The sequence below is a fragment of the Sturnira hondurensis genome, unplaced genomic scaffold, assembly GCF_014824575.4.
Source record: "Sturnira hondurensis isolate 20B ecotype Veracruz unplaced genomic scaffold, ASM1482457v3 Scaffold0022910, whole genome shotgun sequence".
Classification (NCBI taxonomy): domain Eukaryota; kingdom Metazoa; phylum Chordata; class Mammalia; order Chiroptera; family Phyllostomidae; genus Sturnira; species Sturnira hondurensis.
In genome coordinates this window covers 10,413,405-10,485,493 of record NW_028095541.1, presented here as the reverse complement: position 1 = coordinate 10,485,493, position 72,089 = coordinate 10,413,405, and the positions used below count along the sequence as shown (strand labels likewise).

Genomic DNA, 72,089 nt, shown 5'->3' with positions numbered 1-72,089 from the left:
GTCTCCCAAGAGCTAACCTGGTGCATCTCCCCAGCGTCCCAGGAAGGGGATCTAGGTTCTTTTTAGAGCACTTTCCCCAGGAGTCCATGCTGTGGGCTGGAGTGAGGACACACGCACGCCAGCCAGGTTGTCCAGATCCCACAGCATCTGGCACGGTCCTTCCCAGTTCTGTCGGGGAACTCAAGGGCTTGCACCCCTCCTCTGGATTGCTGCCAGGCTGGGTGGGGAGCAGGACAAGTGGCTGTCAAAGAAGAATCCTTCAATTTACTTTCCAAAAAAATTTCTCAAGAAAGCCTGCCTCTCAGTACATCCTAATCCCTCAGCCAGACCAGTGAGTATCAGAGTCAGAGCCCAACAATGCACCTCTCAATTCTCCCGGGCTGGCAACCACAGAGTCCACGGTGGAACACGGCCCTTTGTCCTTATTGCCCTCTCTGTAAACTCAAGCAGAAAGGTCTCTTCCCTGTGTTGCCCAGCCTTGCTCAGACGGGGAGGAAGGGAGCCGGCTCTCTCCCAAGGACCCTGTGGCAGGCCCAAGGCTCCCAAAGAGTCTGCCATAGACCCGCTCGGTGCTGGGGCTCCTGAAAGGTCACTGGCAGATGCACCAGACGCTGGGTGCTCGTTGGCAGCTGAGGCTGCTGGGCACTGGCCAAGGCTGCTGCTGCTCTTGTGTTTGCTCCAGTCCCTGAGACCCTACTGACCTGCAGCTATCTCCTTACTGTCTGGCTTTTCCGTGTCCGTTACAATTTCTGGTCTCTTATTTTCATATATGCTGGGGAACTGTTGGCTGTTTGCACTGTTCCTCCGTAGATCAGCCAGGATTCTCTCCCATGTGTAAAGGGAAATGGAATCCACTCCATCCTACTCTGTTGCCATCTTTCCTCCTCCTCTCCTTTTTTAAACTCTTTGAAAACAATACTCTCCTTTTACTCTTGTTGACTTCTTGAAAATAACCATAATAACTGTTGTAAAGTAGTATCTCATTGTGGTTTGGATTTACATTTCCCTGATGATTACTGACGGTGAGCATCTTTTCATAGTGGCTATTTGTTATCTTTTTTGGTGAATTGTCTATTCAAGTATTTTGCCCATTTTTAAAATCAGATTATTTGTCTTTTGTTGTTCATCTGTAGAAGTTCCCCATAGATTCTGGATATTAATCTCTTATCATATGTATGATTTGCAAATATTTCCTCCCATTCTATAGGTTACCTTTTCATCATCGATTGTTTTCTTTGATGCACAGAGGTTTTTAATTTTGATATAGTCCCTTTTGTCTATTTTTGCTTATGTTGCCTAAGACAGCAGATTTTTAAAGATCTTTTTCAAGTACTACATGCACAGGATAAAATAATTCAAAAGGAAAAAAGAGAGAAATAAGTAGGAACACATGTGTAGGTTTGCATATACATATTCATGTAAACATAAAATTCTCCCTTCCGCTCCTGACACTCAGTCTGTTTCTTTCTCCAAAGGCAACCATGGCCACCACTATCCTTCCAGATAAGACCCAAACATACATTCATGTGTATCCTCCTTTTCAATCCCATAAATGTCACACATCTTTGTGAGATACTCTCTTTTTCTCAGACATTAACATGAATTAGAGATGGCTAGGGGCAGAAGAACTGATGTAAAGGCTGTTCCCTGTCAGTGCATGAGAATGGTTTAATTTTTAAACAGCTGTCTGCTATTCCATACAAGAGATATTTCATAATCTATTAAATCAGTCCTCTGGTTAAACATTTAAATTATTTCCAGCTTTTTACTGCAATGAATATCTTTGCACTCACGTCTTGAGTCTGTGAGGAATACATCTGTAGGATAAACTGGTGAAAGTGGACTTGCTGGTCAAAAGATCTGTGCATCTTAAATTTTGATAGATATAGCCATATACTGAGTAGATTTTACCCCAAAATAAGAAAGAATTTTAGCAACCAAAACTTCCCAAATTATTGTGGACTATTTTTGGAGATTGTGTGTGTCTGAAGGAAATCAAGATCAGGCTGCAAAATCAACTTGTCCAGGATGCCATTGAATATACTAAAGCATTGTCAACTCATTGATCACAAAAGTCCCTTCCAACTCCGATATGATAGTTTTCTAATGATAGGCATAGCCCAAGAGATTACCTATTTTTGTGGAATATTGCTCAGTAATAAAGCAAGATGTTGGCTTGATTTGTACTTGGAGGTTTATGAAGGGTGAACACTAATGCAGGGCAACCCAAAGAAGCCCTTGGGTGAAACACGGCTTTAAATTAAGGGCTCTCCCATGGTATGCTTGTAGCATGTGGACCTGAGCAGGTGGTTAGAAAGGATATTTACAGGCCCCTCTTGTCCTATCCACACATTATCACACACATTGTGCACACCTGGAACTCCACATAGGAGAAAGCACTCTTTAGCAGTTGTGGCCAGACAGGGAGCGCTGTTCTATGGACAGCATTAGGTCAGGGTCCCGCCAGTGTGCTGTGCTGTAATCCAGTGTGAGGAGAATGTGCGTTGTTCTCACCAGCTATACACTGAGGTGTCCCAGAAGTGGGAAGTTTCCAATCTTACCTCAGCTTGTTTAATTTCTAGTGGCAGATTTTTTTTGAAAGACCTTTGCTGTATATACTAGGCTGATAACTGTTCCTCTGCCAAGTTTATTGGCGCCACCAAATACAAAATTAGTATGTTCCATGTTCCAGACCTTCAGCTGTCTGAGAATAACCATTAGAAGCCCACTTTGTCTTCTTTCTCCTCTTCAGTTTCAATCTGCTCAGTCCTTTTAACCATCTCTTACTTTTCTCATGTTTCTTGTTTTCCAGATGGTCACCATCTCAGTGGCTTTTCTAGAACACCTCCCAAGTAGTCAGAAGCCTCCCAAAGTGTCCTGCCCAGAACCGTACCTGATCCAGGCCTCGGAGGGTGAGATGGATCATTTCCTTGTTTTTCATCCTCCTGTCTTAACAGTGGAGCCCCAAACCGGCAAGCCAGAGGTTTCTGGGTTTGGCCTGTCAAACATGCCTTTGCACTTTTAGGGTGAAAGTACTCTGATTTCCGACTGGGAAATAACTTTTCCCTTATTGTGAGAAGTATTAAGGGCCCTTTAGTCAAGTTTCTCCCTGTCCCTCCTACTGGGAGGATGGTGACACAAAAAATGCAATATAGGCCACTCTGACTCTGGTTCCTTGGGTCTTGAGTCTAGGGGAGAATGAGGCAACAGAACACCATGGAGCAGAACAGTTCTGATGGGGTGGGAGACATGGAATCTGACCACTCATTCCTGCTAGTGGCCTGTTCCTCTTCCTCCTGAGGCCTGGCTCTCCTGCATCCAACAACTATTCCAGACATTTCCAGCAAATTTCTTTTCTAATTCAGTTTGTCAGAATCTGACTTGATTGCTTGCAACAGAAGAACTCTGGCACAATCAGATTACCTTGTCCTGCCCCAATCCCCACAGGGCTCACTGTGGGCCAGACTCCTCAATCCATCTCACAACACTTTGGTATGATCTGTTTCTATTTGCAACACTTCAGATACCAGAAGCATGTAGGGTTTCCCCACACTAACCAATTCTCCAACTCTCTGGACATTAATCAGGTATTCTACAACTTAATTCAATTCTAACACTAATTCTCCAGAGGGAGCACAGACCCCACAGGTTAAAGGCCCAGCCCTACAAAACGGCTCTACTTCAGGTGCCAATTGCACCTCCTTCCTCAGGTTCAATAATTTGCTAGAACAGTTCACAGAGCTCAGGGAAACACATTACCTACCAGGACCCACTTATTATAAAGGATATAAATGAGTGGTTGAGTGGAGGAGATGCACAGGGCAAAGTGTCAGGAGAGGGAGGGGGAGCTTGCATGCCTTCTCTGGGCATGTCACACTCCTAGGACCTCAGTGTATCTGCCAACCCAGAAGTTCTCCAGACCTCATCAGTTAGGGGTTTTTATGGAGGTTTCACGACATAAGTAGGACTCATTAAATCATTGGCCACTGGTGATTAATTCACCTCTAGGCCCTCTCTCCTCCCTAGAGGTTGCAGGGTACAGACAGAAAGTTTCAAACCTCTAATCACATCTGCCCTTCAATTCTAAATGATGGCATTACTGGCTGCGGCAATCTTGGCTATCGGTGCTTTTCATGACTTTGAATATTTCTGGCCATCCATCCTGAATCCTGAAGCTCTCGAGACCCTGCTCTTTGGGCCACCCCTCCCCCACCACCCCTGAAGTCTCTTCATTAGCATGAACTCAGGTATGGTAGAAAGGATCTTATACTGAATAACAAAAGATGCTCCTTGCACCCTATCAAGCAAGAAATTCCAAGAGTTTGGGAAGCTCTTGTACCAGGAACCAGAGATGAAAACCAAATAAGTATATTTTATTATATCACAGGATCCCACCAATGCTACCATTAAATCTCATGTCCTCAGTTCTCTACTTAGAAAGTTGATCTGGGTCAAAAACACAGAGTTTGAGGATCAGAGATCTCTCTTGTTCCCTTCTGTCAGTTAGAAGATAACTGATTGCCTTCTGGTGTGGCTCACACCAGATGTGGCTCACCCTCAATGTCCATCCAAGTCACTAGCAAAAAATGCTAAGCAGCTAATTATAGCACGTGTGTATTGGATACTTACCTACACTGTGCCATCTTCAAAGCAAGAAAATCAGTGCTCATAGATATTTCCTGACTGGCTAAAACAATGGACCTGAAGTGCAAGCCCCTGTCCATAGCCCTAAAGCCAGGGAGAAATCAGACTCCCTTAGGATTCACAGCCCACAGATGACCTAGTGGAGAAGTTATATCATCAGTTCTTGAGGACCTGGAAGAGGCACATGCAGCCAGCGCCAGGTTGCAGAAGGCCCAGGCTCAGATTCTGCATGCTGATTAACAAAGTAGGACAGCTAGAAACTGAAGTCCTTAAGTGTTGTGTCCCATAGATAAAAACCTGGGTGGAGAAGACTCCTCCCGCCTCCCCAGGCTCCTTCAGCATCCTGAATGCTGGCATCCACACATCGGTACACCCCACATGCATGCCTTGGCATCTCATGGCTTTCATACCCTCTTTCCAATTAACAGCTCACAGGAGAGAAACCTCTGTACCCCACCTCTCCCCAACCCCCTACCTTGTTCCCATAAGGACAGCTTTTGTTATATGCCCTTAAGTTGGCTCCAATTCCTGGTGACCCTGTAAAGGAGTGACACCCCCAATGCCCTGTGCTTAGCAGCCCTGCTCAGCTCCTACAGACTTGCACCTATGGCTTTTTTTATGGAGTCAACCAATCTCTTACTTGGTCTTTCCCTTTTCCTGTTACCCCCAGTCTTCTCCTGAGGTGCCTGAAGAAAAAGCACAGTAGTTTGCCATTGCCCTGTGCTGCACAGTGTGTGGGTCCAGACCACATGCACTTGGGTCCCTGGTGTCATCATCAAACGCCTAAGACATATATATGTGTCTATGCAGGAGGTCAGCTTTCAGAGGCAGGAACTACACAGAGATCTGACAAGCCCAGAGAAAAGGCAAACATTAGGAGAAAATGTAAATTAAGTTAGGATAAGTTAAAGTGTCACTTTTACTAAAGCTGTTTCTGTTTTCCTTTGTTTCCTCACCCAGATTTAGTAGTTTAAGTCCCTAATTTTACCACCTCAGTCACTGGGAGAACATCCAGAACCTTCACTGATTCCCATCACTTTGAATGGCCTTCCATAAGTCACAGCAACTCAAGTACATTTCCTCTTCTTTTTCAACATTTCCGATTTCTTGGCAGAAATATCTAGCAGAAAACACCAAAATTTTTATAATGAGGATAAAATCAAAATTTTATACATCAGATTTCTCTTATAGTTTATTTCTTCTTGTTAAATCATTTCCAATTTTAACTTTACCTTTGGAGCCAATAGTTTTCAGTTTGTGTTTAGCCTTGTTCATTCACCTTATAGGATTTTGTTGCCAAAGGACATTTGCTCTCTGCTTTGATGTTCAAGTTCCTAAATTGAATGGATTTGCCAGTGTCACCACTGCAGAGTTTGATGTCATTCAGGCAGTTGTCACCTCCCACTCAAATTCTGAGCTTGAACTTGTAATGGCCTTCTCACTTGCCCTGTCACTGTTCAACTTGGCTTGTCTCTAAGATTTTTCATTTTGAAATGTGTGCTGTGATTCCAATGTTAAGGTTGTTTATGACTGATTTTAGAAGTAAAGATCAAGTTCAAACCGAAATAACATGTGACACGTGGAGGAGCCACAGGGACAATTTTTCACTTCACTGCCACATCAGACCAGGAGGCCAAAGTGGCCTCTGCTGCTTCTAGCAGTGTCACCAGGGTCCCCAAATTGTTTGCTTTTTCCTTGAAAATGCTTTCCTAGCTCTGCCCAGTGACTGGCTTCATCATGAATGTGACCCAGTTTGTTTGGCAAGATGTGATTTTATTTTTTTAAACTCATACTGCTCCTACTGGTCATGACTCCCTTGCAGGCATCTAGTGGATTGTTGGCTTTCTCCCCAGCTGTTCCCTTCCAGCCCACCCTCCTCTCTCCAGCAAATCCATATTCCATTTGCTTTTCAGCAGCATTTTGATATCTCCAGAGTCTCCTTAAAATAGGTAGATAAACACTAATCTCTGAGGGAAGTTGCAAAGCAGAGCTCACAGATTTGTACCAGCTCAATAATCTGCTCTAGAAGGCAGCTGGATGAGAAGTATAACAAAATGTTGAGGGCTTTTTATCATTTACAAAGCGCTTTTGAGTCATGTGGTCCCATTTAATGTCCACAGTCACCAAGAGAGCCAGTACAAGTGGCCCTGCTATTTCATAGACAGGAAACCAAGGCTCAAAGGGTGGGGCACTTGTCTACACAGCAAGAGAGAGGGCCAGAGCTTGAACTTGCCCTTTCAGAAAGTGCTGTAAAAATTACATTCCATTAAACACACAGACCTTCAGTGTTGTTTGATGAATTTTGACCAATGTACATACCTGTGTAACCATCACCGAAAAGGGATATAGGACATTTTCATCACTCAAGAAGTTCTTCTATGCTTTTTCCTATTAAAGCCTCAACTACTTTCCGGTTTCTGTGTCTTAGAATAGTGTGCCTTGAAACTGTCTCTGACTCCAAACTCCATATCTCACATTTTGCTCTTTTTCTAGTACCCCATTCCAGGTCTTTGAAGTTAACTCAGTAGGCACCAGAGGTCCCAGCCTCCAAGGGAGGCTGGAGTCTGTGTAGGTAGGACTTTAGAAAGCCTGACCATGTGGTCTTTCAGCCACAAAAGTAGACCAACCAGTGGAATGGACCGTGAGGCTTGAGATTTTGGGAGTGTACAGAGAGTGATTACAAAACAGCATCAAGGCCTCTACTTCTAGGAAATTGCACTCTGCTCCCAGGCCTCGACAGTACTCCTGGTACTTAGGGACACTGAAGGAAACTTGTTGTAAGCTTAAAAAGAGAGGGATCAAAATTCAGCTTGGAGATAAACATCAGCCTCCAGTCCACACTTTTCAGACTCCCCCTCCGTCCTCCATGTACCAGTTGCAAGCAACCCCTTGACTTTTCAGAGCGGGCTGGCCCTTGTGGACTTTTCATGCCCGTCAGGCATGTGTGATCTGTAAACTGGAAGTTTTGCATCTACAGGCCTCCATTTTAGGGAAAAAATAAATAAAAGAATGAGAAGAAATACTAGAAGCTCATTCTATAACTTCCCAGGCTACATGGTAAATAGAACTAATATCAGTTCACTTGGGTGGCATTCCTGGCAGTCTCCATTAACAATGAGTACAGAACACGAGGGACCTTGTCTGCTTGCCTGCACAGTTTCTGCTGCAGTCTTTGTTCACACTAGTAGGTTAACTGGTGCTTCTTGAGTCTGGTTTGTACACAGTGGTGAGCTGGTAAATGTTTAACAGCAGATTCTTGGGGAAGGGAAAAAAGCCTTGATTTCAAATGTTTGCAGATTGCTGCCTGTCCCTGACCCCTGATTTGGGAGAGGTCTTGTGTGGCAGCTCCTGCACACGTCCAATGTGCACTAATACCTGCAACTGTGCTAGCACACTTCTCCACAGACAGCGCAGAAAAAGGAGCAGGGGTGAGCTTGTGGGTGGCCCTGTCCCCTCTGCCTGATCCCCCAGGCTCTCCCAGAATAGTGTCTGCTCCCCAAATGATACACTGTACAGGTGAGAGTTTGCCAGGGAGGGACTCCTCTCTTGGTCGGGAATATACAAATAAACTCTTTTTTTATTTGTTTGGGTTTTATTTTTCTGTTTTATTGATTATGCTATTACAGCTGTCCTAATTTCCTCCCCCCTTGCCCACCTCCACCCAGCATCCTCACCCCCTCAGGCAATCCCCACACCATTGCCCATGTCAATGGGTCATACATAGGTTCTCTGGATACTTCATTCCCTATACTGTACTTAACATTCCCATGGCTATTCTGTGACTACCAGTCTGTACTTAATTCCCTCACATCTTCGCCCCTTCCCCTACAACACCCTCCCATCAAGCAACCATCAAAATGCTCCCCATAACCATGGTTCTGTCTCTGTTCTTCCTGTTTCTTAGTTTAAGTTTTAGATTCAGTATTTACTGCCATTTTATTGTTTATTCTTTCGATCTTCTTTTTCTTAAATAAGTCCCTTTAACATTTCATATAATAATGAAATAATGGTTTGTTGATAATGAACTCCTTTGGTTTTTTCTTCTCTGGGAAGCTCCTTATCTGCCCTTTGATTCTAAATGATAGCTTTGCTGACTAGAGCAATCTTGGGTGTAGGTCCCTGCTTTTCATGACTTTGAACATTTCTTGCCAGTCCCTTTTAGGCTGCTTAGTTTCTTTTTAGAAATCAGCTGACAGTCTTATGGGAACTCCTTTGTAGGTAGTTTTCTGCTCTTCTCTTGCTGCTTTTAAGATTCTCTTTTTATCTTTAACCTTTGGCATTTTAATTAGGATACATCTTGGAGTAGGCCTCTTTGCATCCATCTTGTTTGGGACTCTGTGCTTCTTGGACTTGCATGTCTACTTCCTTCACCAAATTAGGAAAGTTTTCTCTCATTATTTTTTCAAATAGATTTCTATTTTCTTGCTTCTTCTCTTCTCCTTCTGGCACTCCTATGATGTGAATGTTAGAATGCTTGAAGTTGTCCCAGAGGCTGCTTATACTATGCTCCTCATTTTGGATTCTTTTTCCTCTTGCTGTTCTGATTCGTTGTTTTTTGCTTCCTTATGTTCCAAATCATTGATTTGATTCTAGATTTCATCTACTCTACTCTTGTTCCCTGTAAATTGTTCTTTATTTCAATTAGTGAATGCTTCATTTCTGACTGGTCTTTTTTATGCTGCTGAGGTCCTCACTAAGTTCCCTGAGTATCCTTATAACCAGTGTTCTGAACTGTGCATCTGCTAGATCCCTTATCTCCATTTCATTTTGTTCTTTTTCTGGAGTTTTGATCTGTTCTTTCACTTGGTCTGTGTTTCTTTGTCTCCTCATTTTGGCAGCCTCCCTGTGTTTATTAGGTAGAGCTGTTATGATTCCCTGTCTTGGTATCAGGACCTAACAGGTGATAGGGGAGGCTGCAGAGGCTCCAGTCACATAGCTTCCCCTACCACTCAAGCCGGGTACTTGAGGTGCAACCTTTGTGTGGGCTTAGTACACCCTCCCCTTGTAGTTGAGCCTTGGTTGCTATTGGCAGAGCAATGTGAGGGATTTACCCAGGCCATTCAGTGGCAAGAGCTGGCTATAACTAGTGACCACCAACCTCTGCTCTCCACGGAGGATAAGCTATTCAGGGACAGGGTGGTGCTCCAATATGGCCTGTAGCTGTCCACTGGGTGTGCAGGTCCTGGAGTTTCCCAGGTGGGGCAGGCCAAGCTCAGCCCCCACATGTATTCTGCCCAGGGCCACTCTGCCTGAGCTATAGAGCAATCCAAGATGGCTACTATTTGTGTTGGGCTTGGAGATTCCCAGGCAAAACCAAGGTTTGAATCCTGGCTGGCTGCTGCTATTGCCAGGCCTGAGGCAACTTAGCAAGGGGTATGGGGGTTGGGGGATCGCTGAGGCCAGCTGTTGCTTCTTTGAGAGGATTTAATAAGTTGTGAAGGTTGAACCAAGATCAACCCTTTATACGGAAAAGGTATTGTTAATAGCTGTAGGTCCCGTGGGATGGAGCCTCAGGGGATATACAGGGTGGGGCAAACAGTGTTAGCCAAGTTAATAGAGTCTCAGATATGGCACTCACTTGCTGGTTCTATAGCTCTGCCCACCTTTCTCTCTAGGAGAAAGCTTTCCCCCAACTCTCATCTTGATGCCAGCAACTTCAGTTCTTCCCTGTGTGCTGTTGATGCCTTTCAAGCTGCTACCACATTGCTGGAGCTAAGAGGGAGTTAGTCTGAGTAAGTTTATATGTGTGTTTTTAAAGAGGAACTGCTCGGGACTCCAGAACCTTCCACCAACTAAATCTCTGCTAATTTTTGAAGCCAGAACTTATAGGGACTTATTTTCCAGTCACTGATATTCTGGGCTGGGGCTCTTGCATAGGGCTGGGACTTCTGACTCCTAATATTTCCCTCCCAAATTTTTATCTATCACATATGTTTGTGGGACCAGCTCAATCTGCATCTCCACCCCTCCTACCAGTCTGGATGGATGTGGTTTCTTTAGTTCTGTAGTTGTCAGACTTCCATTCAATTCATTTTCTGCTGGTTCTGAGTGATGGTTCTATAATTTAGTTGCAATTTTGATGTGGTTGTGCGAGGAGGCAAACCACATTTACCCATGCTGCCATTTTGACCAGGAGTAACAAGTCTGACAAGTAAGTTACCAGGAGTAACAAGTCATTTTGAAGCACAGCATAAACACAAACCAACACAATATGAATCCCCACCAGTCCCCTGCCCAGAGTATCTGAGTGGCCTCCCTTTTTTTATCCTTGCTTCAATTGATAGCTAGTCTTTAAACATTTTCAGAACATCCTTAAACACGCAGCTTTCTTGTTCGGTTTAGAAGACTAATTGCAGAAAAGCACCGGCGTGCCATCACTTCCTGCTGCCGGATGAGGAAGTACCTGGCACAGAGAGGAAGGGGTGGCAGGAAGAGGCCGCAGCCTCCACAGGGGGTAGGAGAGTTTCTAAGGTTGGAATATATCAGGTCACTCTCCCATCATATCTATACAGCCATGACAGCAGAAGAACAGATCCACAGAGTGTGGCAGGCTCATACGATGATTTGTGAGCTGGAAGGACTGTTCCTTCTGAATGAACCAGTGATGTGAGGTCAGCCTCACAACCAGCTCCCAGCTCTGCTGACATTTACTGCACCACCCTGTCCTCCTTCACCACATTAATTAGCACTCGATTCTTGTGTGTCTCTGCTCCTTCTTGCCCCAAAATATGACCTGATACTGCATACTCTTCTCCAGTCTCTTCTCCATTTTTTGTTCTTAATTGTTCTTGCTCTTTGCATCCTGCTCTGGGTTCTGCTTTCTGCTCCACATGTTTCTTTTGCTAAAGCATTGGCATTACATATCTAAGCCTTCTTATGGCTTTAACTACTTCAGACAATTATCTTTTGTTCAGCCTGGTCTCTTTCATGTTGTGTGCTATTAAATTCCTCATACAGGCCCTTTGCTGACTGCTATGGAGGGATGCAAAGACAGAGGGATGCAAAGAAGAGGTCCCTGACCCCAGTAATTCTGTAATGAAAGAGAGGGTAGAATAATAATATCTAAACTAATTGTCAGCTTTCATCTGTAAGACAGTTTCCATCTATTACTTAGTCCCCATAAAAATCCTTGAAATAGACACTAAAGTTACTCTCATTTTACATATGTGATAACTGAGGCTCAGAGAGGTCAAGTAACTTGCCAAAGGCACACAGCTGGTAAGTGGTGAAGGTAACTATGATTTTGGAGTTCTGGCCCAAATGACTTCAAAACCTGAGCCCTTACCATTGCAGGACATGATTGGTACCCAAAGAATAATACTGTAAGGGGAAAGCAAACACAAAGCAGAATTTAAGAGCTCAGTGATTTTAGAAGATGAAGGTGGGGGAAAAAGTGCTTCATGAGAATCTTTTGTTGGGAGTAATGAGATCCCTGACACTGAAGTTACTTCAGCAGAAACTGGAGAAATCTCAGGTGCACTAGGCTAGTACCTGGACCTGGTGCCTCTGTAAGTTCTTCAGCCTTTGGGTGATGATTTTGGCAGATGACCTGGAAGCTGAGCCTGGAAGGAAGGCTGATTGTTGATGTGGATTGAGAGGAGAAGCTGCTCAGGGTAGAAAGAACCCAGAGCAAGAACACACAGAGGATGCCTTTTGGGAAGCAAAAGCTTGAGTCTGGCGCCTTAGACCACTTGGCAATCTTGTCAAGCTTGGGGGTGCCTTTTGGTTTGACTCACATGCTACAAAGCTCACCCACTACTTGGATAAAAAAAAAAAAGAGCCACAGTTAACGAAACAATAAATCTGATTAAAAGCCAGTAGTTCTCAAACTATGCTCCTGAGTTCATCCCATAGCTGGATTCAGGGTGGTAGAATCGTAAGAGTGTTCTAAAGTGTTCATAAAGAATGTTCAACCTCAATATTTTCCATCGAAATTTGTCTCTCAAATTTCTCTTAAAACTTTGGCAACTGCTATGACTTGCCTGCCACTGAATACTGATACAAGAAAACAAATAAGTGTAGCTAACAAAAGTGAGCAAAAAAACACAGAAATAACCAATTAGGCTTTGGGTGACAGCCTGATTTTTTTCCTTCACAGACAGTCAGTGAAAATTTTAGACTGTATCTGTATATTACAGAGTCATGCTTTCCACCCATAAAATTGCTCTTCATTATTTAATAGAAACAAATACATCAATATTTCATTATATTCTACAGACAGCATCTTGGCTTCAGGTATTCTCCCTCACCTTCCTAATATGCCGCGTGACTAAGTGACAATGCTATAATTATTTTACTGTGAATAAAAGTGTAGAAATTCTAAATGGTGGCTTGAGCATTGTTAGGTTGGTGGGGGATGTTTTGAAGTGTTGGTGGAAAATGGTTCGGTTTAGAGGCAACATTCAAGCCCTCGCTCCCATTTAGTCTCGTTTCCCTGGGGCTCTCTACCCAGTGAGGATGTATTGGAATCACCCAGAAGCTTTTACAAAATGAACCCACTCTGCCACCAGCCCTGAGGACAGCACCCAAGATCCTGTCTCCAGCCTACAGTTTGTGAGAATCTCAGAGGCCCATGGGAGAGGAGGGGAGCATGTACAATTTGAATCAAGGCCTGACAAGTGATTTCTGACCCTTCACCTACTTAGGAAGATCTGCCTAGACCCAGTGACCAGGACCTTTAATGGTGTTTCTCCAGTGGTTTAAATGTTCCCGTTTTAAAGAGTCTCTTTGGCCAGCAGGGGTCTGTGAGTCAGGTCTCCTCTCCCACATCCACCCTTCTCCCAGCCCTGCAATAGAATCAGTGCTGGAAACACAATGTTGCAAGCCTGAAAGAGGCTGGCTGTGCTGAATGCTCCTGCAAAGCTGGTGTGGGTCCACTGGAGCCTGGTCTGCACCAGAGGCCCAGAGCTGCTTACATCACAGCCTCGGGCTGCCAGTGTGATCAAGTCTGCTTCTGAGAGCAGTGGTCTGTTCCTTGCTGAGCCCATCTCTCCTCTGAGATTTCAATAATCCACTAGGTAATGACTTTAGCATAGGCCTCTGACCTTCTACCTAAACAGCCATCAGGTACCTCACACTGGATTTAAGACTAATTTCATCATCTCCTGTCCTGACCCAACTCCTCTCCTATAATTCCAAACACAGTAGGCCTCCTACACTGGAAACCTGGGGCCACCAGTGAATTCTCATTCTCTCTTCTCCAACCCTGCACGATCACCAATCAAACATGAATTCCTGCTCATTTTATGTACCTGAGTTTCCTGGGGCCACAGTCCTGTGGCTCAGGTCCTCCTCAACCATCTGTACTTCCTAGAGCAGGTCTTAGGTCTCCAGCTAAGGTCTCTTCCCCCACACATTCCAGCCTCCATTCTGCTATTAGAAGATCTACTTACAAAGCCATTCACATAACTAATGACACCATCACTGCTGGGCAGCCAAAGAAATCCAAGGTCCTTCATGTATTATGCATGACCCTACCTCCCACCTCTGCCTCTACCTCACCTTGACGAATATTTTGAGCTCAAGCAAGACAAAACTGTGCATCTCTTGTTGCTTTTACCTGATCATGCTGCCACCTCTTTCTGCTTTGAAGACTGACATTCAGCAGGTATTGCCAGTCATCTCTGATCCCACCTCTTCCTTCCCAAGGTTAAATGCCCTTCTCAAAGGTCCTGTAATCCCCTGTGCCTACTGCTGGATGACCCCATTGACTTATATTGTCTGTCTATGTGTTATCTCTTCCTATGAACATGAGCACCTTAAGGGCAGGGGCTGTGTTTTGTATTGTTTTTGAATCACATAGAATAGCACCTGGCCCATTATAGAGCAGAATTACATGATGGAAATCTACAGAGCAAGATGTAGCCTAGGAGTCTCCAGCCTTCCAAGAGGAAATACCAAAGTCAGGGCCACCCCTAAACCAGTACATGGTATCTTGTTCTATGGGCATCTCTTTACTATTAAAACATCTCCCAGAGTCTGTAGAACAGAGTCCTGGGGGAGGGAAGGACTCATACTACCTTTTCTCACTCAGCCCTGAATATCTTTCTTATTATCCAAATTGAGGCCTGAAATGTGAACCAGACCAGGTTCAAACACCTCCAGCATCCACAACCAAACAGGTTGTCCACAGTCTCAATGCAAGGCCTTCCTTCCCCAGGGTTCAACGGGGCAGGATGCTCTGCATCCTCGTAAAGCTATTGTTTGTCCTTTTAGTAGGAAAGTACTCTAAGCTAATTCAAAAGCAGGAAATGTCTCATGCTAAACACCAGTACTTCTTATAAAAACAAAGGCAAAGTAACAAACATCCTTGCCAGTGAACACTTGACCAAGCCAGTCCATTCACAGCAGAATGCTACACAGTGCAGAGCAAGATGACTCAGCATTTCCGGCAGGCACCAGCCACCCTAGGAATAGCAGGGACCTGTGTACACATGTATAATGGCTCAGAGGGGGCTAGGGCCCTCAGCTGCCAAAGGTCGCTTGGCAGGAAGCACTTGGTACCCTGTGGTTTCTTGGCCCACGTGACATAACTGCCATATTACACATCTGTAGTTCCAGGGCCCATGGACCAGTGCCATTAAAAAGATCAATGCTATGATTTACAAAGCTTAAAGAAGAAGCTTTTCTACTCCAAGGGAAAACTTGGGGGAAAAATGACTTTATTTTGGATTTTGAGGTGATAACAGCATGATGAACAGGAATGTTGTCATGGAATGATTGATGATGCACTTGGCGATTGGCTTTGAAAGATTATATGAGGGGGAACCCCCCCAAATAGAATTTAGTTATTTATTAATTTTCTATTATATTTTATAGATTATGCTGTTACATATGTCCCAATTTCCTCCCCCCTTGCCCACCTCCACCCAGCATCCTCACCCCCTCAGGCAATCCCCACACCATTGCCCATGTCAATGGGTCATACATAGGTTCTCTGGATACTTCATTCCCTATACTGTACTTAACATTCCCATGGCTATTTTGTGACTACCAGTCTGTACTTAATTCCCTCACATCTTCGCCCCTTCCCCTACAACACCCTCCCATCAAGCAACCATCAAAATGCTCCCCATAACCATGATTCTGTCTTTGTTCTTCCTGTTTGCTTAGTTTGAGTTTTAGACTCAGTATTTACTGCCATTTTATTGTTTATTCTTTCGATCTTCTCTTTCTTAAATAAGTCCCTTTAACATTTCATATAATAATGAAATAATGGTTTGTTGATGATGAACTCCTTTGGTTTTTTCTTCTCTGGGAAGCTCCTTATCTGCCCTTTGATTCTAAATGATAGCTTTGCTGACTAGAGCAATCTTGGGTATAGGTCCCTGCTTTTCATGACTTTGAATATTTCTTGCTAGTCCCTTGTAGCCTGCTAAGTTTATTTTGAGGCCTGGCTGGTGTGGCTCAGTGGAATGAGACTGGCCTGTGAACCAAAGGATCACCTAGATTCCCAGTCAGGGCACATACATGCCTGGGTTGCAGGCCAGGTCCCCAGTGGGGGGCACATGAGGGGCAACCACACATTGATGTTTCTCTCCATCTCTCTCTCCCTCCCTTCCGTGTCTCTAAAAATAAAAAATAAATAAATAATATTTTCAAAAAATTTTAAAAAATAAAAAGTTTCTTTTGAGAAATCTGATGACAGTCTTATGGGAACTCCCCTGGAAGTAACTAATCACTTTACTCTTGCTGCTTTTAAGATTCTCTCTTTATCTTTAATCTTTAGCATTTTAATTATGATGTGTCTCTGAGTGGGCCTCTTTGCATCCATCTTATTTGGAACTCTCTGTGCTTCTTGGACTTGTATGTCTATTTCCTTCACCAAATTAGGGAAGTTTTCTCTTATTGTTTTTTCAAATAGATTTCCATTTTCTTGCTCTTTCTCTTCTTCTGGCATCCCTATAATGTGAATGTTGGAATGTTTGATATTGCCCAGGGGCTGTGTATACTATCATCATCTTTTTAGATTCTTTTTTCTTCTTGTTGCTCTGATTGGTTGTTTTTTTCCTCCTTATGTTCCCAATCATTGATTTAATTCTAGTCTTCATCCACTCTACTGTTGTTTCTCTGTAAATTGTTCTTTATTTCAATCAGTGAATGCTTAATTTCTGACTGGATCTTTTTTATGTTGTTGAGGTCCTCAACAACACTAAGTTCCTCAACTCACTAAGTTCCTTGAGCATACTTATAACCAGTGTCTTGAACTGTGCATCTGATAGATTGCTCACCTCCTTTTTTTCCCTGGAGTTTTGATCTGTTCATTCATTTAAGTCATGTTTGTCTCCTCATTTTGGCAGCCTCCCTGTCTTTGTTTTTATGTAATAGGTAGAGCTGCTTTGACTCCGTGTCTTGGGTAGTGTGGCCTAATGTAGTAGGTATCCTGTAGGGTCCAGTGACACAGCCTCCCCTATCACCACAGCTGGGTACTCAGGGTGTGTTCTCCATGTGGGCTGATTACAACCGCCTCTTGTACTGGAGACTTGATTGCTATTAGTAGATCAATGGGAGGAATTTACCCAGGCCAGTCAGCTGCAAGGACTGGCTGTGACTGCTGACCACCAACCTCTGCCTTCTGGGGTCAGCTGTCCTGGGGCAGGGTGGTGGTGCTCTGATGTGGTCTGTAGCTGTCCACTGGCTCTGGGTTTTCCCAGGTGGTGCAGGCCAATGTCTGCCCCCACCTGTGTTTTCTCCGTAGCTACCCTGTGAGCTATACAGCAATCTGAGATGGCTGCTACTTGTGCTGGGCTTGAAGATTGCAAAGCAAAACCAAGCTGTGAATTCTGGCTGACTACAGCTATTGCTGGGCCTGGGACCACTTAGTAATAGGTACAGGGACTGGGGTCTACTGAGGCCAGAAGTTGCTTGTTTGGGAGGATTTAATAGGTTGTGAAGTGTGAGCCTAGACCAGCCATTTATATGAAAAAATCTTTGTTAAAAACTTGGATGGGTGTTTAAGTTGGGTGGATAGAGTATCAGGTGACCTCCAGGGCAGGGTAAACAGTGTTATCCAGGTTGGTGGAATCTTAGATATGGCACCTGCCTGCTGGCTCTGTGGGGAGAAGATTCAAAAAAGGCACATTAGCCTCGGCCCACCTTTCTGCCAGAGAGAAAGCTGTCCACCAGCTCTCGTCTTGGTGTCAGACACTTCAGTTCCTCTCTGTATGCCACTGGTGCCTTTTAAGCTACTACCCTGGTGCTAGAGCTCAGAAAGAGTGAGTCTAAATAAGTCTGTGTGTGGCTTCTTTGAGAGAAAATGCTTGGGACTCCAGAAGTTTCTTCCACAATTCAGTCCTCACTGAATTTTGCAGCCGAGAGTTATGGGGACTTATCTTCCTGGAACTGGGCCCTGGGCTGGGGAGCCTGGTGTAGGGCTAAAACTCCTTGCTCCTGAGATATCCCTCTTGATTTTTTACCCACCACACATGGATGTGGGACCAGCCTATTCCACATCTGCACCCCTCCTACCAGTCTGGATGGGTGTGGTTTCTTTTAATTCTGTAGTTGTCAGACTTCCATTCAACTCAATTTTTAACAGTTCTGAGTGATGGCTGTTCTATAATTTATTCGTAAATTGATGTGGCTGTGAGAGGAAGTGAGCTGTGTTTATGCCGCCATCTTGACTGAAAGTCCTAGAAATTTTTTAAAATTATTTTATCGTTGTTCAATTACAGTTGTCTGCATTTTTCCTCCACCACTCCCCCTGGAATTTTTTTTTAATACTTGTGTATTTATTCTTACAAGTTTAAACTTCAGTCTCATTCAAAGTATACTCCATTTGATGTAATACACCTATTTGAGCAGTTTTTTCCACTGTGTTTGAACTAATCAATTTTGATGTCTTCAGTGTTTCTGCTGTTTTTTGTATCACCTCTTCCACATCTGCAAAATGTTTCCCTTTGAGGACTTTTTTTCATCTAGAAAACAAAAAAGTCATTCGGGGTGAGACTGGGGACTAAGGAGAATGGGGCACAGGGGCCATCATGCTGTTTTTGGTAAAAAATTGCTGAACACTCAGTGTGGTATAGGCGAGTGCATTTGTAAATCACCCATCATGAAATAGGCAAACATGTTGAAAGAGTCTTCAAAAAAATTCACTGAAGCCAAATACAGTCTCTCACAACAATGCCAGCTGGTACACGGATACTGGTGGGGTCCTAGAACACTCTCCTAGCGGTGGAAGCCTGTACTACAAGGGGCCTGCCTTCCAAAAAACAATTCTAGAGGGCTTTGGGGGGTCCCCCCTCAAAAATTTATCAGCTGGTCAAGCATAGCCAGTCAGTTATAAATTACAAGTCATCCTGATATTATTATCCCTTTACCTTGATTTGAGAAAAGTAAGCACAGAACCTCCAGTCCTCCAGTGGGGGGTTCCAAGCAGCTCACAGAGCCTGGAGACTCACCTTTGCTCAGGCTACTCTGTGTGGTCACAGGTAGCAAGACACTCAGGTAGGATTCAACCTAACGTGCTCCTTTCCCTTCCTACATGCTGTAGTGTTAATCTGAGGGCTGGGCTCTGACTGTTCAGTGTTCAGGGATGATTTTCATTTCTTCTTAAATCCATCAGTCAGAATTGTCCCTGTTCTTTAAGCCAGTCAATTGAGCAATAGCTGGGCAGACCACATTTAAAACACACTTCTTTCTTATCTTTGTATAGCTCCTATATAGATATGAGATTAAATATTTCATAACCTGTGCGGTTCGTGCTGGGTAAAGGGGCTAAGCCAGACCCCATTTGACCATTTGCCCCAAACCATCATAATCCCACCCCTGCCCAAGCAATAACACTCCTCCCTCTGTTCTCTGGCAGGCTGTGTAAGGTCACAGCAAATAGATTACCCTAGACTGCTTCTTACTAAGGAAAACAGCAAAGACTCCTGCCCTTATATGTTTTAGTCACAGTCCCCACTAGTTATGGGACAGAATTGTATTAGAAAATATGGAACAATTAAATAAACTCAGCTACCAAAAGTAACTCATGGAAAATCAGAATTACTAAGACTATCCCATGATTCTTTCATTCTTGTGTGCAAAGAAAGTGTGATCCAAAGCATGACCATTCACCCAGTCACATGAGCCAGAAGCCGAACAGCCACCCAAGTCCTTGCCTCTTGGCTTTAACTTTACATCCAATCCGTCACCTCATCATGTTGAGAGGACCTGTGACCAGCCCTAGAATCTAATCTGCAATCAGCCTTTCTTCATCCCCTCACCGTGCTCCCTGGACTGGTGGCCTCTATACCTGCAGCACAGCCTGTCCTCTACCCCTCCAGCCACAGCTACAAGTCAGGACTCCAAAAGCAAATTCAATCAGCTCTTTCTCTGAGTGGGGCACCCCACTACTTGAACTTACAAAATAAGAGTCCCAGCTCCTTAGCTTGGCATCAAAAGACCCGCAGAGTAGAACTTCCACTGCCCTTCTTCTGGGCTCAGCACCACACACAGCCCTGTAGTACACCCAGCTCACTGTTGTGTGATTAGATCTGTGTGTCAGCCAGGGCCCCCTAACTGGGAGATCCTTGGCAACAGATACTGTCTCCTTTAAGTCTGAATCTCCAGTGTCCATCATTAGAAGGGTTCACTTACTCAATGAATGTATAATATAGGAAATAATTTTTGTACCCTGCCTCATGGCAGAAAGGGTTTATGTTTTTCATTCACATCATTTAATTAAGCTCAATTAAGAATTTGCATGTGTTTCTGAATTCCAAAACATTCTCTGTGCCTGTGATGAAAACTTCCTTTTCTGGGTGAGACCCCTGGAAAATGAATCCTATTTACAAGTGTGGTCTCCACTCCACTCCGACAACCCACACACTGAGATGAGGACTTGAGTTTCTGAGCATAACAAATGAACGATGGAGCCTGGGACCATCTTCACTATACATATGAATAACTGGCCATTGGAAAATATGTATCAGGCATATTAAATCCTCATGAATCTAGAGTTTTCTCTTTGTACAGATGAAGAAACTGAGGCAAGGAAAGGTTGAGAAATATGTGCAGAGTCACACAGCCTGTCAATCAAAAGAAAAGGTGTGGCCCTGGAGACTCTCCATCTCCACTCCCCAGCCCTCCTGCTTGTCACACTGTTCTCTGTTTAAAGCTTGGTTTCTGACACTAGTACACAAGGCCAGGATTTTAGAACAGTTTGCCCATGCTGTGGTCTGCAAAAGCCATGGGTGACACTGTGACTTCCTTAAAGGAAGGGGCTGGAACTTTCTGCCTGAACTCTGGTCACACCTGCTCTTAGTCCCCAACTCGCATCTCCAGGCCTATACTCAGGAGAATTAAGCAAGCCGTAGAAGCTGCCAAGAAGAAACCTGACCACAAATTGTGGTGGTGAACAGGCAGCTTGACAGTTTGCATCTGTTTTCTAGAGGCTACAGTGGGAACAACCATAAGCTCTGCACGCCCTGGGACAGAGGGTTCACTCCAAACCCCTTTGTAACTCATCTCCTTCCCAGAAACAGAATCAGTCTCAGAGCCTCTCAAGACAGAAGTGGCCCACCTGGGCTCCAGTCTCTGGGGATGAGGATGTGGGAGGAAGGAACTGGGGAGAAACACTCTGGGAAAAGCGCAGTGACCTGGATTCCAGGTGAGCCAAGTGGGACTAACATGTATAGGAACAGCCTCAGGCAGACTTGTGACCACCTTGGCTGGCAGATGGTCACCTTCTCTCTGTCCTCACAAGGTCTTCCTTCTGTACCTGTGCGTGTCTGGGGCCTAGTATCCTCTTCTTATAAGGACACCAGTCATATGGAATTAGGGTCCACACTAAAGACTTCATTTTAACTTGATCACCTCTTTAAGCACCTTATCTCCAAACACAGTTAAATTCTGAGCTGCTGAGGGTTAGGACTTCAACACAGGAATCTGGTTAAGGAGTAGGGGACCACACTTCAGTTCATAGCAAACCATGTTTTTCATTTTTAGCATAGCACTTACTACACAGTTAATTTAGACATAGACTAATTTCTTTTAGGATGTTCTGGTAATGTGAATTGCATGATTAATAGAAGAGAGATTTTCTTGAATTAGCAATTCTACTACATTACCAAAAGTATACCTCAGCCCCTAAAAAACCCACACAGAGATGAGAGAGAAACAGGCAGAGGGAAATGAGATCCTTTTGGAGGTGGAGATAGGGGTGGGTGTGTGGGCAAGACCTGGTAGTTACTCTTCGTAGTGAGTACATTCCAGGAATGAGAAAAGTGACACTCTCACAAAGTAGCTTTTTCTTTATGCTGAGGTCCTATTTCACCATCACTCTGTTTAGGGGAACCCAAATGAGGTGTTTGTCTAGTCTGGTCTGAAGCCTCTTAGTCCCCATTAATCCCCCAACCTGCAAAGAAAAATCATAACTTTTGACCCAAACAAATGGCCAAGTTTCCAGGCAGAGCTCCTTTCTTGCTGTGGGGCCAAACTGGAACTGCTGCCTTTGTGAGCCCCTCTTTCTGTTGATTCTAAAGGCAGGGAATTCAAGCAAGAGTGAGGCAGGGGAAGATCAGGTGTGATGTGAAGCCAGGATGTTTGATACAGGGTGCAGCCGGGGTGGGGATGGGGGGCAAAAAAAGATTTGGAATGGTGTCCAGAACTCAAAGTGTATAGGAGTATTGGAGAGACATATAAGATGTCCTCACCCCTTCCCCCCAACAGGTGTGAGCTGGGGGAAGGGACAGCTGGAGCAGGAACATGCAGAGCTGTTTTATACAGCCACAGCCTTGCAGCTAATCCATGGCATGGTCGTTTAACATATCTATAGCCTTTGGCGGGTCACTTGGATATGTTAAATGGCTGTGGCCAGGCTTGGAGCTAGGGAAATGAAGTCACTTCCCCCCCCCAAGATGTAGCTGGGGGCAGGTCCCCCGAGTTACAGTGCCTGGGTGGGAGCTTGGAGAAGATTGGCTCTAGGACATGGGGCCATACCTGCCCAGACTAATGATGGCAGCCCAGTAAACTTGTAATAATGCAGAAATACTGGCAGGTATAACTGATAGTGGGAGGAGTCAGAAATAGGAGTACAGAAGAAGATTGGCACGGGGATTTAGACCCAGACATGGCAGCCACTGGGGAGAGAGCCACGTGGTTTTGGAAGAACGTAGACCCCTGCAGTCATGTAAGAGAGAGCCATGCAGTTTTGGCAGAGTGTAGACCCCCTCCTTCCCAGGTGAAAAGGAAAACCAGGCAGCTTTGCCAGAATGGAGATCCCTGGGGCCAGATGAAGAAGAAAGACATGCACTTTTGGTGGAGTGTGGACCCCTGCAGCTTTGGTAGAAGAGGCCCATGTGGCTTTGGGGTGCTCCCTTTGGCCCTATGGCCTGGAAAGCAGGAGAGACTTAGACTGGACTGGAAAACTTGGTAAAAAGAACTCTTGCCAGTGGAAAGTGCTGCATGACTTTGGATTAACTGGAGATCCTGCCTGGATGGTCAACACAGCTGCCAATACCAGCGACCTGGAAAAATGAATGTGTGCTCTTTTCCTGATTTACAGTACCTGGAATTAGGATAGGGGGAGAAGGGAGCGCTCTGTGTGTGTGTGTGTGTGTGTGTGTGTGTGTGTGTAGGTGTATACCTTAAAGGACTTTGATATTTTAATGGAGGTGTTAGGCCTGAATAGCATTAAATAAACATTTTGTTTCCTTTTCACAAATCTCTGACATTGAGAGATGTCTTTCCAATTGGCGACGGACAGATGAGCCCAGTAGGTATTAGTATATTGTCCTTGGGAGGGGCCCCTGTTGTTCTGTAGCAGTTTTTGACATCCCTAGGTGGGCCAAGTATTGCACCCCACCTTGGACCTCTGTTCGGTAACATGTTTACAGGACAACCACCTGCCAAGGAGGGCCCTGTGTGTGCCTTTGAAAAGCCCCAAGTGGCTAGTTCACACACTGATTTCTGTTTTTCGTTCACATCATTTAATTAAGCTCAGTTAAGAATTTGCATGGGTTTCTAAATTCCAAAGCATTCTCTGTGCCTGTGATGAAAACTTCCTTTTCAGGATGAGACCCCTGGCCTAGCATGTGGAATTGGGGAGGCTGGGAATGGAGCAAAGACTATCTAATCCTGCGCTTGAGCTGAATTGCTTGTAAACTAATCACATGGGTCAGATGAACATTACTCCTTGGGCTGTTACATATACACTCCTACTTCCTACTACCCCCAAAAGAATGACAGACATTTACCTAAAGGTTTCTTTAAAATAAAAGGTAAGCCCTGACCAGTATGACAGTTGGTTGGGGGTTGTCCCACAAAGCAAAATCTCGCCAGTTAAATTCCAGTCAGGGAACATGCCTGGGTTTCAGTCCAGGTCCTGGTTGGTTTGTGTGTGAAAGGCAACCAATTGATGTTTCTCTCCCTCCCACGCCCTCTCTCTAAAAATAATGAAATAAAAATTTAAAATAAATAAATAAATAGAAATAAAAGAAAAGGTACATTACATGCTTTATGTTGCATGTTTGACAATCTTCTCAAACTTTTGTGAAACATGGATGTGGAAATAGGAGGATCTGAGGACCCACCTGTGCTGTCACTTTGGCAGAGTCATTTTGTCCTCTCTAGGCTTCTCTTTCTTCACAAGAAACACCTGCTGCTTCTTTGATTTCTATCTAAACTTCACACAGTAAATTAAAAGGCAGAAGGACTGATCTGGTGTTTGAGCTCAACTGGAGATCATGTGGGCAACTAGAGAATTATGATTACAGAGTATTATTTTATTATTAATTATTATCATGTGGGCCATTTATTAAATATCTTTATGCCAAGCACTGTTCCAGACTCTCTCTACATATAAATTTAATTCTCACCATCTTAAAAAGTAGATAATAATATTCTCCATTCTATATCAAGAAAACAAGAATTGGAAAAATTCCTTGCCCAGAGACACTCAATTCTTAAGCAGCAAGCTAAATTCAAACCTATATTTGTCTAATTTTAAGTCCCATAGTTTCTCCATCCCCTCTCACTATTCTGAAAAAAAAAAGCCCTAAAATATATTTTGGGCTGTATTTAAGTGCTATTTGGTGAGTTATATCTGTATGTCCACTTAGATTGTAACCTCTTTAATATGAAAAAATTGGGTCTTTTTCTGGCTTTTGCTTAGCAAAATACACAAATTTATATATTAAAGGTTACTTAAGTGTCTGTATCTAATGTAAGAGCACTATACCAACATCAAGCTCCTGGTTTTGACAATACATTGCTGTTATATAAGATTTTATCCTTGGGGGACTAAGTAAAGGGCACATGCAAATTCTATGTATTATTGTGTAGCTTCTCAGTTCATGGTAACATGAACGAAGGGGTACTGCGGTGGTATAGAACAAACAGCAATAGGCTACTCAGATCCAAGATTCCAAGGCTGCTCTTCAATAATCAGCTGTGTGGCTTTGTATACATCACTTGCCCAACTGAGGCCTGGCAAAGTTGAGATGATATCTAGGTCCTATTTTAGGGTCCTTTCTTCCATTCTAGGATGAAAGATCGAATATACACATCTCACTTGCTCCCTACCAAAACACAGTAAAACTACAGCAAAGGGTTTTTTTTTTATAAAGACATACCTCACCAGGACAGGCAGGGGAGGAGTGGAGAAAACAGCCATAAAATTACAGAAGTTAGAAAGTGATGATGGAGGCCTGGAGTTGTCGTGGGTAAACCTAAGGATTAATTTGTTTTATACTAAAAAATATTCAAAGAGCTCAGGAGCCAACAGCACTGGGTGCCTCTGGAAGTGAAGGCACAGAGAGGGGGGCCAAAATAGGGACTGGGTAAAACTTCCAGGGACACAGGTCTCCATATTTCTTCCCCCACCACGCACCACTGGAAGATTGATTTCTTCCCAATCGACCGGAGTTTAGAGATTTAGCACTCTTAAAAGTGCAAAATAGAAGTGTCTGTGTTAGTGTAGGTAGCTAGATTAATAAAAGAGAAGGAAATAAAACTGGCTAAGTTTAGTTAGGTCAGAAGTTACAGTTTCAGAATCCCAGGTGATCATAGCATTGCCCTGCCAAAGGGAATAACACCTCTCCATCACCCCATCTAGGAAGGAAGGACCAGTTTTCCAATGTCTCCAGGGTACAACCAAATGATAATAGGATTATCTGGAGAGAGAAGGGGGAAATTCCTCAGCTGGGTGCAGGCCCGATAAAAGTCAAGATGTCAGAGGGAGGTAAGCACATGCACAGTGGAAGCTAAAATAGGATCTGGAAGAGGAAGTGTCTGGCCTGGTAGAAGGATCAGATTGGAGAAGGAACACAGAACCCCTGAAGATCTGGGAAATTGATTGGTTAGTTTGAAAGAGCTCCTGGTCCTTCCTAAACCCCAGATAATTTAATCAGAGCCTACCAAAGTCAAGGGCTCATGTGCTCGCAGGAGGTCTCTCTCTCTCTCTCTCTCTCTCTCTCTCTCTCTCTCACACACACACACACACACACACAAGTTCATTTGCCTGTTTGTTCAGCATTCTCTCTTTGAAGCAGCCATGCAGGCCTAGCAGCCATGCGGGTTCTGAGCACAGGCTCCAAGTGCCATTCTGAGTGTGGTAAAGTAGTGCTGGCCTGGATACAGTGAGGAATGCAGCCTCCATTAGCTGGACAGGGACAGAGGATGAACTGGACTAAGCTTTGCTATGAACTGAACCAATGGCACAAAATGTCCAGACCCTGGCCTCCTTTCTGGGCTTGATGAAGACAAGGCTGGACTTCTTCCTCAATGGGACAGAGCTGAACCCAGTTTAGTCCCTTGTGTTTGCTCCAGCCTCAATAAATCTTACCAACATACCTCATCCTTCCCATGTGTGTTCCTTGAAATGCTTTTCTTGCAACACCAGTAGGACCCCATTTTCACTGGCAACATCTGGACTGGGAGGTTGAACACATTACATCAAAACCATAAAGATTAAATAAATATATACACCAGGAATGCTAAGTGTAGAGGTGCCCCCAGCCCTCTTCCCCCAACTTAGCTCCCAGAACACTGGCAGCCAGCTCTTAAGCTTCCCAGGCAGGAGGCTTAAAACTGTTCTGCAGCATCTGAGCAGCCTGAGAGAAGTGACCCCAAAACACTGAAATTAGAGGATGCTCCGGAACTGGTCCACCCAGCCAGCTCATCCTACAGTGAAGCTCAGAGTCAACTAGCCCTGCCTTGAGCTCGGAGCTCCCAGTCGGCTTTTGGGTCCTCAGGTCTTTATCATGAAGACAGATATAAAACAAACAAAAGGAAAGCAACCTGGAGTATATGTAGGGAGAATAAAAAATAATTAATGTCCTCAGATATGACAGATAATCCATGCAAAAAGAACAGAATGCTATTTAAAAAGAAAGAAACATATAGAGAACAAAAAGAACCTGTGAAAATTAAAAACATGAGAGCACCAGATGACAAATTAGACAGGTTGGAAAATAAAGTTAATGGGAAATATCCCAGAAACTAGAGCAACAAAACAAAGAGACGGATAATGAAAGAGAAAAGTAGTCTGACATTTAAATAATAGATAGCACCTCAGAAAGAGGGAATATAGAAATAGAGAAAAATTGGCAACAAAATTATTCAAGAAGTTTTCCCAGAATAGAAGGACATAAGTTTCCCAAATTAAAGGTGCTACCAAGTACCCAACACAATGGATGAAAATAGATCAAGGAACATCACTGGATAATTTCTAAACATGGGGTACCATTGGGACCAAGTAAGGATCCTATGGGTTTCCATAGAGATAAAATAGGTCAATTATAAGGATCAGGAAACACACCGACTTCAGACTTTTAAAAGCAAAAAGACCATGGACAGAGGTTCCCGTTCTGGGTAAGATAGTGAGCACACTCTCCACCTGAAGTCTCCCATATAACACCTGGATAGAGTAGCACAGCAGCTGTTTGAGGGCTCTGAAAATTAAATGGTAGTGGGCACATTGAGAAAAATGACCAGATTCCAAAGTACCACCAAGCCAACAGTATCGTTTTTCCCTCTAGCATGCACAGTCTTGACTCAAGGCAGTGTGACAGTGATGGCAGCAATAGCCTGCAGAGCCTAGAAAATGGAATATTACTCAGCAATAGAAAGAAGCAAGTTATTGATTCATACAATAGACTGGATGACTCAAATGAATTTTGCTAAGTGAAATTAGCCAGATCCAAAAGACTATTATATGGTTCCATATATTTAACATTCTGGAAGAGGCCACAATATAGGGAGAGAAAACAGATCAGTGAATGGCAGGGGGCAAGGTGCAGGAAGAGGGTGACTATAATGGGGCAGCATGGGAGAATTTTTGTGATGGAATTATTCTGTATCATGATTATAGTGATGAATATACAACTCTGTGCACTTGTCAAAACCCATAAACCATGAAGAATGAAATTTTCTATATGTAAATTTAAACAAACAAACTGGGATGTGGGAGGAACTTGAAAAGAAATATAAACTCTAACAAATTAACCTAAGTGCATCACATAACCACCCCAAGAGGGATGAAGAAAAGAAACTTTGAAAACACTATCTTAACAGGATACAGACAGACTTAAGACAAAAAGAACTCTACACAAATACTGTACTCTAACTAATAAATTTGTTTCTCAGAGGATTAGCAATTTTCAAATCACTTATGTATACACTACAGTTGAACGAAACAGTAGATATGGTGTAGATAGGACAGCCAGGCTTCCAATAGTCAGAAAAGAAGTTTCAAATGAGGGAGAGGCTAGAATAAACCCTGTGGTGTTGGGTGGAATCAGTGGTACCAGTATAAACCCACATTTTAAAAATATGTATACAGATTGATAGATAAAGTAAATACAAATATGTGTGTATACAAGGGTTATTATACATGGACATATTTCCTAGCTCTGTCTCCTGAGATGGCCTAGAAGAAATGACACCCAATCACAGGGAACACACCTAATGCCCAAATGTTGGCCTATAAATACTACAATCCATTACAGGAACCAGAGCTCTTTTGGAGAACCTGGGAAAGGGGAAATATAAGATAAGCCTGGAGGATCTTATGGTATGAGAAGGTAAGAAAGTGCTGACACAAGATGGAAGCACAACATTGAAAGGACACAGGACCCCAACCTGGAAGAGCTGCCAATGGCCAAAGCTGGAACACTGTGACCTACAGCACAAATGACAATGTAATTAGATAAGAGCCCATGGGATAAAATAAATACCCATGAGTCCATACTGATGAAGGAAGGAAGGAAGGAAGGAAGGAAGGAAGGAAGGAAGGAAGGAAGGAAGGAAGGAAGGAAGGGATTAAAAAGGAACAAAGTACAGAATCACCACTAAACACCACGACAATAATTATTGCAGGTTAAATGCACCAACGGATGCTATAATTAGTGAGCACAAGTTTGAGGAGAAATGGGATATTTGCATCATCTAAACCTCTCCCCCCAAATATTAATTTTTTAAAAAGGGGAAATAGTAACTTTACAGCAGAGAAACCCAGCCCCTTAATGCAATGATCAAGGTTGACATCATCAATCATAAGAACTATCAACATCATGAATCTCTTGATATGATACACTGAGAAGGAAGGGCATGTCCTTCTGTGGCATCTTTGCTAAAAATCCACGAGAGATCAATAGACAAACCCAAATGGAGGGGCAACCTACAAAATAACTGACTGGTATTCTTCAATAGTGACAAAATTACGATGGACAAGAGAAGACTGGAGGACTGCCACAGACTAAAAGAGATGAGGGGAAAATGACAACCAAATGCAAAGTGAAATCCTGGATTAGATCCTGGAGCAGAAAAAGGACATTAAAGGAAAAAAACTGGTAAACTCTACATAAAGCTATAGTTTAGTTCATAGTATTGTATCAGAGTTCTTCCTGGTCTCACTCAGTGGACTGTGACTATGTAAGATGTAGACACTAAGAGAAGCTGAGCAAAAAAATAGAGGACATTCCCCTGTACAATTTTTACTTCTCTGTAAGTCTAAACTTATTGCAAAATACAAAGCCTTTTCAGAGTACATACGATGTTAACATAAGTTATCTGACATTGCACGTTGACCTGTCATTGCTAACGTCTAAGGCTTATTGAGTAACAGTGTGGACTTACAAATGGAAAGAGCAACGCTGAGTTGGTGCCTGGGCCAGCAACCTGGCTGATTCTCTCCCTGGTTCTCTTCCACAGCAGCCAACAAGTTTGGCTCGAATTCCAAGGCCTTGGACTTCACCGGACTAGAGAAAGGAAGAGGAAAGGGAAGCCAATAGCCACAGGGATAGAAGCTGCTTTCCTGTGCTCTTCTAAGCTGCTCTCACCCCTGGCCCTGTGCAGCTCAGTCCTCGGCAGAAGCCACCCACTCTTCCACTGTGTCCGAAAGATTACAGGATGATATAGTCTAGTTTGGAACTATACCACCAGTTTCTGCCTTCAGAATTTTAAAAATGATCCCCGTGTTTACAAATCTGAGCTTACATGCCATATTTGTAAGGAAATAACTAAGTGGCTGCCAGGAGGTAGCAAGACTGTTCATGTTCAGAAGCTCCTTATGTAGAAGCAGGTTAGATCCTGAAAGGCTGCTCTTAAGTGCACTGTTTGTCATCCAGTTGCCTAGGAAGGTTGAGGCTTGTAGCCCGAAGATGGGTGCCAACCGAATAACAGTGGTTTAAAAGCAAGCATATACTCCTCCTCTTAACTGATGTGTATTCTCTCATGTATATTGCCCCCTACATTGAAAGTGCACTGAGAGAGATAGTATCTGCCAACTCTCCTTAGCAGCTTCATACCCACAACCCCACTGTACTTTGAAGTCAGGCTAATTCAAAAGGGGCTTATACAGAGAAAATATCCATGGCCTGGGGCAAACATTTCATCACTCCAGCCTCTAAGAGTTTCTTCAAAGAAACTCTGGGCGTGCTCCTGAAGGAGGCTGGTGGAGTCTTTGTTGAGTGGTGCCTCCGAAACATGAAATTTCAAATCCTTTCATTTTTGTCCATTCCTTGACCTGGCTGATTACTGCTGACTATAGGTCAAGGCAGGTTTTACACATGACATTTGTCCCTTAAAATCTTGCCTGGTGTGGAATAACAGTACATTCATTGGGGTTTTTTCACTCTTTTCCATTAAAAACAACTATATCTTGTCTGTAATTGAATGCATCAGTAAATTTTTTCAAGAACATACTGGGGCTAAAATGCTTGTAAAACACCCCAGGCTCACAATGAACAGAGCATGCAGCCTGTGGGCCTGAACAGTCAGGAACCCTGCTGGGTCAGTGGTGGCGAGTACAGCTTTGTAGATCACCATGGACATTTTCAAAGACAGGGTATCTGTACTTCTCAGAAAGAGCAAGAAGGCAGTCATCTGAAGTTAGTGCTTGGTGCACTCTTTTCAGAATCAGTCAAGCAGGAGGTTGACGCAATTATCTGGAGAGCTTGAGGAGGAATCTACCTATCTACGTAATTTTTTAAAAGAATCAAAGATTGGTCCAAGAATTTAAAAAATAGATTAAATTGGCAAAGCACTTACTATGAGTCAGGCACATGTATTTTCTCATTGAATTCTTAGAACAACTATAATATGCAGGGGTGGGCAAAAGTAGGTTAATTACCAGCCATCATTAACTGAAAGATAAATCATAAGTAAGGATATGAAATAATAAAAACAATAAGAAGACAATACAAATAAATAATACAATAATTAGTAAGTAAATAATAATACAACAGGAACTGTTTCATGTACTCACAATTAAAAACCTACTTTGCCCACCATCTATCCTCATGTTAGACAACATTATCATTTACAAATTACAAATAAGAAAACCAAGACACAGATAGGTAAAATAACTTGTCCAAAGACATACAGCTAATCAGGGGCAAAGCTGGGATTCAAACAAACCTGGGTCTCTTGCAGAACTCTTTTTTTTCCTTTTTAAGATTTTATTTATTGTTTTAGAGAGAGGGGAGGGAGGGAGAAAGAGAGGTAGAGAAATATCAACTGGTTGCCTCTTGCATACCTCCAACTGGGGACATGGCCACCAACCCAGGGATGTGTCCTGACTGGGAATTGAACCAGTGGCCTTCTGGTTCATCAGCTCATGGCCTATGACGGTCCACTGAGGCACACCAGCCAGAGCTGACTGCAGAGCTCTTAACTTCCAAGTTAAAGTTTCAAGGCAACGCGCTCAGCTTCGGGTTAATTTTGTGGAGAAATAAGTGTGTTTCTGTACTCAAAGCTTTGTGCACCTTTTTCTTCACACCACTCTCACCCGGGGGTTGGCACCATGAGCCTATGACTGCTTTAGAACACCCCCACTGTGGGGACAACTCCCCATCACAGCCGAGAGCTCCTCTGTCCCCTGACCCCCCACACCTTAAGAATCACAACAACTGAAAGCTGACGGGGGCAGTCTGCTGACAGGTCTGTTGCAGTGGCTCTTCACCGGGGTTGGTTTGCCCCCAAGGGGACATTCGGCAATTCAGACACTTTTGATTATCACAATTTGGGGGTGGGGAGCAGCCTGGAATGCTACTAAACATCCTGTAATGTACAAGGGCTGGTCCTCACTCCCTCACCCTGGTCCAGCCCAAAATGTCAATGGCATTGAAGCTGAAAAAAACCTGAACTAAAGAAATCAGTAATACTCTCGAGCCTGTGTCTCCAGCTCGGCCTGGGAGGAAGACTCCCAGCCATCGGAAACATATCTGATGGGTTATCTCATCTGGGAGGGGAGAGAGATGTCACTGGCTCACATTTGGGCACTTTACATCCAGCTAATTAATGTCTTTGTGGATTGCCTGAACTGACAGCCTCCTTTCCCCCTTAAACAGCAAGTTGGAAAGTCTTTCCAATTCAAAATACTGTCCTGACAAGCAAAGCAAGCAATTCAACAAGGTGACTCTTTCTGCATTGCAGCATAAAGGAGGGAGGCATATTTTAGGGACATCAAGGGGGTGGTATGGTGAGAGTGAAGAGTCATGTAGATAAGGTTAAAGGGGCATTGGCAGGTAAGGCCAGGAGAAAACATTCCATCAGAGGGGGAGAGGGGAACTTCAAGGAACCCCGTGGGCCCCACACCCTGTTTGAGCAGGCAATGAGCTCACATCACTAGCACCAAGGGAAAGAGGGGGGCTAGCACTGGAGATACAGTGGGCCACTCCAGAGGCTAAACAGGATGTCTCATTTACTTCATGAAAAGTATAAGATCAGAGTTATGATTGCCTCAAAGGAACCAGCCTGGGGGGTCAGAGAGACCTACCTGGTTTTGAGTTCCAGCTTTGAAAGGACCTCACCCTGGGACTGTAGGCAGGAAATCATCTCTCTGAGCTCCTGTTTGTCATCTGCAGCACAGGACTAATTAGAACAGCCACTCCGAAGGGGCATCCTGAGCCTTAAGGGTTCGACATGTGGAACAAAGTTGATTCCTTGCCCCCTCTGACCCTCCTCCCTTTACTGTGAGTCCAGAGCAGAAGACTGGCCTCCCTGAGAGCCTAGCCCCAATAAGGACACACTGAGGGGCCTGAGTCAGAGCCCAAGAGAGGATTCTTATTCAATGGAATTTACCTTGAAAAATCATTCCATGGTGTCCACATAAGGCAGCTTACCTCAAAGTTAAGTATCTTCTATTCAAAGATTTAGAAAAGGACTCCTTGAGACATACTTAGTATGCCCCAGCAGTCACCAAAAACCAGATCAAAGCTAACGAGAATGAAGTTCCAGGCCTCCTGACTGCACATTCGTAGTCATTTGCTTTTGTAAACTTGGCAATGGTAACATACTACAACTTTAACTGCTTAAGATTGCTGCTCCTTGGATAACTCTGGAGTGTCCATTGGTATTTTGGTGATGTGGCCAAGAGGAATCTAAGTTGGAGATACCTGTGCTTTGGGTTAAGATGCATTTATAAATCTATAAACTGCATTTATAGTTAAGTGACTGCTGGCTGTTCTGGAGTAGAGAGGGTTTGGGGAATATTTCTATGGTCCTCTGTGCCCACTGACTGGCCTGGAGATGTGAGGGCTCCGACCCGGGGGTCAGGTAACAATATGAGTATATCCTGCGCCTGAGCTATTGTGGGCCAGGGCAGGGGACACGAGATGGGAAATGGAGCCAGCACAGACCAGTCAGCAGCTAGTCCAGGGACATTTTTTCAATCATCATACTTGGACAATTCTAGGAACACTTAAAATTGATGACTGGTCAAAATGAAAATTCTCTCCTTTCAAGAAAATGAGGCCATCAAAAATATGTACCCCAAAATGCAAGATAGTGTAAAAGGATTTTACAGGTGTGTTAAGCAAATAATTTTTTCCTGAATTTTGTGTGTGATACTTTAATACTTAATTTTGTATATACAATTTTATATTCTCTTCAAAAGGGCCTCCCAAATTATATAAGCTTCAGGCTCTAGAAAACCAGGATCCATCCCTTTAGGTCATATATTTTTATCTTTTTGAGAGACTAGAGTGGGGGAAAGGTGAGGAGGGAGACAACTGAACTCTGTCAGTAAATTTCCTGAAATACTTCAGTGACACTGTTACAGGAAGAACTCAGGCCGAACACTGGAGGAAGCAAAGTGGTTCCTTCATTTACGCACGTGGACCCAGAGGAGGCAGTCTCCAAATTCTGGGCCCCAATCAGCAGGGAGCAATTGCTTATATAAGGTGAGGGGTGGTCTGTCACTTAGACCATTACTTCTGGTGGAAAAGCAAGAAGCAGCTTACAGAAGCAAAATGTTATCTCTAGCACAGAGACACAATGTTGTCCCTAGCACACAAATGTTATCTCTAGCAATTGTTATCTCTGGTGCATAGGGACAGGCAAGAGACAAAGGGAAAAAACCAAGTCCTTTCCTGGGTGCTGTGCTATGTTTTAAAATAACTGCCAATTTCCTCTAACAGTCCCCGCTCTTGATGCTATAGGCCATTATTGACTACTTTAACATTACCTATAGCTGGCTGTTATCTAGGCTTCTAAACTTCAGTAAGTTGTGGTACCTATATTGGTATTGTTGGAGGGGAAGGACTTTTGCTGTGGCCTGTCTAGTCACTGTGGCCTCTAGCGTCTGGATTATGGTCTGCAATATGCAGGGCCCAAAGCTTATGCCTAGGAAGATAATAATTAGGGGTCCTAGAAAGGGAAGCAGCCACTGCAGAACCAGACTGGGACTACCAGGTACGACAGGCGTGTTGGAGGTGCCGTGACCAAATTGGTCCAGTGCCTGATAGCAGGTATGCACCAATCTGCCCAGAAAGTAGTCAGTTACAATAAGCTCAGAGAGGTCACCCAAGGCCCCAAAGAAAATCCAGTGCTGTTTCTCAACAAACTAACAGAGGCAATGATGCTCCATACCCACCTTGACGCGGCTTCTAACGCTGGGGCCACTGTCTTAGCTACTCACTTCATCTCCCAGTTGGCGCCAGATATTAGAAGGAAACTGAAAAAGGCCGAGGACGGCCCCCCAACTCCCATCTGAGATCTGGTAAATATGGCATTTAAGGTTTTCAATAACCGGGAAGCAGAGGCTGAGGCTGCCCACCAGGCTCACCCACAGCAAAAGGTAGCCCTGCAAATCCAAGCCACCTTAGCAGTCCTGTGGCCAGTGGCAAACACCGGTACTGGGGTGAAGCTTAAGTCCGGGCCAAAGAACACCCCACTGGGGGGCCTGTTTCAAGAGTGGCAAAAAAGGGCACTGGGCTCACCAGTGTCCTCAACCCCGGCCACCAAGGAAGCCTTGCCCCAATTGCCAACAGCTTGGCCACTGGAGGGATGCCTGTCCCCTTAGAGGCTCGTCCCCGGCTTCTCCATGCGGAGGACAAGCCAGTCAAGGTGTGGACTCTTCCCTGGCTGCACCGGAACTTCTCAGATTCCTAGGTGATTGAAGAGGCCCAGACTCGAAGACCCCTATCACTCTCACCAAGCCCAGGGTAATGCTGCAGGTAGCAGGTAAGTCCATCTCTTTCCTAGTAGACACGGGGGCTACCTACTCTGTTTTACCATCTTTTTCAGTACCTCTTACTCCTTCCCAGATCTTGGTTACGGGGGCTGATTGGACCCAGTCTCGCCTGTGGAAAACCCCCCTGCTTAACTGCAGTCTGGATGGCTTCCCCTTTTCCCATTCATTCCTTGTCATACCCCCTGCCCTATTCCACTTTTAGGATGGGATGTTCTCCAACTATTAGGCGCCACTCTCCAGATCACACAAAACCCTACCCCTTCCTCCTCCCTTATCCTCCCACTGTTAGAAAATCCAATTCCTCCTCCAGCTCCGCCTATTTCCCCTTCCCTCATCAACCCACAAGTGTGGGACACTTCTACCCCAACCGTGGCTTCCCACCATCCCCTGGTCATCGTCCGCCTCAAGCAGCCCGGCATTTTCCCATCCTGACCCCAATTCCCTATCTCCCACGCAAACCTAAAGGGGTTACAGCCTATCATCAACTGCCTCCTAAACCAGAAACTTCTTGTTCCTGTTAATTCTCCCTGCAACACTCCCATACTCCCAGTCAAAAAAAACGTCCAGAGCCTACTGCCTGGTCCAGGACCTTAGACTCATCAAGGAAGCGGTCATCCCTATCCACCTGGTAATGGCAAGGTGGATACTATACTATTACTATACTAATACTATACTATTCTCTCTCACACTCCTCCTAATACAACCCACTTCTCAGTTCTAGACCTCAAAGATGCCTTCTTCACTATCCCCCTACACCCAGGGTCCCAGTTTCTTTTCGCCTTCACATGGACAGACCCTGACACTGCTCTATCACAACAGCTCACGTGGACAGTCTTGCCACAAGGGTTCAGAGATAGCCCCATTTATTTGGTCAGGCTTTAGCTCGGGACTTAGCTTCCTGTGACCTAGGCTCCAGCAAAGTCCTCCAATATGTAGATGACCTCCTTCTCTGCAGCCCCACTTTATAAGATTCCAGATGACATACTGCAGATCTCCTTAACTTCCTTGCCCAAAAAGGATACCGAGTCTCTCCTGACAAGGCTCAGTTGTCAAGCCAGCAAGTCACCTACTTAGATCTCTCTCTCTCTCGCTCTCTCTCTCTCGCCTACCTCACATAGTCTCACAGCGGACTGCACTCAGCTCCTCCGCAATCTCCAACCACCTAGGACAGGAGATCAATTTCTATCTTTTGCGGGGCTAGTTGGATTTTTCAGACATTGGGTCCCCAACTTTTCCCTACTTACCAAACCACTGTATGAAGCTGCCAAAGACACTCCTATAGGCCCCCTTACGTCTCCCAAGCTAGTGCAGAAAACTTTTGCTGTCCAGCAAGACACTCTGTTACAGGCCCCTGCCCTTAGTCTTCCCAATCCCTCTTGTCCTTTCCATCTATTCATGGACAAGAGGCAGGGAATTGCAGTTGGAGTCTTGGCTCAGCTGGTAGGCCCAACATACCGCCCAGTAGCCTACTTATTGAAACACCTTGACCCTACCCTATGTGGATGGGTAGGGTCAAGGCCATGCCTCCGGGCATTAGGGAGTGCAGCAGAACTCGGGAAGGAAGCCCTCAAACTCACTCTATGCCAACCTGTTACCATATTTTCCTCTCATCACCTTACGGACCTGCTATCCCACTGAGCTCTCTCTCTTTTGAGTCCTTCCCATCTACAGGAATTTCACCTCCTGTTCGTCGAGAGGACGGCCCTGTCTCTCCCTCTCTCACCGCGCCTCAACCTAACTACCCTCCTTCCCACCCCCACTAGGGACATAGAGACCGCCCACTCTTGCCCAGAAGAATTAGACTTCCTGGGTCAACCTCTAGACCATATATCTGACAAGCCTTTCCCCGAAGTGTATCTCACTCTATTTGTAGACGGAAGTTCAGTGCTCGGAACTGATGGCTGGAGACAAGCAGCCTATGCAGTTACAACTCTGACCGAAACCCTTGAGGCCAATAAGCTCCCTAAAGGTACCACCTCTCAGAAAGTTGAACTCATAGCCCTCACCCGGGCACTTACCCTAGCCCAAGGTAAGAAGGTTACTACTATCTACAGAGACTCCAAATGTGCTTTCTTGATTGTTCATAGCCACTCAGCTTTGTGGGAGGAAAGGGGCTTTCTCACTATTAAAGGTTCGCCTGTTGTTAATGTCTCCCTCATTGCCAAACTCCTCCAGGCCACAGACCTGCCCACTGCCATAGCAGTGGTCCACTGTAAAAGTCACCAGGTCTCACGGGACCCTGTTTCCCATGACAATTCCCGGGTGGATGCTGAGGCTTGAGAACTCATCGCACATGCCCCGCCACACCCCTTCCTCTTTCTGACCACTGATATTCGCCTAGTCTATGCCCCCCAAGAGTACTCCACCCTCCTCCGGCAGGGCGGGTGTCCAGGAAATGAGGGGTGGGTCTTCCTCAAGGGAAAAATAGCCCTACCCCAAGAACAGGCCACTGCACTTCTCTCTGAAATTCACCAATCTTTGCACATTGGCCCGAAAGCTCTGATGAGGTTTCTAGACCCCTTGTTTATTCATCCCATTCTTTTCCAAGCTATCAAGGAAGTCCACTCTAAATGTGCTATTTGCTCCAAGACATCCACCCAGAGAGGAATGAAGCCTCAGGTCCTGGGCTTTCAACTACGTGGACACCTCCTGGACAGAATTGGCAGGTTGACTTTACGCACATGCCTCCCCATAAGAAATTCTGCTACCTTTTAACTTTTGTTGACATGTTTTCAGGTTGGATTGAGGCCCATCCCACGACAAGAGAAACAGCAGATATGGTAGCTGACTTCCTCTTCAACCACATTATCCCACGATTTGGACTGCCCTCCTCTGCCCAGTTGGACAATGGCCCAGGCTTCATCTCCCAAATCATCCAGCAGGTCTCCTCCACCCTTGGCAACACCTGGAAGCTGCACATTCCTTATTATCCCGTCTTCCGGTAAAGTAGAACGGGCTAACGGCATCCTGAAAACCCACCTAACCAAACTTACCATAGAAACCAGAAATTCCTGGCCCTCTCTGCTCCCTCTGGCCCTCACTTGAATACAGGCAGCCCCATGAGAACCAATAGTACGGCTACTGTACGGCCGCCCTTTCCCTATTAACCATACCCTGACAGTATATACTCCCTCTCTGGCCTCCTATCTACCCTATCTCTCTCTCCTCCGGCATCTTCTCCATAAACACACAGACAGAGTTCTTCCTCTGTTAGGGGAGGAGTGTCCAGAGACAGGCTCAGTCACTCTCCTACAGCCTGGAGACCAGGTATCACTCAAGGAGCTCTCACCTAGACCACTCCAGCCCAAGTGGATGGGACCACATACTGTCATTCTAACTAACCCCACAGCAGCAAAGTTAGTGGGTCAGCCAGTGTGGGTCCACCTCTCCCACCTTAAGCTGGCCCCTGCCTCAGAAAAGTGGTCAGCACAGCTCATAGGAGACACCCGAGTCCACTTTACTCGAACACCAGGTTCTCCTGATGAAGTCTCTACAAATCCTCCTTCTACTCCTTCTTGCTTACCCATGTCTGTCAAAAACCCCTCCTAAACTACAAAGCAAATACATTTAGAGGTTCTTTGTACACAAAATATATGACAAAGATGGACAGGTAATTTTTCACCTGTCACTTTTGCAGACTGCCCTCCCTCTGGTTGCTATACATCCATCCTTCTCTCTGCTCCCTAAGTAGCTTTAGAGGGCTAGATGGCTGGACTGCCCAGTATGGGTGGCACACTCTCTGCTTCCTTTTTGACCAGACAAAAAGTAAGTGCAAACTCTGGCCAGACACATATGGAGGCTGCCCCTACTACTATTGCAAATACCATAAATGGAGTACTCTCTAGCTGTGGCACTTTACCATTTATGACCCATAGGACTCCAAATGGGAACAGGGAGTGAAGGGAAAACTATACCAAAGCCTCTCATATTCGCATCCCCAGAGTTCCATTGAAATATACCGAACTCTTGTTCCAGGACCATGGAATAAAACCCTATTGACTAATACCATATTAACACATGAACAATCTTGCAAACACTGATCTGACAAGGAAAACAGGAGAGTGCCCCTTTCTCTTGGCTAAGCCTCATACGCCAAGGAATTCATCTCTTCAATATCACTGACACAGGAAACGTCACCAACTGTTTCCTATGTGCTTTTCTTGACCACTCCCCTATTACAGCAGTCCTCATACCCACTCCCCTCAAGGTCACAAACTCTCCAACATCTTTTCTCCTAAAAGATGTACCTCTCTTTCAAAACCTGATGGACAGTTCCAAAGTATATACACTACTGCAGGTACTTCCTCATGCAACCAGACTGTGCAGTCCCCCAGGTGCATTTTTCTGGTGCAATGGAATGCTGCTGCGGACCATCAGCTTCTCCCCTGCCTTCCCTTGCTTCCCGACCATGCTAACCCCACAGCTTATGCATTATGGAGAAGAAGAGCTCAGGGACAAACTAACCAGACATAGAGAAAAACAAGCCGTCTTCTTGCCAGTACTGGTAGGTCTAACCTTCACTACAACCCTGGCAGCAGCTGGAATAGGCAGTGCTGGGTACACATAGTCTCAAAACTACTCACCAATTATGAGCTAAGTTGGAGCAGGCCCTTGAGGCCTCTGCCACCTCTCTAGCATCTTTGCAGAGACAGATAACCTCGGTAGCCCAGGTTGCCCTCCAGAACTGCAGAGCCCTAGACCTACTAACAGCAGAAAAAGGGGGAACATGTCTCTTCTTGCAATAACAGTGCTGCTTCTATGTGAATGAGAGCGGTGTAGTAGAAGAGAATGTTAATACCCTACAAAACCTCAGGAACAAATTACTCCGAGACCCCACCACTCTCAAAACAATAACCTGTGGTGGTGTTCCCTACTCTTGCTAGAGATAACCTACCCACCCCTCCCTGACTAACCAGAAATGGCCAACCTCTAGCCCCTCCCCTCCACCCCCCCCAATAGCAGGAAGTAGCCAGATTGAACACAGTGCCCCTTATTCTATCAAAGAGGTCGGAATGTCAGGATGGGCGGGGGAGGACAAAATGTTGGCTAAACTACAACCCAAAATGGTGGCTGAACTACAACCCAGAAAAGATGGCTGACGTCAAACCAGAGAGCAGAAAGGGCAGGCTTTGCCAAAACGGATATCCACATAGCAACCCGAGCCTGAGGAGGACCACCAACAAATATATTGCCACTTTGTTCAAAGGGGACCAATCCCCAGCTCCCACAAAGAGAGCCAACCAAAATAAAACCCCACCATATTCCCTGCTTGAGTACGACTTCCCTGGCCCCGCTCTGCAGACCAGAGAACCTTGCCCAGGTGCACAAACCCCAATAAAGCTCTATACTGACTAACTTTGTGAATGATTGGCATTTCTTCCTTGATGGAGCCTAAGAAAACCTTTCATAATGATCCAGAAAAAAGAAGAGACTCATTTTCTCCAAGCCAGGTTAGCCCTCTTATTAGGATAAGGTAGAAGACTGAACACACAGATAAAGAAGGAAAGAATAAGTAAATCCAATATTTTTTTTCCGGCTGAAGATGAATGCTTTCTCCCTCTTTGGAAAAAGGTCTGTGAAATATGTTCTTTACTACTTACAAAAACTGGAAACTAAAAATGACATTTTTTAATTTAAATTTTAAATGGCGTGTTCAGTTTGTGGGTTTTTTTCACCTAAGATATCTAAAACATTAGCAGTTAAATTTCAACTTAGCACATCCTGCAAAGAAGAGAGCAGAGGATAAGGGTGGGGAAAGCTGGGTGCCCCTTTGCAGGTTTGGTTGTATGTGTGGATATGTAAATACGTGCATTGGCCTCAAAAAGTTCCCCCCAAGCCCACCCTGGAAGTGGCATCCTCACTATACACATTTTAAACTGGATCCCACCACCACTCCAGTCGTGTCCCCCCCACCACCACCACCATTTGGAAGAAGCCTGGCAATATTTTTGCTTCCCCCAACTCTAAGGTAGTGTGCAGTGAGGGTCCAGTTACAAGAGAAAGGCAAGGGAGGAGCAGCACTGGTTATCTCTGCCCAAGGCCTTCTCTGAGGGAAACTGCCAAGGGCTTCTCCACAGCAGTCACTTTCCAGCAGTGCCTGTCCTCTAGAATAGCAGGTGAACCCATTCTCCAAACCAGGCCAGATCTCAGCTGGGGACAGTCTTCATTGAGTGCCTCCTCTGCCTGGTGCTATTCCAGGTGAGGGAGAGAGGGACCCCTTCTGCCACCCACAGACCCTCATTCTGGAGAGAGGATGTCGTCTCCAAGAAGCCACACCCAGGAGGCCTGGCCAGGAGACTGAGATTGGGGCACAGCTCCTCGGGCTCCCATCTGTATCATGGCCATGGCTCAGAAGATGGCTCCCTCCTTTCCAGGCCACTAAGGCCCTAATGAATTTGCCAGCTGATGCTTTGGAAGCAAGAGGCACATCTTTGCAAGCAGATACGGTGGGAACTTGTTTCTTAGAGACGTCCTAGGTCAGCACTGAGGATAATGAGGTCCCTGCTGCTAATCCTGCATGGACAAGAGTCTTTGGTGTGGCCAGCTTGCCTTGTGGCTGCAGGCAGCCTGACAAGAAACACTGCAGAACTCTTCAGGGGTGACCTTTCTGGGGGCTGTGATAAAGACGTTGCGTGACAGAGTTCCAGCCAATGCAGCAGTGCCCTCCACTTCCCTGCCTCTTCAATAGCCCTCCTTCAGAGGACTCCTGAGCAACTCTGGCTGGAGCTGCCGAAAGGCCAGCCTGTCCTAGTGCCAGGAGGGCAAGGTGTAGCCTCAGGCTGCCTTCCAAAGGGCAGGATGCCAATTTGCTTGTACTCCTCAATGAGAGGGAGGCATGGGAACTTCTCTCCGTTGACAGGGCCTAATGTGGATCAGAGAGACGATGTGTGTTCTGAAGTCGGCAGTGCTTCTGGCAGCCTGAGTAAAAACTGGGCAGGGGTCAGGAAGGGAGAGGCTGAAGGGAAGAATGCAGCCATTACATTCTTAATGAAATCTTCATTGGATTCTGATGGACATTCAGTAGACACTCCTCCCTCTAGAAGTGTACGCCACACCAAAGGAAGAGGGAGATGGCAAGCTTAACAGTCAGAAATGCAGGCACAATGGTCTGCTGGCTGAGGATGGTCCTTTATACAAGGACCTCAGAGAAGGTCCTTGATATCCATGTCTGATCCGCAGGACAGGTATGAGAACTTAGCTACCCAAATGTGGCCACCAGCCATCCCCAGCCCTGACCGGTGCATCAGCAGGAGGGGCAGCTCATGTTGGAGGAAGGGAGGGTGAAGGCTCTGGCCCTGGGAGCTCAAGGTTTTTGAAACCAGATTTCTCCCAGCCTATCTCAACAACTCCCCATAGTCCCTGGTTCTCCTGAGAAGAGCAGTAACAGCCTTCTCCCCTCTGTAGACAGGGACCAAAGGCAGAAACTTGGTAACACCCCCAGCATCAATTCCTTGGAAAATTCAAGAAGAACATTCATGTCTTCTCCAGGCCAGCCTCTTACAAAGACCTGCACTGCCAAGAGTGTCAGAGTAGTACAGCAGTTCCTCAAAAAAGTAAACAGAGAGATACCATAGGATCCAGCAATTCCACTTGTGGGACTATGCTCACAAGAACTGTCAGCAGGGTCACAGATATTTGTGCACTCAGTCCCAGCATAGCAGTCCCAGCAGCCAAAGGTAGAAGCGACCCAAGTGTCCGTGGATGAACAGCTAAACAAAATGGAATGTGTACATATTATGGGATACTTTTCAGCCTTAAAAAAAGAGACTTTTTTCAATACAGGGCTTTCATTGGATCTTTAAAATACCACAAATTGGTCTTAGACATCATTCAGCATCTTGCCGTTTCTATAGGTGGATAACTTAGGTATTACTTATTAGCCCCCTGAACTGTTCCTTTTTCTGAAACAGATGCCATCCAACAATTTTCTGATACCCTATTTTTAAAGGTTGTATCTTGCTGAATCAAAGCAGCTAAATTTGATACAAGTTCATTGTTGTTACATTAGAGAATTAACTCATCTTTCTGGCCTTGAGATACGGAACCAGTAATGCCAGGCCTCATCTGAACCCAGCAGACGTATTTCTCACCAAAGACATTTCAGATTTCTACAAGAGGCCTGTTCTCCTAGATAGCGACGTTGCTGAGGAAGTGAGCGTACATAGACCTCATCCTGCGACAGAGGCCCAGTGAAGCATCCCTGATCATGTTCTGTACGTGACTGAAGATAGTGCGAATGGCGACCAGTGCCTTTTTTATTTCCTCATTTGTCAACCTGGAGCCTCTACTTTTTCTGTCCAAGGAGATAGAGTTCTGTATTGATGTGGTTGAAGTTCTTCCACAGGGTGCCTCTGGGTCCCTTCTCAGTAACTGCATCCCCTCAGAGTGATGTTGACATTTTCTGGAATGTCGACATGCTGACTGGTGAGAATGGCCTTCATTCTCATAGAAGATATGGCAAAAAGAGAGGAAGAAAATTCTGACACAAGCTACAACATGAATGAACTTGAGGAAATTGTGCCAAGTAAAGTAAGCCAGTCACAGAAGGACTGTGCAATTCTACTGTGCAATTCTACTGTGCAATACTGTGCAGTTCTACTTATATGAGGTCCTAGAGCCAAATTCTTAGAAACAGAAAGTAGAAAGTTGTGTGCCAGGGGCTGGGGAGAGGGCAAATGGTGAGTTGGTGTTTAATGAAGACAGAATTTCAGTTTGGGACAGTGAAAAAGTTCTGGAGATGGATGGCAGTAATTCACAACAATGTGAGTGTACTTAATACCACTGACCTGTACACTTAAAAATACTTAAATGCTAAATCTTATATGATGTGTATTTTACCACAATAAAACACATTTTTAAGCATGTCAGATGATTATATGGACATTTTTGGAGTTTCAGGTTACCCTAAATACTCTTTGCCCAAGAAGTCATGTCTGGCATAGCAGCAGGATCTCTGGGAATTACCCACCAATCCTAACCCTTCTGATGGATGTCCAAGGAACTGAAATTAAAAAATGGTCACAGGGGCTGTGACATCTTCTCTCTTGGCCTTCAGCCTAGTTCCATGATGCCTACAGCCCAGAAACATGAGGACTCAGTCTTCATCGGGCCGTTCTCACCCTCACCAGCCCTCCAGCCCTTGATCTGATTCACTCGCAAGAAAAATGATAGCATATGAGTAAGATAAAGGATTAAACTCCACTTGCCTGACCCATTTCCACTGCCTTACATGGAAAATGTTATAGATCTGCAATAAATAGTTGTGCCTGCACTTGTAAGTTTCCTCTCATCTATTACCAGATAGATTTCGCAGGTTATGGGAAATGCCTGATGCAGTCTTGGCACCACAGCTGGGCTTTAAGGGATACAAGCGAAGAAGATCCCAGAAAGCACGAGAGAAGAGATTGTAGACAGCCAGTTGTAAATGTCATCTACCTTGGCTTTAGGACTTCACATAGAACAGAATAGTGCACATTACCAGAAACAAAAAGAACCTTCTATACTTATATAAAGGGCTCATATTTCAACTGATGATCATTGGCACCAATTTAACACCAACAGGAAATCCCTAAGTGGGGGTGTGGTGAAGAAGGAAACTTTATTTAGTGCAAACAGCTCAACTCTGATACAGCATGGCTGTAAGAACAGCCAGGCTATAGAACAACTCAGTAGTGTTAGAGCTCAATTATGAAGCAGTATGGCTGAGAAACCACACAGCTGTTAGGGGGTATAGGGTGAGGCAGCCCTGGGGCCAGGAGGCCCTGGGGCCAAGCCCCTCTCCAGCTAGACAGCTTTGCTCAGTATCAGTCTACTCAGCCCTGAGGCAAGGTATCTGCTGGCAAGGTATCTTCAGTATTTGGCTCCAGCAGGGGAAACAGTCTTCAGTGGAAAGGAAAAGTGCACTCCCAGAGCCAAAGGGCAGTTGACTTATATAAACAGAAGTCCCCACCCTTGGTCCCTGATTGGTCCATCCTCATGCAAATTTGATTTATCCAAAAGGCACTGTCCAGATTGGTCAGAACGGAGACTCTGGTTGGTCTGTAAAGATGGTGATGGGGGATATAGCTGCACAGTTCCAATTGGACAGGGAAAGCCTCAGTTCTATTGATTGAAATAGAACACCAGGAACTCCTTTATAAGGGCTGGCGCAGATGGCAGAAACGCAGTGCAGTTGGGCAGTTCGGTGCAGAAAGCAGGCAGCTAAGTGCAGGTTTCTTCCTGGAGTGTGGTTTAGGTGACAGGCCCCTGTGTACAAAGGGCTGCTAGGCTCTCTTTTTTTGTTTTTGTCTTTTATAGCCCAATTAGCCACCAGGAACCCTTCTTAGTAGATATCTTCTTTTTTAGGGTCCACAGTACTTAATAATTCTAAGCAAATGGGGTCCTTTGAGCTGCAGGAAAAGAAGGGTAACCCTCACAAGGAAAAGCCACAGGCCTTCTTGAAAGAAGTTAAGCTAGTGGTTAGGACAGCCTCAAATTGTTATCTATATTAAGCGCTGACAGTCACCATGAGTAATCCATAAACCTGGAAACAGACCACGTATCAGAGACTTCTGCTGCAGCTCGGTAGCAAACTTGACACCCTCATTCGGTCAGACCTATGCAGAGGCCAAAACAAAAAACCTCAAGTAGAATGAAAAATTGTTAGGAAAAACTTACAAATGACAAAGCCATAAAAATAGTACAAACTTCTCTCACTGACCTGCCTCATTTTGTGGTCATGCTTACTTACCTTTATGCTTGTCTTTAACAAATGTTTGACTCATTTGGGTGGATTATTATTATTATTTTTGTTATTCTGGATGTTCCACAGATAAAGCAATCATTGGTTTTTAATTACTTTATTGTTGTTCAATTATAGTTTTCTGCATTTTCCCCCCACCACTCCCTGCCACCACAGCCAAACCCACCTCCCTCCCTTGCTTCCACCCTCCCCATTGGTTTTGTCCATGTGAAGCAATCATTGTTATTTTCTGAGTCCCAAGTTAGAACTTCTAGTGTAAGATTAATACAATATACACAGGCACAGAGGAAGATAGAATCTTTCAATCCAAGACTGTCTGGGAAATTCCAGGGTATGTGCAGCCCTTCTCATGGGCCCACTATGGACAGACCATTCAGTCTTAACTGTGAAGCTTACCCAGGTTCTCGTATCTTTTGGAGTTCTACAAGAGTGGTGTTCATCCGGTTAACATGAGTGCTGGTTGTTACATGAAATTCAATCCCCAAACACACAGTGAGCACCTAGATGGAAACTGTTGAGTGCTGTGAGGAATAGAAACATGAGAGGGGGTCAGCCCTGATCCCCAGAAGCTCAAGAAGATGAAGGGATGGGAAGAGCTGTCCTCATGCTGAGCACAGGGTACTCAGGGGAGCTCAGATTCATCAATAACACCTGACCTGTGCCTTTAAGGTTGTGATGGTGCTTAAGGTATTTATACATGATTAGGGCCTAGAAGGTAACAAGTAAAGCATGAATGGAAAGTTTCTTTCTGGAAGATGGTTGGATATTGAAAGAAAAATATAATTCCAGAGATAAAGAAAGAAAGGCATCCCGGGATGAGGGAGCCACACAGCTGGACTGAGCAGAGGCATGAAATGCCTCCTACCTTAAATTCCATGTCTCTTGCAGATTTGAGCTTTCCAAGTTGGTCATGTTAGGACCACAGCACTCATCCTAGTCTTGTTTCTAAGGCTTAAAGATGCAGCCTAGAGGAAGTAGGAAAGCAGTCCTCAGAAGACTAAAATGTGGCTTTGACTTGCCTCGTCCCTCACCTGGAGTAAAAGGGGGCACACTGGTATAGCTGCAAGGTAGAGAGTGGCAGGTGCTATAGCTAGACACGAAGGCTGGAAACCAATTTCAAAGGGCCTCATAGCCCATGCCAACAAGTTGCCACATGTCTCATAAGCAAAGAATATCTGTACCTTATCAGCTTGTTCCATTTCCAACTTGATGCAGAAAGGCCATCTTGAGGCCAGAACAGACGTTGTGGAAGGCGGTGACTTGGTAACTATTCTGATCCTCCCCCACTGTGAGTGAGTGGGGAGGCAGCAGAGGGGCACATGTGTACTGAAACAGGAAGAAATGATAGATGGCTGTACTTTGCCTCATCAGCTTTCATCCAAATTAATGGCTTTTTGCTCCCTTTTACTGTTAAAATTTATACTCACCCCTTATGTACTCAAGATTGGACTCCCAGGTCGGGTGGTGATACATCTCAGGCCATGTTCAAAGGAGGGACTCACTTCTCGAGTATCAGTTCCAAGATGAACATGCCCTTCCTGCTGTGCTTTTGGCCTCCAGAAACACAGCCACGAGTAAAACGCTCCGTGTGGTGCAAGGCCAGAGGTGTAGTTAAACTTCAAAAGGGTATCCATTGCATCCTGTTCTGGAAAAGTGTAGAAAAAGAAAAAGTGTTATGAAAAGAAAACCTAAAACACCCACCATCTAAATTTGTCTTGGTCAGGAGGAGGATAAACAAGTGGTCTCTCTGGCACGGAATTTGCTCAAGTCGGCCTTCTGTGGTGTGGCACTGGGAAGAGAGTGTGTGTGACTGTGTCTCACCATTTCCAAAGTTCACTTTATGAAGAGACACCTTCCAACACTGCAGTCACCATCACGCCTCCTGAACAAAAGAGGTGATAATTGTGAAAAAAGCTTAAAATATTTTTAAAAAACAAACTATTTAGTTATTATATGCTAATATTATGTTTTTTAATCCTCACCCAAGGATATGTTTATTGATTTCAGAGAGAGAGGAAGTGAGAGAGAGAGAAACATTGGTGTGAGAGAGAAACATCAATCAGTTGCCTCTTGTACAAGAGAGGCAACCAGCCAGAGATCAAACCCATCCCTAGGTTCATGCCCTGACTGAGAATCAAACCTGCAACTTTTTAGTGTACAGGACAACACTCCAACCAACTGAGCCACCTGGCCAGGACTTATTTGTGGTTTATTTTATTTATTTGTTTGTTTGCTTGTTTGGAACAGGTCAAGAGCAAGGGCTCTAGATACAGATGGTTTGTTTCAAATTCCAGGGGAGCCTTTCTGCTCCATGACCTTGGGTAAAATATCTGGACTCTCTGAGCCTCAGTTTCCTCATCTTTAAAATAGAGGCTACAAGTAGCACCCACCTTAAGGTGTGTGGCAAGGCTTAGATGAGCCATTCCACAGGAAAACTTGGACTCACATTGGCACCTACTAAACAGCCAATAAATATTAACACATATTATGCTGTGATTCTTCCCAACCAGGAGCCAGGGTCTCAGGCTTTGTCCAGAATATACCAGTTTGATTTGCAAAGACAAACTCTGCCCCCTGGCTTAAGTTTCTGCCTCTCACCTCAGTTAGCACCTTCATAATATTCTTAAGGAACTAAGCAAGAGGGTGTGGATGAGTCAGCTACTAAAAAATGAAATTGAAGTCAGTGGAATCTTGTCCATATACAAAAGGTAGGAGAGTCTCCATTCCAAACCTACTTAAAGAAAGACATGTCGGGCAAAGAAACAACATACACCACCATTCACAATTCCTGAAGTTACACTTTGCCAGAAGTCAAGACTACTACAGATGAGACTGGTACTATCTTTCCCAGTACAGAAGTCCTAGGGAAAATGAACAACCCTGCTCCCTCCAAAAATAAACCCTACAAAAGAAAAAAAGAAAGCCCAACCTGCTCCTTTTATACCTGTCTGTAGCTGTTCAGGCTTGTTTAATGTAGAAATATTTGGGAAAAAATCCAGTTTCACAAACTAGTCTGTGTGGCTTATAGAAAGGTAGTTATTTGGTTTGTTGATCAGTAGGTAGCTGACTTCTGGTTTTAAATTTTGCCATGTTAAAGGATCATAGCCTTTACTTTTTTTTCAAGTTCCAACATTTTTTTATTTAATTGTTGTTCAAGTACAGTTTTCTGTTTTTCACTCCCATCCCAGCCCACTCACTCCCTGCTCCCCACCTCCCTCCCATTTCCACCCCCCTTAGTTCTCGTCCATGTGTCTTTTATACTTGTTCCTGTGGATCATAGCCTTTAAAAAGGGAGGAAAGGGAGAGGCAAAGCCTTGCCCTGAACGTTTTCTGGGCTGTCTTGTTTTCTTAAGTAAGAGTCTATTTAATACCTTCAAGATTTGCTCTTGCCTTGAAGCAATAGACAAGCATGTGCTGCTCTGCTCTAAATTTGGGACAGTGAGTACAAATAGAAGATTGAAGATTCTCTTTGAATCTGGGTGTTGCTGGTGCTGCCTCTCCCAGAGGCTGGGAGCAGGCGCCAAGACTGCAGAGCCTTCGCTCCTTGGTTTTAAAGGCTCACATATTAATTCTGGGCTGCGTCTGGTTGGACCGAAGGTCAGGAATCTGATCTTGACCTTTGTACTAACAGCAATCCTGTGGGGATGCTTAGAGTGGCTGAATGAGTGCTGAAATATTACTAATAATTAATCATGACAATGATGTACTGAGTTTCTCATTTTAGTGCTGTTTATCCCCCAAAGGTTTCAAACCGCTTCAAGACCAACCCTTTTGCCCACTGCTGGCCTGTAACTGACTCAGGCACAGAAGGTCGCCCTGTTGTCAGGAATACAATCACACTGGGCCCATTTAGACATAAACTGGAGGCAGATACCAGCTAAAAGTGAAGTGTAAATTTTAGGTAGACAAGTTATAATTATCCACTTGAAATCAAGCCAAGAAATGAAGTTTAATACCCTACTTCTGTTAAAAGCACCCAGGCTACTCTCCTGGATGTAAACTGACTTCCCATTTTCACCTTCTCTAACTCAGGGTTTCTCAGCCTGGGCATCCTTGACATTTGGGGCTGGTGATTTTGTGCTATGGGACAGAGGGGCTGTCTCGTGCATTGCAGGATGTTTACAGCATCCCTGGCCTCTACCCACCTGGCCAGTAGCGCACGCACACACACACAGAGTTGTGGCAAGTGAAAGTGTCCACAGATGTTGTCAAATGTCTCCTGGGGAACAAAACTGCCTTCAGTTGAGAATCACCGCTCTAACTCAATACATCTGCAAGGCAGGTTAGAAGTTACTGAATTACCAGAATCTTCCATTCCTCCAGGTTGCATAAAGATTTTCTAGTGAAAGAAGGACACTTATCTGCCTAGGGCTTTTAGGACTGAGAGAAGTTTCAGTTTTGAAATAGGTCTTCAAATCATAACTCTGGTTGTGAAACAGATTATGAAACAGACACCTGAAATTAGGTTCTCATTCCACCTCCCCCACCAAAAAAAAAAAAAAAATCAAAGAATTAACACAACTGAGACTATCAAACTCCCCTAGGCTGCATGGGATCACTTTCTAGTGTGTAACCTCCTCCAAAGTGGATATTGTAGGTGATAACAGGATAGCCTTGTGACATTCGCAGTGTCCACTCACCTCTCAGACTTGCTGGGGTCAGAGTTCACCCCCCATCCGGAATCCACAGCCACTGTCAAACAGCTGAACTGAGGCCTATATCTACCTGCCTGGTGGCACCATGACAACCCCAGCCCCCTCACTGACCACAGCGTGTGTTCGGCAGTGTCTCACCTTCCCCAACAGCACCCACAGAATCCTCTGGGACCTCAGCTCCAGGACCTGGCCCTCACTGCATGGCCCACATGCCCTCTACACCCACACAGTGTGGCTCGTAAACTTTTTTCACCACAATTCACCCTATTTTACATCATGAACCACTCGCTGCCCACCCCTAATTCACATATACAAAAATACATTCTGTTTTTAAACTTTTTTTTGAACTAATTTTAGACTTACAGGAAAGTTGCAAAAATAGCACAGAGGATTTCCACATATCCCTTGCTATGGTCTAAATGCTTGTGTCATCCTGAGATTGGTACGTTGAAATCCTAATGCCCAATGTTATGATGTTGGGCGGTGGGATGTTGGGAGGTGATTAAGTCCTGAGGAGGAAGCCCTCGTGAATGGGATCAATGCCCCTACGAAAGAGGCTCCAGAGAGCTCCCTAGCTCTTAGAACATAGCAAGGAGGCACCATCTATGAGCGAGGAAGCACCCCTCATCAGACACAGAATCTGCTGGCACCATGATTTCAGACTTCCAACTTTCAGAACTGTGAGAAATAAATTTGTTTTTGTAAGCCACCCAATCTGTGGCATTTTGTTTAGCAGCCTTAAGGAAGTAAGACATCCTTACCCAGCTTCCCCTAGTATTAATCACATAACTTATTAAAACCATAGTGCAATTGTCAAAACCAGGACACTATCATCCTTGCAATCCTATTAACAGAGGAACCCAGTTTTGCACTCATGTCCCCTTTGGGTCAGGATCCTCTCCAGAATCCCACATTGGATTTAAATATTTCTCCCATAGTCTCCTGAATCTGTGACAGTTCCTCAGACTTCTCTTGATTTTTATAACCTTAACACTTTCGAAGAGTATTGACCAGTTACTTTACCAAATTTCCCTCTATTTTCCCTCCTCTGTGCAGGTTTGGGGGCCCTGCCTGAAACAGAGCATGGGTAAGTGTTTCCACCAGCGGGCTGGCTGACCTACCTGAACTTAAATCTAGTGAGGTTTTGCCCTCCCTTTCAAGGACCCTGTAAGTCTGGGGTCTGTTCTTGTGTTCTCTTGGCCTGGCAGCTCAGGGAACAGCAGGTGTGGGGGCCTCGCTGGCCGAAGATGTTGAGAAGGGCCAAGGCAGGGAACATATGGACTCTCCTCTACCTGACTATTTTTGCCCGTTTTACACTCTTTCACAGAAAGTGCAAAGACGAGATTACATCGTGCCCTTGGAAGTGTAATTCCGAACCCACTTGCCAAGAACGGGAACCCGCTTGCGGGCCCCTCCCTGGCCTCCCATGCCCCAGGGCTGGGCCTGCATGTCGCCAGGGCCACGGAGACCCGCACTGCCGCACTCCACCGGCAGGTGTCTCTTTCCTGGCGGCGGAGCCCCAGGCAGAGTCGCCAAAAGGAGGCCCCGAGGAGGAGCTGCGGGATGGGCAGCCGCCTCTGTGGCCACGGTGTGCCTCCTCACCTTTGAGACACTTGGTGGCAGCGCTCGGAGTCGCCTCGTCACATGGGGAGGAAACGCCTGTCTGCCGCCAAACCTGCCGGCTCCCGTTTCTGGGGCTTTCATCATCTAAGCAGCCGAGCCGGGAGTGCCTGATCCCGCTAAGACCTCAGGCAGGACCACGACTCTGGGAAGTTTTGTCCCCAGTTTCTCCTCCCCTACCCTCCCAGATAGCAGTAGGAAAAAAGGCTAGCTGCCCCCACAGCTTTTCCCTTCAGGGAAATCCACTTTCCTAATATGTCTTGTTTTGAAAGGGACCCGTCTATTGGGCAATGACAGCAGCCCGCCAAGCTCCAGCGGGGCCAATAGCCATCACTGTATTCTTTTATTCAACACGCTTGCCGGTCACCTGCAGGGTGCCAGGTACTGTATGGGAGATTCAGGTGAACCGGGACTCAGTCCTTGCCCTCAAGCCCGGACTACCAGGAAATGAGTCTTCAGGTGACAAAATGCACCACTGGTGCCTTGCCTTGAAAAGCCAAGGCAATTTGGCAGAAGAAAACTCCAGAAGCCATGCGATCTGTGCTGTGGGTTTGAAGAGGGTTAATGTACACCTGTGTTCCTTTGGAGCTTTTCATTTTCAGTCACATTCGACACTGGGGCTGTTTGAGGTGCGTGCGTGGAGATACAATGGCAAATGAGATGTGTCCTTGTCCTAAGGCAGCTGGCAGCTCAGTGGGGATTGGGGGCCAGTGAAGCATCAACAAGAAACTGCAATGGAATTGCTTTGATACTTAGTTGTCTTGATTGCACTGATTTACTCTGGAAGGCACAAGATGAACTCGGAGAGTGAGGCCCTGGTGGAAGCCCTGGGTCAGACCCAAAGGAAAGCCATTTTCCTTAGGAAAACCACTCTCTGGTGCTGAGAGAGTGCTGTCTCCTGGGAACTAATATCAAACAACCATATATTGTACTTTTCTCCCCTTCTCGTGAAACTGTGTTCTAGAATCTGGTTGTTTCTAGGAGAGAGAGAAGGTTCAGTCAGACTTTATGTAGCTTTCAAACAGCTCAGTTTGTTTATTGTTGTTTTCAAATTATGTTTGGGCTCTTTGAAGTAAATTTTCAAAATTCAGAATTTCAGGGAAAACTTTCTACTTGTTAGGTTACCAGAACACAAGCCGTGGGTTTCCAACCTCTGACATGTCTAGGCAACAAAAATCTCATCACATAGCCTTGCAGACAGTCACAGATTCCCATGACATACTTTCAGTCCGTGTTTCTGTTCCCGGCCTGTTTCGGGACCATGGGAGAAAGTCCACACTGGAGATATTAGCTGGGAGGCAGCTGGAGTCTCTCCACACTGATATTTTGTCCCCTTTCCTTTGAGTGGGAAACACAGAGTCGTCTACAGTGTTATGTTTTTTTGTTTGTTTCAACATAAAAATACACAGACCTTTGTGTTCTCTGAGCTCTATGTTAATACTAAACATTGAGTGTTCTTTTCAAAAAAGAAAACTTTTGCCTCATTGAAACAACATCCCGGAGTCTTGTTTACTCTTTTGTCTGCCTGTCTGTACCGGGATAATTCCTGCCACACAAGCTAAACTGATGACAATTCAGCCCCTGAGTAGTAAAATCCTTCTCCTTGGACTAGATGCCATGTCTTATCTAGAGTGATACTCAGAAAGCAACACTTATAATTATTTATAAGGCTGGTGAGCACATTTGACATGTTAATAAGAAAAATTAGGTACATTTCTATCCCTCTTAGCTCTGTGATAATGATACACATTCCCTGTTGACATAAAACTGTTGACATGTGAATATATGCAGGAGAGCAGAGGCCCTACCAAGATAAATACTTGATGTTTGAGCAGTATCAGGTAAGTCAGTATGGTTGAAGTGGAGACAGTCAGTAAGGAGAAGGTCAGAAGTGAGCTTTGAGAGGTAGCCAGGAGTCACGAGGCCTTGACAGGGCCACACTCTGCAGAGTTGAGAACATGGATGTTGAGAACATGATTTCAAGACTGCTTTCATCTTAATTGCTATCTTCTCTCCACATTTAAATGTTCAGTGTATGTAAAAGGGAGTAACCCAGAATTGCCTCCAATATTCCCCGTGAGGCCTAACTTCTTTTTTTTTCTGGACATAGTATTTCTATTAACACAATCTGGGACCCCTCTTGGAGCATTTAAAGAAGCCATTTGTTGAGTGTATTGGTTTTTTTTTTTCACATATTACACTCTTAAACCACACTCCTCATCTGAGTTTGTTCCCCACCTTCATCCTCCTGACCCATGGCCCAACACCTACTAAAGTCATGGAGCTTCAGGAAACCAAGCAGTGGCCTGATTATAACAAAGTCTTTATATAGTCCTTTTTGTATTTGCCTCATCCTGGCTCCATTTAATCATGCCAGTTTCAAACGTTCTGAATTTGGATGGATTTTTTTGGGCCCAATGGTGGATACTACCCTGTTTTATCCTGTTAGACCTGGCACATTGTCCCAGTGTTTACAAATACTTTTGGACCCTGATTCTAGCACCTTGATATAAAAGCTATTCTTTCCCTCTTTGTCATGGCTGACTTCTGCAGGGTATCACTTGTAACAATATTGTGCTGAGTGAGTAAGGCCGAAGATAGAGGCCTGGGGCAAGTCAATAGAGACATCCATCAAAGTTAAAATGGATCCATTACCAAGATTTTGGAAGTGATTGTTCAACCAGCTGCAAAGCAATCTAATTTACTCTATATCTCTCCATTAATTAACAGGACATTATAAAAGATTTTTGTCTAATGTAATACTTAAATTTATATGTATCGCCTTGACCTCCTTGCCCAACCATGCTAGAAGAAATGTCAAACAAAGAAATTAAGTTCTGCTTACCCCTTGTAGTTTATATTTTCTTGGATACCTCTCTTTTACCCGCCCTGGACTTTTCCTCCTGGCTTGAGGCTCACCTAATATCAGGCACTGGTTATACCTAGAAGCTTGCTTCCTTGTTTTTTACTGTAACTTCTACCAGACAACTTTGTCCTCCTATAAAATGCACTATACACGTCACCACAAAATTATGAGTCAAGTGTGATTATTTGAATCATGTTTTAAGTATACAATGAACTGATCAATCATTCAATCAATAATATTATTGATTTCAGTACTTCCTTTATAAGTCCAGTGTTTCCAAAGTGAAAGTCCTTTTGTAATACAAATATAATACTTTCTAATGTAGATACTCAATTTCTCTAAAACACTTCATACATTTAAACAATAATTACAGACAAGGGCTGCTATAGCTTAAATTACCAGTAAATCCAATACCTGACATGTGATGTCCTGCTGCCAGGAAATTCTTTCACCTCAGATCTTCAGCCTCAGTAAAAATACCCAGGGCCTTGCCGCCACAGTGAACCCAAATCCGTGTACAGCACCGAGGGAGGGGGCCGCCCGTAGCCCGGGGGGGGGGGCAGGGGAGGTGGCTGAGGGTTGAATAGTATTTTTTTGTAACTGGTAGCTTGTAAACGAAAGAGGTTTCCATCTAGTTTTACAGGGACTCTGAATTATTTTCAAGTCCTAATGAGGACTTGGGGAACCACACCACAGCCTCCATGGGGACAGGGATCAGTCTGTCCTGCCCCTGATTAGATTCACAGAGTTGGTGTAATACCTGGAATATGCATAACAGGTGCTCAATGAGTATTTCTGGAACAGATACAATGAGGAATAAGTGAATATATGTGTACAAAATGATACCTCATCTATTCCTGACAACTTTAGTTTTGGATAGGATCAAATGTAGAGGTAAACATTGCCTTCTAGGGAGGAACTTTTGGGGCAAAAATCACCATCTCAGATGCATAAATAATATTAATATTCTTGATCAGCGGTTCTCAAACATTTTGGTCTCAGGACCCCTTTACACTCTCAAAAACTGTTGAGAACCCCAAAGAGTTTTTGCTTATATAGGATATATTTATGAATACTTACCACATTAGAAATTAAAACAAGAATTTAAATGTTTATTAATTCATTTGAAATAACAGTAATAAATCCATAATTAATGTTTTGTGAAAATATATTTTCCAAATCAACAACGGTGAGGAGAGTGACATTATTTAAAATTTTTGCAAATCTCTTGACTGTCTGGCTTAGTAGAAGTCAGATGGATTCTCGCATCTGCTTCTGCAGTCAATCTATGGTCACATGACATGCCATGGAACCTCTAGAGACGCCACTGTACACTCATGACAGAAGGGTCCTGAGAGAGGTAAACTAGTTGTAAAGACCCCAGGAGTCCCTGGACTGTATTTTGAGAACCACTATTCTCAATATTTATACTTTTAAAATAAATAATAGCTATTTCATTTGTAATATTTTTTTTTCTTTGCCTTTAATATTAAAGCGCAGAGCGAAGTTTAACAATTGGTCCAGGCCTGGAATTAGAGCCCATCCATCTTTTGTCACTCTGCTCAATGGCTACCTGTTTTTTCTTGGGGTTTTTTTTTGTGTGTTTTTTTTTTAGTGTTAACAGTTTTTAGTTATATTTTTTGTAGATCTATACCTATCTATATTCATATGTAAATGTATTTCATGCCTACCTATATAAATGAGGGGGGAACCCCCCCAAAAAGGAATTATCTTCTGGAGGGCAGGCCACTTGTAGTACAGACTTCCCCTACTAAGCAAGCACTCTAGGAACCCACCTGTATCCATGTGCCAGCTGGTGGTGTTGTGAGAGGCTGCATTCAGCTTCAGTGAATTCTTTTTGAAGACTCTTTCGATGTGTTTGCCTATTTCATGATGGGTGACTTACAAGCACACCTTCCCACACCTCACTGAGTGTTCAGTGGTTTTTAACCAAAAACAGCAAGACCCCTGTGCCCCACCCTCTCTATTCACCCAATCTTGCCCCAAGTGACTTTTTTGTGTGTTTGTTTCCCCAATACAAAAAGTCCTCAAAGGGAAACGTTTTGCTAATGTGAAAGAGGTGAAACGAAAAACAGCAGAAGCACTAAAAGATATCAAAGTTGATGAGTTCAAAAACTGTCCTGAGCATTGGAAAAAAATATCTCCCCCAGGAATCTGGTATTGGTCTGAGCATGGCCAGTCACCAGGGTCAGACAGGGAACGGTGGTAGTTGTTGAGGATCATAGAGAAGAAGGAGGGAAGGTTGGTGGCTGAGAGACACATGAAGCCAAGCTGGAGAAGGAGTCCTGCCTGGGGTCCCAGTAGCCATCTGTCCCTGAGCCTCATGAGATACTGCTTTACACATATAATTCTCTCAAGCCCAAGCTGATTATCTGCGACCAAGGGGTCTTAACTAAAGGCAAAGACAAAGCCAAGAACCATCTCTGACTTTTTCTCTGCTTTTTCAGCAGTCCCTGAAAGGCCCGAGATCACACGGTAGGTGCTGAATTTGCATTACTGACACTGTGAAGGCTTCTGTGGGGCCCAAACAGCTTCCCATCCCAGGCCAATGAGCCGATGAAATGGCATTTCCTCCAGCTTTCCCTCCCAGAGGGCCAACAATCAGGTGACTGGAGTTAACTACAGACTCTGTCCGTGGGCTGGTATTTGCCTAGGGCACAAACCCAGCTGCTTGAATGATAGATACCCCCAGGTGCCAGGGTGGAGGCAGGCGATTAGGCCTTCAGTCACCCGCCTGCTTCCCACTCCTGTCAATCAGCACTCCCCAGAGCACGGGCCCTCTGTGACTGGTGGGGCCACGCACTCTCAAAAGTGCCAATTTTAATCAGCTAGGAACACGAAGATGAAGAAGCTGGAGGACTAATTTCTTCATAGCTGTTTTTGGAAGTCAAAAGATGCTGTAGTGCTGTAGACAAGGGGGACAGCAAGGAGGTAATGCCACAGCTCTGGGAGGCTGGTGCGACTCCTGCCACAGAACAGCTGTGAGAGTCAGGTCATCAGCACACCCTGGCCTCAGTCTTTACAGCTGCAAAGTGAGGGGGTAGAACTTTTGTCTTCAACTTTCTACAATCTTTGTGAGCTAGCAAGACTTACACAGAACTTCATCTGATTTTATGACTTGGGTTTCATCTCTGGTGACAGAGCCAGTGGCAGCCTGAGTGTGAGGAAGTAAGTGGCTCTGCCTGGGAAGATTTAAAAGGTGCTGAAAGGCCTGAGTGCCTCCTTCACTGTTCTGCCACATCCAAGGCTTGAGGGTGCCTGGCCCCAGAGCTGTACCTGAGATCCACACAGTGTCTTCATGGGTGGGTGGTCAGAAGGCCAAAACCTGCATTGCCCATTGTGTCTCAGGAAAGGACAGGGGCTTGGTGCGTGGCAGTAAATCTGTTTGCAGACAGGGCAGCCTGAAAACAGCAGAGAGCTCCAAGGGCCAGATGAGGGGCCTACTCTGAGCCGTCATACTTGTTCAGGGAGGCAGGTGGGTTGTCAGTTTCAGACACTGCAGTGTCTGTGCTTATGTGGAATAACATGATTCCCTTTCCCTCTTTAGGGTGGCCTGCAGGCGGGAGAAGACTGTCTGGCCAGCCACCAGGACTCCTCATGCTCACGAGGAAAGCCTGATTTAGGTACCTGAAGGAAGAGGCAGCCTGGGCTTCAGCCACTACCATCAGGCTGTCATGATAACAAGATTCTCCAGAAAGTTGGCCACCCTGAAAAAATTGGCCCAATTCTGCGTGGAGGGGCTGCCTGGAACCCCTGAGTCCCCTTCCATGGTAGGGGGTCTGTTTTCTTCTCCACTTGCTTGTCCACCTAAGGAGCCACAGGCCTGCTACCTCACTCACCCACAAGGTTTGGGTGTCAGGTCATTACAAGCCATTTTTGGTGGTTTTGGCTCTTCACCTATAAAACTGGAATAATGATAACCAGCAGGGTAACTTCCTGGTGCTCCTGTAGGGGATTTTTCAACAGAGCAGCTGTACAAGGTTTAGAAATAAATGAACTGACAGAAGGCACCCTGAGGTATTACCCACACACAGTGTCTTCAACACTAGGGCATCTGCACTCTGTTGGAACACGCGAACAACACTGTATTTCAGAACCGGGCTTCCCATTGCTTCTCTTAGAAGGCTTGACTTGTCAAATATTCATTTCATTTTTGGGTGAGGACTAGGGTGTGTTCTGGTGACTTAGGAGTGTAGATATTGAGTGGTAGTAAAAATAGCTACTAAGCAAAAACATCCTCAGTGGTATCTTGAAACCTTCAGGAAAAAAAAAAAAAAAAAACTATTGGAGAGGCCCAACAGCACCAGGTGTGCTTTTATAATTTCTGGGAATAAACAGGAAAGGAATTCACACCCATGCTGAACTGAAGCCCCATTGCCATCACCACAGACCACCCATCTCCATAGTCTCCAGAGTGAACACCTTATAAAATAACACAGGGACCAAAGATCCCAGTTTTTTCCGTTTTCTTCATATTCTAACAGAGATTTCTGGGTTTGTTGCAAGGGTCCCACTAAATCTTCAAGTTTAACTTGCCTTGTTGCCCCCTCACAACTGTATATTCCTTTGTAGCAGAATGGGAATTTGGGGAAACCTTTAAAAATCCTACTGAATAGACCAGTAATTTTGCACAGGGTTACCAACCTAGGGCTCTGGGGATTTATTTCCCTAAAGAACCACAGGAGACTTTGGTTAATAGAAACAATAGCTCCTTAGTTCCCATCTGGGAATTCCTCATTAGCAGGATTCAGGCTCCTGCTAATGAAAAGCCTCAGGATGTTACATCCTGAAAGGTAGAGATGTACTGATTTGTCCTAGAGATAGTCAAGTGAGATTCAAGTCTAGGAGAACTTTGAGCATCTACCTACCTGCAAACTGTCAACCCATGGTCGTTGGCACCAATTCAATCCAACAGGAATCCCGAATTTGGGGCACAATGTAGAAAACTTTATTCAATGCAAAATAGCTCATTTGTGATACTGTACATGCTGTGGAACAGCTCATGGCTATGAGGGCTGTGAAACATCACAGTGGTGAGGCAGCCCTGGGGCCAGGCACCTCCCTGGCTAGACAGCTCTGCTCTGCTCTGCGGTGGTAGGCTCTGGCAGGATATTGATTGGTATTTCAACTCAGGAAGGGAGAGTCAACCTTCTCTGTCTTCACAGGAAAGTGTTCTATTTAAGCCAGGGGGAAGCTGCCTTATATGGAAAGGAGTCACCCACTAAGTGCACTTGCAAATGAAGACTCCAAATCCTTACAGTTTGACTGGTCCAAAAGATACTGTCTTGACTGGTTAGTATTGCGCAGCTCTGATTGAATGAGGAAAGCCTTTGGTCCTATTGGTTGAATTATATAAGACTCCAGGAACTCCTTTATAAGGGTTGTTTCAGAGGGCAGAAACACAATACAGGCAAGCAGTTTTAGTGCAACTGTGAAGTGCAGTTTGCATAAGAGGCCCCTGTGTAGAGTTGCTTGCTAGGCTCTGCTTTTTTTTCTTTGTTTGTTTTTTAATGCTCACCTAAGGATATGGTCACTGACTTTAGAGAGAAAGGAACCGGGGAGCAGAGAGAGAGAGAGACAGAGACACTGCTGTGAGAGAGAAACATCCATCTGTTGCCTCCTATACATGTCCCAACTGGGTATCAAACCTGCAACCTACTACTGGGTTGGCCAAAAAGTTCGTATATTTCTTCCTGTAAAACAAAAGATACGTTTTTCATTTTCACCAACAACTTTATTGATTTGGATATTTGGACTACGTCGACTATCTCCCACTATTGACTTCTAGTCGGTAGAGGCCAGGGGTGCTGCTAAACATCTTCCAATGATAAACCAGCCCCACAGCAAAGAATTACTTGGCCAAAATGTCAATTGTACCAAGAAACGTCACAAACTTCTTTTGACATGTTCAATCAGTCACAGTACATTTTCCATACTGCATTTTTTGTATATTTTATTTCTTATAATTTTCTATAGGGAGGAGAAAGGAAGGAGAAGAGGAGAGAAACATAGATCAGCTGCCCCTCACATACTCCCAACTGGGCACCCGGCATACAACCCAGGTATGTTCCCCGACTGGGAATTGAACCAGCAACCTTTCAGTCAACAGGCTGGTACTCAATCCACTGAGTCACACCAGCCGGGGTTGCACAATTTTTTTGCATTTCAGTTTTTACCTTTCTTGAAATAATCAAGCATAACATGCTGAAAATGTTATATATCTTCTTCCATCTTCAATATTAAGATGGATGCACAAAAATTCACCAATTTTGTTGTTTTTCTAAATGCATGCTGTCACACTACAATCCAACGAAATTGTCTTGAATGAAGTTAAGGACAACTAAGCATTACTAGAGGCAGCTGGTAAAAAAAAAAAAACTATATGAACTTTTTGGCTAACCCATTGTTCCCTGACCAGAATCAAACTCACAGCCTTTTGGTTGTGTGGAAGGACACTCCATCCAACTGAACCACCCAGCGAGTTAAGTTCTGCTTTTTCATTTGAGCTCCATTAGCCACAAGAAGCCTTTCTTAGTAGGTGTCTTTCCCCCCTCTTTCTCGGGGTTCACAAAACCTAACCTGCCTATCCTCCATACAAGATGTCAGTTTCACCGTTTCTGAAGGTAAACCATTTTATTTCACACAAGCAAATACTTATTACAATGTGGGCTTTGGAGCCAGGCAGATGCAGGTTTGAGTCCTCGGTGGGCCCCTAAAAAGTGTGCAGTCACTGCCAAGTCACTTAGGTTGCCCATGCCTCAGTGTCCACATGTGTAAAATGAGAATAAAAGGCTCTCCTGACAATTACAAAGATTAAATGCAACAAATTTGGCAAAGTTCTTAGCACAATGGCTTACATGTTAGTTGTTTTTGTTTTTGTTTAATCAAGTACCTACTTCGTATTGGGTCCGTCTCCTGGGGAAGAAGGTACTGTGCTCTCAGGCTGTAGCGGTGGATCCACCGAGTTTGAAGTGGCCATCATGTCTGGCAACAAAAATACAACCCACTTCCTTCCCCAGGACTCCGCTGTCCAGTTCGTAACACCTACCTACCCTGCTCCGCACCCAAACCTGCGCCTGCGCCGCAGGAAGCTCTAACCTCCCTCCCCGCCCCTCCATCTCCTCCTCCGCCCCTCCCTCTCCTCCTCCCCAGGCCAGCTCGCAGTTCCTTTTCGTGCCCTCTGAGACCGCTGGCCCTGGGTGGGATCCACCAGCCCTTGTATAAGGCTGGCCTCCCGGACGCAAGCTGACTGAAAGGGAGTATGGAGGCCCGGCTGCAGCGTGGCCGCCAATGGGGCTGCCGGCAAACTTTCTCATCGAAATTCTTGACCAGGGCCTTGCAGCCACAGCTAGCCCAAATCTGTGTACGGCATCGAGGGAGGGAGCCGCCCGCCGTAGCCCACGGGGTCAGGGGAGGTGGCCGAGGGTTAAAGGCCTTAAGCAGCGAAAGGAAGGAGTGGGGCCAGGAGGAGAAGGTAGGAAGAGAAGATGGGGGGGCGGGGAGAAGTGAGGGAAGAAGGAAATAGGAGACCGGCGGGGGAGCTGGGCGGCGGAAGAAGAGAGGTGGAGTAAAGGAGGTGGGAAGGAAGAAAGTGGGGACGCGAGGAGACGGGGAAAGCGAAGAGGTGAAGGATGAATGAGGGAAGGAGGGGGTGAGAGAGGGAGAAGTGGGGGAAGGGAGGCAGGAGGAGGTGAGGGAGGAGAAAGCCTGGCCGGAGGAAATGGCAGGGAGAGGAGGGGGTGGTGAAGGAAGGGATGGGAGACTGGGGGAGGAGTGAAGTGGGGGAAGGAGAAAGGGAGGGGAATAAGTAGTAAAAGGAGAGGGAAGGCTCAGAGCCCCATCGGCTGCTGGAGGACCTGGTGGCGATTGTGACCCCTGAGAAGAGTCTTGGGAGGTTGTGCGAGTGATAAGCAACATCTTTAAGTTCTTTAGTTTCTTTGAAGCCCAGGAGCTACCGCCGCTGGGAGCTTTCCTAAAACAATCAACCAAAAAAAAGTGTCTGCCCGTGGCCTCTGCCCGGCCGCACTCTGCCCCGGGAGGGGGCGGCAACGCGCGGGGGACGAAGTTCCGGGTACTCGGCTCCGCCACGCTTCCAGGAGAGGAGAGGCTTTTCTTCTGAAAAGTCCGCTCGACTCCTTTGTTGCTTTTTCGTCTTACAGTGGAAAACTACAATAAAAAACACATAGCCATGAAAATGAGATTAGAACCTTCTAGCTTTACTTCCTGGAGGCTTTTGGTCAGGGCTTGAAACAAGGAATCCTGGTAGCCCATCCTTGTGACTTTTTAGTTCGTCCACACTGGTGCTGATGCGTCTGTACTGTGTTCAGCAACGTCAGACTTGGGACGGTGCATTGTAGGAACTTGACTTAATTATGACATCTGCTTTAGTCGGTTAACATCGGCCCTCTGGATAACATTAAATGCACACACATTGCAGAAATAAAGACACAGAAGGAGAGGGGTCTTTTTAATCTTGCCATGACAGACATGAAAATGTCTCCTAAAGCAGTGCCAATACTGGAAGAATGGAAAATTATTTAGACCGTGTAATGTTAAAAAACAACCTCACAGGCTAGTTCTAGCACGTCTGTCATATCATGCAGTATAGCAGGTCTTTCTGTGTGTGAGAAAGTTCTGCTTGGAAACAGAGCTGCCTGAACTCTTTAATAGTGAGAAGTCCCAGTTAGGAAATTTCCAAATGCATTTTATTATAAAGTAGTATGGGCTGCTTCCTAAAACTGAAGTTCTTCCCCCAGTTTACACTATTTACCTTTAAAAGGAGCTGAAAGGCCCTAGAATCATAAATTTTTCATTGATCAATGCCAACTGAGGATTGAAACCCGAATGAGGGAACCCTGCAATGCGGAGTTATTAGAAAGGCCCAGTTCAGTTTACACAAATTTGGCCTTCAGGCCACATCTGACGCATCTGTAGAAAATCAAAAGATGGTGTGATGTATTGTATCAAATCAGCAGTAGTGACAGTCTCTATCTTCGTGTGTGCAGGATGCAGACACACACCTCTGGTCTGCACCATTTTCACTAAACATCACAGTTCACCTGCAGCTGTACTCCTGGGGTTTGTACCATCCAGACCAGAGGTTGCCGTTGGGAACCCATTGGCCTGTCCTGGTTTTCCAGACATATTGGACCTTTAAGGTGTGTTTTTAAACTTTTGAATTAGTTATCTATATTTAAAAATCAGGGTGTTTCATACAGTAAAGGTGGGCTTTTGACTTCCTTTGAAACATGAGACCTGAGCACCTGCCCTGCCAGAGCAGAGCCCCAGTGTTAAATGTGACTGTACCTCCTGTTGTCCCCTCCTCCCCAACCTGTGCACCTCAGTTTTCTAGTTCTGCCCTAAACAAACCATATTACCCAGGATTCTCCTTTTTTTAAAATTATGATTTTTTAAAAATGATTATTAAAGTGTTAGGTGATTTAGATACTCTAGGTCTAGGCCTAAACACTCATAATTAAAATCTCGATGTCCACAAATTCATCTTGACAGACTCAACCAATCAGAAACCAACTCTATGTATGTTTCCTGAACACAGGTGCCATGGAATGTCCTTCCTGGAGCACGTGGCCTCAGGACTTAAACCTGGCTTGTACTCTCTGTAGGTACTTGCTATGCAAGGTTAGGCAAGTTCGTTATTGTCCTGGAACTTGACTCCTTAAAAATGGATATAATAAATCTACTTCCTTGGATTACTGAACATTAAATTACTATGTGTGAAAGCATCTTCAACAGTCCCTGGCCCACAGTTATTACTCTAAATATTAGCTTCCCTCACCCTTGAGGTTTTACTTACTGATATACTTGAGAGAGAATTCTGTATTTTATCTTTTTACTTACCTACAAAGCCCTCCTTAGAGAATCCAAATGTTGATATGTAGGAGACTTACCTGGAAACTTGTTTCAAAGGCCACATTTTGGGTTTCTCGGCAGGATTTTGACTCATGAAATCCCAAATGGGGCCCTGGGGCTTGACATTTTACCTTTTAATTCTCATGTCACATTGCAGTCTGGTAGAACAGTTATTTCCATGTTACATGTAGGCACATGACATAGCATGCTTAGGTGTTCATTTGATAGTTGTGGAACTTAATTTCTTTCAACAAATTTGTCTTTCAAAACTTAGATTATGTTCTTTCACCCATCAGATATTTATGGAGCAACTTCTGTGAGCCAGGCGTTGTTCCAGAAGCTGGGGATATTGATACAGGGTGCAGCCAAGGGGGGGCCCAGAGAAGATTTGGAATGGTGTCCAGAGCTCAAGGTGTACAGGAATATTGGAGGAAGTATTAGGAAGTCCTCACCCCCCCCACCCCCCACCCCCACCCCCCCCACCCCGACCCAGGTGTCAGTTGGGGGAAGGGGGGAATGGAGCAGGGCCACAGAGAGCTGTTTTGCATAGCAACAGTTTCGCAGATAACCTCTGGAATGGTCATTTAACATATCTATAACCTTTAACTGGTTTCATAGATATGTTAAATAGCTGTGGCCAAGTTTTGGGCCAGGGAGAAGGGAGTGGCGGCTACCCAGGCTGGAACTGGGAGCGGTTTCTCTGAGAGAGTGCCTGCAAGAGAGGCATGTGGCTTTAGCAGAGTGGGGGCTAACCAGGCTGGAATTGGGGGCTGCTTCTCTGAGAGAGTGCCTGCGAGAGAGCCATGTGGCTTTAGCAGAGGACCCCTCTTGGCCAGGTGAGGGGGAGAGCCACGCTGTTTTGGAAAGATGTAGAGCCCTGTAGCCATTAGGAGGGAGAGCCACAGGGTTTCAGCAGAGTGCACACCCCCCTCTTGGCCAGGTGAAAGGGAAAACCACGCGGCTTTGCCAGAATGGAGATCCCTGCGGCCAGGTGAAGAAGAAAGACGCGCTTTTGGTGGAGTGCGGCTTTGGTAGAAGAGGCCCACGCAGCTTTGGCGTGCTCCCTTTGGCTGAGTGGCCTGGAAACCAGGAGAGACTTTGACTGGAACTTAGTACAAAGAACTCTTGCCAGTGAAAGGTGCCGCATGACTTTGGATTAATTGGAGATCCTGCCTGGACAGACAGACGACACAGCTCACGTGCCAGCGACCTGAAAAACGGATGTGTGCTCTTTTCCTGATTTACGGTACCCGGAGTTGGGACAGTGGGAGAAGGGAGCGCTGTGCGTGTGTGTTTGTGTGTGTGTAGGTGTATACCCTTAAAGACTTTGATATTTTAAGGAAGGCATTAGGCCTGAATAGCATTAAATAAACATTTTGTTTCCTTTTCACAAATCTCTGGCATTGAGAGATGTCTTTCCAATTGGCGGTGGACAGAAGAGCCCTATAGATATCAGTGTATCGTCCTTGGGAGGGGCCCCTGTTTTCTGTAGCAGTTTTTGGCATCCCTTAGTGGGCCAAGTATTGCCCCCCCTCGGACCCTTTGTTCGGTAACAATATGGCAGTGACCAAATTAAAAATCCCTGCCCACGTGGAACTTCTAGTCAGGGAAGAAAGGCCACATAAACAGCCTGTATTGAATTCCTGTGTATTCGATTGTTATCTGTACCCTGACATTTGCCATTTGCTGCAATCTTGTTTGCTCTGACTCCTACCTCAGTTCCCTGCCAGGTTTCTTCTTTCCCAACCTGGTCTGCATAACCCTCACTCAGTGGCAATTCTATTGGTGACTGAGTGCTCTGCTGTTACGCAGATGCATTTGGGAACAAAATGTCCGCATCTCCTTTAGGCTTTATCCAAGGTTAACCACTCATTTCCAAAAGCTATTAAGTTTCCACAACAGGCTTTTACAAGCGCAACTCGTATATATATTTTCTTCTTACAGAATATTAGGCTTGATAGAAGTTGTGATTCTGCTCTCATTTGTTTTGTTCTGTTATCCTGTTGCTTTTCTTTTTCAGGTTCTTAGCTGTTATGTCACATATAAAACAACTCTGACTACTTTGCATTCATAAGTTACTTTGAGTAGTACTTTAAATAATTTATCAGTAAAAGATCTTATCTTTAAATATGTGCTTTTTTAGGTTTATTTTGTTGCATTATTGAGCTCTTTGTATTTTTCTAGACACAATACTCATTCTAGAGAAATATTAGAAGTCTAATTTGATAATAAAAATTAGAGGGGAATTCAGTATTCCAAATATTCTACAAAGTGGATTACATCTGAAAATTCAGGTAAAGAAATATAATTTAATTTCTTCTTTAAAAAGTTAATTTTTTGTGAAAATGCCTCAAAATGTATTATTTCTGTCACTCTGCATGGGTATATTTGTATATTTGACCTCTACTTGTTATCATCATCTTTGGCTCCTAATAGCATACTTTTTATCATTTCCCAAGTCCATTTGATTTCCTGTTAAGAAAAATTAACTGGGTTAACAGAAAGTCTTTGGGAAACAAAACACCAAGTATTTCTCCTTGTCCTGTGATACACTTTGTAGAAGACATATCAGTTTTTAATCAGACAGCTGGTAAATATACAAATAGAATTAAATGTGGTTGTGTCACAGATGGGCACAAGTAACCAGGTTCTTGGTGATCAGGACAAAGAATTGAACCGAACACCCAGAGTTTATGGCCAAGAACATGGAACCAGACCAACTCCAAGCAGAGATTGACCTCATGGGCTGGAGGGACTCTAGTCTTAAAGGGCAGACCCTTCCTGGCTAGTTTTGGCGGGCTTTTACTGCGACAAGTAGTTGTAAAGCTACTGCACATGTAGTCTCCCATGGTTTTCCTGGATTGGCCACCAGAGAAAGGGGGCCCACAATATTACCTAGTTGACCCCCACTTCTCCTGGGGTCCCCCTGTACTAGGTTTGCCTTTCCCTTCACCAGAGAATTATAGCTCTCCTTGTTAGAGACTGGTAAAAAGGAAAGCAATTATTTATTCAAGTTATACAGACTTACGAGTAATGACTTAATGTCTTTATCAAAATCCCAAAGTCCCTTCAAACACCCACAAACACACACAATCCTTCTCTCCCCCTTTGCCCAGTCCAAGGTACCATATCTCAGGAAAAGAAATAGAAAGTTGCGTGGTCATACTTTGCTAAAGCCGTATGGCAGTTCTCTGCCAAAGCCACATGGTTCTCTTTGCTAAAGCCGCATGGTGATTCTCTGTCACATGGCTGCAGGAGTCCCCATTCTGGCCAAAAGCCTGTGGTTCTCTCTCCTCAATGGCTGTCGTGTCTGCGTTTAAATCCCCGAGCCAATCTTCCTCTGCAGCCCCATTTCTGACTCCCACAATTGGCTACACCCACCAGGCCTCCCAGATCCTCCCAGCTTAACTGGGCTACCATAGTGAGTCTGGGCAGGCGTGGCCTCATGGCATGGAGCCAATCATCTCCAAGCTCTCACGCAGGTGCTGTAAAGGGGGCTGGGAATTGCCTCCCAGTTACATCTTGGGTGGAAGTCACTCCCTTCTCCCTGGCTCAAAGTATGGCCACAGCTATTTAACATATCTATGAATCCAGTTAAAGGTTATAGATATGTTAAATGACTATTCTAGAGGTTATCTGCGAAACTGTTGCTATGCAAAACAACTCAATGGCTCTGCTCCATGTATCCCATCCCCCCAGCTCAGACTTGTGGGGGTGAGGACATCCCATATTTTTAATATTTCCTTGACACTCTGAGTTCTGGACCCCATTACAAATCCTTCTTTTGGGGGCCCCCTGGCTGCACCCTCCTACAGTTGGACCATGGACACTCACGCTAACAAGTGGGCAAGATGCTGTGCTTAGCAGAAGTTTAAACTGCCACATCGGAACTTAACTGCAGAATGTGTACATGGACAACCTTTGAAAATGGCCTACACTTAATTGATAGACCTACCCATAAGAGCAGCTGGAATTTTAAAACTTAAGATCTGGCTATTCTCATAGGATAAGAATTGAGACCTCATGATGTTGACACACAGTGCAATCAGAACCCAAGGTTACTTAGAGAACCTGAAACAAAAGAAATAATATGATCCATTCCTTTCTGCTTCTTTTCCCCCCCTAGGGGGTTGAGATGGGAGGAGGCATAAGGGTGAAAATGTTGAGCCTGGGCCTATGCAAAACCATAGTAATAATGGTAAGAAATCCACTTTTGTTTTAATTGATATTTCCCCCCACCAAACTGACTTAGTGCTAGAAATACTGGAACATACCCCATAACTTGGGTGTCTTTTTACTTTAGGCTCAAGGTGGAGACATAGGAGGGGAGGTGCAAGGGGCTTAGATGGCATCAGTAAACAAACAAAAGCAGATTTCACAACCCAAAAGGAAGCAGCTTCTTCAGCTCTGGTTTTTGCTGCATCTTTTATCATGCCTAGGCTTTCCTTCTCATTGGTAACATTTTCATGCTCCACCTCTCCAGTAAGATCTTTAACAGGCACAATGGGACTTCTGCACTTCCCTTCAGTAACTGGTGACACAGTTCCTCTTGTACAGATGCATGCAGATTTGGTCACTCTTCTGCTTTTATGATATTATTTTAGAAATCAAGCTATTAAAAGCTGTGTTTGAATACATTTTTAAAAAATAAGAACTTTAAATATACTTAGAAAGCTTAAGCTTATGCTTTTCAATAACTGGGACCAGTGTCTTTAATTTTTCATAGCTAAAATCTACAGAAATTATTATCAGCCTACCCTCTTTTACTTTCAACTTGTAAAGAAAGTCTCCTTCTTAAGTTCCATTTTGTACACCCAGCATGACTGGCTCTTGTGATGACTGTCCTTTTGAGGAAACCCATGTATCTCAGTGGGTTTAAATCACTGTGTTGCCAAGAATTCCAGAGGTTTCTTCTCTAATCATGGTCACCACCAGTGTCTTCATGATAGATATGTTTTTATTTCATTTGGGCGGGGGAGGCAGTCACTAAGACTTTTCTGGTCAATTTATTAAACTTTCGACTATCTAGAATTTAACTTTTTCAATAAAGTAGCCAAATAAACCCACAAATGACTACAGGTACTAATACATATGACGTAAATGACACGTGCTGACTGGGAAAGGTGAGCCATTCTTGTTGGCAGGGGGAATACGTGAGTTGTGTTGTTTTGGAAGGTGAGGGCTGGCTGTGCAGGGAGAACACAATCAGGAAACTCAGCAGGCTCAGAGAGGAGTCACACAACTGGCCAGAGAGGGAGCTACAAACAGATCAGATAGTTAAGGGAACTAGAATTTTTAACCTGCAAAAGGGTAAAGGAGGGGAAAGATTATTTTATTGGTACAAAGGAAATATGAATTTCAACCACAGCTGAACATAAAAAGAGCAAACTTTTGATTTAGAATCAGTAGTTGCCATGAGTTGATTAACAAACCCTCAATTCTCTGACACTTTTTCCACAGTACAAGCATTGAGATAAAGACAGAAAGAGTGTCACCCAAGTATTTGGAAAGTCAGCTTTCACCCAAACAAGAAAATTTTAAAGATGTCAAGTGGGCTTCGATGTTGGTCTTGATACCCTCCAGCTTTTTTCTCACAGTGGCCATGCTGGTGGTGAGGGGGAAATGGTCATGAGGGCAGAGACCTACTCCATGAAATCAATTTGAAAAGCTCGAGGTGTCTTTCAAATAGATTTTTCTAGCTTAATAATAACCAACTATCAATTTATCATGAGATAAATTTTCCACAAACTTTTTTGAATATATTTTTATTTTTACTTGGTTGAGTTGGGGTAGTGAGTAAAATCTAAATGATTGCCCCTTAATCTAAATGTAAGCCATTTAGAAACACAATGTGAGACACTTCCAAAATGAATAAACATCTCCTGCTGTTTAAATAGCCAACCTTCCAGCTGATTAAGAAACCACCCAAGCAGGTCTTCTGAGTCACCAGTTGCCATATGATTCTGGACATGTTGCTAACCTCTCTTCAGGCTTATGTAAAGTTAATATTTTTTTCTCACACCAATTCACAGTGGTGCCTTGGGGGTGGAAAAAAAATAAATGTGGCAAAGTCCACTGCAGGGTTTTTAAGTGCCACAAGGAAAAAAATCAGGTAAAAACATCCCTTCTGTGAAATGTAGCCGTCATGTGAAAGACACATGGCACACAGTCTTCTTGGCTCAGAGACAAAACTATCTGTCTTTCTGTATTTCAAAACCAAAGGTGGAAGAATATCGTGGAAGGTTTTAAGAAAGGAAGTGGAGTGTCTTTTTAGCCCTACAAGGCAGGTCCTGTTCTTTTCTGATGTCTGTGGGAAGAAATGTGGTCACATAAAGTTTTATTGCTGATACTGACATAAAGGCTCCTCAGTGCCCCCACCCCCAAAACACGTCTTCAGATGCGATTTCTGACTCTAAAAGTGAGCAGGACTGAGCTTTATTCAAGAAAGCTTTCATTACTGGTGCAATCACAGGCTTTGGGAGGGTGCCCTTGTCTGTGTCTTTTGTCCATTCTCAACTGTTGCTCCTTCCTTGAAATCCACAGATTTATGCCCCGCACGGTCTCTGGGCAGCACTGACACATGCACGCTCTGCAGCTCTGCCATTCCCTACCGTGGGGCCACAGGCACAGAGTAGCCTGGCAGCGCGGGGCTGTCTGAGGAACTGTTTTTGACAGCATACACTGAAGCATCTCCTACCACTTGATGGACAAATTTAATCCAAAGTAAGGCTGGCTGGGATTCTAATGACAGGGAAGCAAGGCCTTCCT

At 44.7% G+C, this 72,089-nt stretch overlaps 1 long non-coding RNA gene and 1 pseudogene across 1 annotated transcript; both read right to left on the bottom strand.

Annotated features, from left to right (window-relative positions):
* Nucleotides 1-43,295: 43,295 nt before the first annotated feature.
* On the bottom strand, nucleotides 43,296-43,989 carry LOC118980550 (60S ribosomal protein L9-like; annotated as a pseudogene).
* A 2,729-nt stretch (nucleotides 43,990-46,718) lies between these two features.
* Nucleotides 46,719-63,499, bottom strand: LOC118980551 (uncharacterized). The gene is made up of 5 exons (XR_005065129.1): nucleotides 63,407-63,499; nucleotides 62,348-62,435; nucleotides 48,111-48,171; nucleotides 47,471-47,934; nucleotides 46,719-46,810 (listed from the first exon to the last, which is right to left on the bottom strand). It is a non-coding gene; the product is annotated as an uncharacterized LOC118980551 (long non-coding RNA).
* Nucleotides 63,500-72,089: the final 8,590 nt, after the last annotated feature.